This window comes from Sciurus vulgaris (assembly GCF_902686455.1).
Source record: "Sciurus vulgaris genome assembly, chromosome: 11".
In the NCBI taxonomy this organism is placed as follows: domain Eukaryota; kingdom Metazoa; phylum Chordata; class Mammalia; order Rodentia; family Sciuridae; genus Sciurus; species Sciurus vulgaris.
Genome location: NC_136472.1, coordinates 5,078,530 through 5,147,928, shown reverse-complemented (window position 1 = coordinate 5,147,928; position 69,399 = coordinate 5,078,530).

The window sequence follows — 69,399 nt, the reverse complement described above, 5'->3', positions numbered from 1 at the left end:
CAACAGGTCTCTAAATGGGGAAGTGGAAACACCCCAGTGCTTTACAACAGTTGGCAGGCCGGCCAGGGAGCTCCGGTGAGCGAGGCCCAGGAAGGAGAGCGGCAGGCCCAGGGAGGCTGCTGCAGCCCCGTCAGGTGCGAGGGAGTCTGGGCTCAGCTGGTCCTGGGAAAGCAACCAAGTAAAGTCACACTGGGAGCTCCAGTAGGACAAAGGCCAGAGGTTAAGACACAAAAGCCAGCTGGTGGGGGCGCTCACAGGAGCTGGGGTTCAGGGCCTTTTCAGGCTTGCAAGGAGGCAAATCTCCCACAATTAAAGCTAGCTGGACAAGGAGAGCATTGTTCTGAAGTCCCTCCTGCTCCTCTCTTTGCACGTCTGCACACACCACACGGTTCTTTACCTGTCAATTCCTGACTCCAGTGAGTAGATACCCAAGGTGGGTGCAGTACCCAGGGGACCACGGGCTGTGGGTGAAAGCTGACTTTCCTTTGGCCACCCCAAAGGAGGTGTGAAATCAAAACCATCAAGGCAGGCAAGCAGCTGGGGCACGTCCCTGAGGAACTGGGCAGGACAGAGCAGCGGAGAAGGAACTTGGAATCGAGGTCACACAGGCTGGGAGAGCTAGTTTCAGCCCAAATCTGAGTCTGGAGGGTCTTCTGAGCTCAGGAGCCTGCTACTGCTCACTCTACAGCTGGGGAGCTTTTAAGGGCACCAAAGTGTCCTGGCATTGGCCAGCCAATCTCCACTGTGCCCCATGCCTCACATGCCCAAAGTTTGCCTCCCCTGTGCTCCTCAGCTTCAGAGGCAGGACAGCCATCACATGCTGACACCTACTGTGCCAGGCTCTGTGCCCCACTGACTTAATTCTTGCCACATCTGTGCCAAACAGGAATTCCCAAGATCGTCCACTGGCAGAAGAGGAAGCTGAGGCCCAGAGAATTGACAACTTATGCTGACTCATGAACTTCCTCTGTCACATTGCCTCTCACAATATTGGAATTCACCCGCTCATTCTCCAAGTGCTTTTTGAGTGCTGCTCTGTGCCCAGTCCTCTTCCCAGCACAGTGGCTATCACCATGAGCAGACAGACACCAGCCCCTGCCTCCCAAGGGAGGCTTCTGGATGCCAGAAACATCCTGATTTATAAATGCAAGCATGTTCAGTTTAGAAGTCATCAAACTACATAAAGAAAAAATTGAATCCCTTTCTTTGTGGACAATGTAGTGGCAGGGAGAGTGGCAAGCTGCGTCATGGTCCCCAGTGACAGCCAGGTCTGAACATGACCTTATAAGGTTAAGGGGACCCTGCAGATGAAATCAAGCAAAAATACTGAGATGGGGAGATTATCTGGGATTATTCAGGTGTCCTCATCAGAGAGTGGCAGAGACCAGGGCAGGGGACTTGGAAAGATGGGCGTGGAGGTTGACACAGGAGGGGAACAAGGAACGTGGGGCCTCCGGAAGCTAGAAGAGGCAGGGAAGCAGACTCTCCCAGAAGCCTCCAGAGGGACCAGCCCTGCCTACACCTCAACTCCAGTCCAGGGGGATTTGGACTTCTGGCTCCAGAGCTTGAAGACAACACATTTTGTGGTTTCAAGCCATTGAGTTGGTGGCAACTTGTTACAGCAGCAGCAAGAAACTAATAGACAAATACTTCAGTGCCGACGGCATGGAGTGTCCCTCGGTCAGCCTGAGCTGCCGTAGCAGAACACAAACTGCGGAGCTGGGCGTCTCAGCTTCTGGAGGCGGGAAGTCCCAGGCACAGGAGGCCGCGGGCTGGTGTCTGCCAGGTGCTCGGTGCCTCTCCCTGGTGTGGCTGACAGCCAGCGTCCATTAGCGGCCAGGAGATGAGCCATGCAAGAGACCAGACAGGGAGACCTTGCCCGGAGCTTCCTGACCGTGGGAACCACAGACCCCTCGGTGCTGACCCCAAGCCTCTGATGTACTCACAGGGCAGGTGGAGCCCCGGGAACAGAGACGAGGGGGACATGGCAGCGCAGTGACGTCCCCGGGACAGCTGGTCGTGCTCCTCTCCTCTCAGTCGCTTCACCCTCAAACATGTCCATGCTCGAAGGTCGGGGGCTGCTTCAAGGCAGATGCTGGGTGTCCCCCGGAGGCCTGTGTGCGAAGGACTGGTGGCCGGGTGGCCGTCCCACTCCAGGATGCTACCACGTTCTGAATGAGCTTGGTCCCCAGGAAACACTCCCCGTTCCTGTGTGGCCAGGCGAGGGGCGCGAGGGGGGCGGGCGTGGGGGTCGTCAGGACCGGTACACACGTGCCTGCATGGCTGAAGAGCGGGACGTCGTAGCCCGTGAAAGTGCGACGTGCCAAGTGCACTCCGCTGCCGGCTAGAACTAACTAGACCAGATGGAAAGGAAAGACGGGAAAGGGCGCGGCTGGCACAGGGACGTCGCTGGCACAGGGACGTCGCTCCAGAGGCGGCACACGCAGGGCTGCGGCCGCAGGGAGAAGCCCGCTTCCCTGGAGGCGCGCACCTCGTGCCCACCCGTCAGGACGGCCCTGCAGAGACAGGGAAAGGGGCGGGGACCCCGGAGTTCGCGGGGCAGCAGCACCGTCGCTGGCAGAGGGGACACCAGGGCCCGTCAGCAGGCGGCTGGGACAGGGCCAGGCTTAGGAGAGAGCCGGGCTGGGTGCTGCTGCGAGGCGGGCCAACCTGAAGGTGTCCCCCCAGCAGCCCAGCCAGGCAGACAGGTGGCACTGGTGTCCTTTGGGTGAGGCTGGAAAGGGCAAGTCCGTGAGGCAGAAGTCGGAGTGGGGCTCCTGGGCAGGGCCGAGGGGAGGGCCGGGCAGCGGCTGTCGCTCGGAAGGCTGAGCAGGCTCTGCGCGTGGGTGGCGAGGGGTCGCGTGGCCTTGTGAATGCAGCTCGGGGCGCTCGGGCAGGCCGGGTGTGTCTGCCACGTTGAAACCTTTCTCCATTTTCAAACAGGTGGTAAGTTTCTGAACAGGTTTTTATTACTATTTTAAAATTTAGTTCATCAGGACAGGAGAACATACTCTATGTGATTCGAATCCCTTTATAGACACTGAGAATTATGGCCCCAAGTGAGTTCTGAGCTGTCTTAGTGAAGGTCCGGTGTGTCCCCCAAACACAAGTGTCTTCGGTTTTTTGGATAGTGTGCCCTGTGAATGGCAGTTGGTTCAAGTTGGTCGATAGCATCTTTTAAATCTCCTTGCACGCTGGGTTTTTCTACTGTTTGAAAATTATTTAGTGGAGTTTAAACTTCCAACTCTGATCCGGGTTTGCACATCTGCCTGGGGTTTCCTGTGCTCGGCTTTACGTATTCTGAAGCCGTGTTGTTAGGTGTATACATATTTAGGGTTATTAAGGCTTCCTGATGAGCTCATCTCACTCCCGCATCTCTTTGCTGCCCCTTGTGCTGACACTCCCCCGTCCACCATGACTGTGGTCTTTCTGCTTGCCCTCACCCGCTCCTCTCAGGCAGCCTCTCTCTTTGGTTCATTTTTGGTCTGCCTTATATTTAAAGTGCATCTTTCATAAAGAGCACATGATGGAGTCCAGGCCTCTGTCCAGGGAGAGCACCTTGCCTTCTTAACAGCGGTACTCACAGGATTTCAGCTTCACACCTGCAGTGGGGTGACACTGGGCTACCTCTTGCTAGTGGCTTCCATTTTGGCACCTGTCCTTCTTACTCTTTCCTCCATCTTTCTTTTGAAGCAACTGGTCATCCTTTAGGGTTCTGCCTCATCCGAGTCTTGGCTACCTCTACCGTTGCTCCAGCTGCCACGCTGTGCGTCCTTAGCCTCTCCCAAAGCACCCTGGTTCACATGGTGCCTCTCAACACCCCTCGAGGGGTCTTGCAGGAGCGCACCCCTGCTGAGCCTCGTCTTGGCTGTTGGGTTTCTGTATGCTGTCAACCCCAGAGCAACTGTTACTGTTTCTATTTAATTTGTGTTATCTCTGTTCTTTTTTTCACTTTTGTTTTTTGGCACTGGGGATTGAACCCAGGGCTGCTTAACCACTAAGCCACACCCCCAGCCCTTTTTATTTTTTATTTTGAGACAGGGTCTTGCTAAGTTGCTGAGCTTAGCCTCAAACTTGTGAGCCTCCTGCCTCAGCCTCCCAAGCTGCTGGGATGACCTGCATGCGCCACTGGCTATCTCTGTTGTTGTTTGGATAATTTCTACCAAGCCGACTTCACATTCATGATCTTTTCTTTCACGGTGTCAAATCTGGATGAACGTCTGGTGAAGTTTTCAATTTAGATATTGCATGTTTCAGATCTAGAATTCCCATTCACTTCCTTTTCAGCCTCTATTTGTCTGCTATGATCCCTTACCTCTGTACTCATTATGATCATTTTTCCTTTAAATCCTTGAGCAGATTTACAATGGCTGCTTTAGCGGTCTGCTGTCGTCTCTGGGTCTCTGATCCGAATCACGTTTCCCTGCTTCTCTGCATATCTGGTGATTTTCCTGTTACATCCTGGACATTGGGAATGCCGTGCCGCTTCAGGCTGGACCCCATTGCCCTCCTTTGGAGACTGCCCAGAGGTCCCTCCCCCGCACAGGCCGTTGGTTCTCGGGAGCAGCTCTGTCCCGCCAAACAGTCCTCCTATGCGATCCTTCTGCTCCTCCAACAGCCCTTACCCCCCAGGCTGGGGCGCCCAGGGAAACGGCCCTGCACTGTCTGTTTCCAGCTCCTTAAAAAGATAGTCTTTGGTATGTTGTCGCACCTTAGCGTCACTCACAGCGGAGAGGCGATTTCAGTATCTTACTACTCATCGCAGAGCACCGTTGAAACCAGAATCCCTCACTTCACAGAGCGCTCTTTTCAGTTAACTTCCAACTTTGGAAGTGATTTTCAACGTAAGGAGAGGTGACAAAACATCGCACCTCGGGTCTCCCCCGGTTGCCTGGAGTGCCAGAGGCTCTTAGGTACAAGGACACGGCTAAGACATTGAGACTGCACGTTCTGACAATTTCAAGTCTCGTGGCTGATGTCTTTTGAATTTTTGGAACCCTTCCTGGCATTGAACCCGGGGATGCGCTACCCTTGAGCCACACCGCCAACCCTTTTATTTTTTATTGTGAGACAGCGTCTCACTAGTTGCTGAGGCTGGCCTTGAACCTGCGATCCTTCTGCCTCAGCCTCCGAGCCCCTGGGATGACAAGCTTGGGCCCCTGTGCCCTGCCAGTCAAGGATGCCAGGCTGGGTTCACGTTCCCTGGCTCCCTAGTCCCCGTGGTGGGCAACGGCCCCCAGCCTTTCCTTGTCTTTCATGTGCTGATACTTTGGAAGGCCCGGCTCAGCGCTCTAGCAGACTGTTCCTCAGCTGGGGTTTACCTGAGGTGTTCTCAAGCCGTGGTCCGGCCGTGTAGTCGGCAAGAACGCCATGGAAACACGGTTCCCTCCGGGGTCTCAGGCCAGGTGTCTGCAGACCTCATGTCGGTGGTGTTAACTTGGAGAAGTCATCCTAGATTGCTGAAGTGCTATTTGATGAGGGTTTTGCTACAAACTTACTCTTTTTCCTGTTGCAATTAACAACTAGCTGGGCCCAGACCCTGTAAACATCCTGTTTCTCCTCCACCCAGCAGCCATTAATTCTCGCCTGGCTCAGAGGATCTTGGCCCTGCTGGTGATTGTCTCCTCCCTAATTCTTTCTTCACCTAGGGACTGGAATTCTTTCCTGGGAGCAGCTGTCCCTTCCTGTGCTTGGTCACTTACTCCACTCAGGTTTAGTGCATGGGATGCATTTCTTCCCAAGCGGGCGGGGTCACTCATTATGTGGTGCCCACGTGGCAGGTACAGGTGCTAATGTCCAGCAGGACAGCTGAGACGAGAGGAGCCCCTTCCCTTTTGTGGAATCAAGGCAGCCATGAGGGTGGCGCCCAAGCTGGCTTCCAGGTCCAGCTGGCTCCAGGGCCAGCTGGCTCCCAGGTCCAGTTAGCTCCTAGGTCCAGGTGGCTCCCAGGGCCAGGTGGCTCTCCATCTTGGCCCAGACACTGGACCCAGGCCAGCAGTGTCCCCGGCCACACCCAGGGCCTCTTGAAATCTTGCCACAATGAAGACAGGCCTGGTGCACGCTGGCCGGGCAGCTGGTGGCCCTGGGGACAGCATTCCCAGGACAACGGGGAGCCGGGCCCTTTCTTCGGCCACCAACAAAGACCCGAGCGTGAATTGCTTCTGCAGTGACTGCATTTCCTTTGAGGGCCTGTCAGGGGCGCCGGGCGGCAGGAGGACGCCCTGTGGTGCACTCAGCCTCCTTTCTCTGGCCGCGGCCTGTCCTCCCCCGAAGGCTGTCCTGCCAGCGCTCATCCATCAAGCTCTTGCTGAGGTGGCTGCTGGCTGTCCTGAGAAGCACTCAAAGGCCGGCGCTTGGCCTGTGTCTGTGGTGGCGTAAGGCCCGTCCCCGGGGCTCCTGTTGGCCGAGTGCAGGGGGCTTCACTGCACATTCGGCTGTCACAGGACCACCAGCGACTCCCTGGTTCCCCGGGGTCTGGCTGCCAGGCCCTGTGATCCCACCCACACCCAAATCCTGCCACTTCGGAATTGGCGTAAGGCGTCCCGCTGACGGGGCCGCACCCGTGGCACCCCCGGCCGCCCCACCTGGCCAGCACCTGAGAAGGCCTCCTCCCCCGGGCTCCTGCTCCTCAGGAGAGCCACAGGCAGCAGCCGCGCCCCAGCCCTGAGCCTGGTGGGGACACGAGGGTGAGGCAGGGTCTCCACGCACTAGAGCCAGCGACCCTCTGCTCACATGCTCCTGGAGACCACCCCGGAGGCCAGCAGCACTGTCCCTGTTCCTCTCTTTAAGGTCACACATTAACCGTAGGTATTAGTGAGGTTCCATCTGGTCTCTTCCACCTCCTCCCCGCAACCCCAGCCCTTCCCAAGCCCTGGTGATCACTTTTCTGCTCTCGGGTCACCTCTTTTAGCTTCTGTATCTGAGAGAGGACGGGCACTTGTCTCGCTGAACCCGGCATCTTCCACTTAACATGACGTCCTCCAATTCCACCCACTTTCCTGCAAATGGCAAGATTTCATCCTTCTTCAGGGTTGACTAGTACTCCAGTGTGGCTAGACATCACGGGTCCTTTGTCCCTTCATCTGTGGACCCGCACCCAAGCCAATCTTGCATCCTAGCCGTGGTGAATAGTGCCGTGCTGAGCAGGGCGTGCAGGAGTCCCTCTGGAACGCTGGCTTCTCTTCCTTTGGATGAGGCCCAGCAGCGGGACCGTGGGTCCTATGGCAGCTCTGTTTTAACTCCGGGGTGCTCGCACCCTGCTCCCCACGCAGGCTTGACTGCTTCCACCCCCCGGGGGGGCACACCGGCCTGCAAGCTGGGTTCCCTGTCCCCTATGTCACAGGGGCGGGAGCTGGAGATGAGCCGGCCCTGGCAGGACGGGCGGAGGCTGGACCAACCCTGCCTGGGCACCTGCTGGGAGATGGCGCCCCCATCGCCCACCAGGGCCCAGGTCCAGGCCGCACTGCCCGAAGGTGCCCAGCCCCGACCAGGGACTCGCCTCCCTGTTCGCTGTGTGGCTTCACCCTGCCTGTGGCCCAGAGAGGCCGCCTGGCTCTCCCACGCCCTGCACGGGAAGCCCGCTGTGGGGTCTGCCACCAGGGAAGCGAGGTCCCTGGCTGCCCGGGCTCGGCCCCGTCCTCTCTGCTGCTGGGGACTGTTCCTGTGGGGCCTCAAACCCCTGCCCCCTCACTTCCCAAAGGGGAGCGAGCCCTCCAGCAGCCTTGGGAGAACGGTGGAGGTCTGGCTCAGGCTGCCCAGGGCAAAGGTGTCGGGGAGCGGCTGGGAGGCTGGGAGCTGGAGGCCAGGCATGTGTCGGAAGCGGGCAAGGGCGAGCCAGCCGCTGCCACAGCAAGGGCACGTAGGGAGGCCTGGGGCCTGGAGCTGGAGAGGAGCCAGCCACCCGCAGGCGGTGCCTGGGGCACAGCAGTGGTGGGGCCGCGGGCCTGGGCAGCAGGGGACAGGAAGAGCCTGGGCCGCGGGGTCCACCTGGGGCGGGCCCTGTGAGCCTCGGGGAGGACGGCACGGCTGAGGCCCTCCACGCCTGCCTCCAGGGAACTGGAGCTTGGCCTCCTCCGCCTCCTTGGCCTCAGACTTCAGCAGCCTCCCTTGGTTAGAACTCGAATGCAGCCCGAAGGCCCTCCTGGCGTGCCCAGGGGTTCGACCCCATCCCTGCCCCCAGAGGTGCGGTGCTATCGGTGGTGTCCTGTGTTCTGTGAAATACGGCAGTAGCAAGGCCCCCTGTTTCCGGAAGTCTCTCTTACCTTCATTTAACCCTAGCCACAAGCTTGGGGCAGAGGTACTGCTATTATGCCACTTTACAGAGAAGGATCAGAGAGGGTGACACCTCACCTTCAGCCGCACAGCAGGTGCCAATGCAATCCACCCCAGGGAGCTTGGACTGGGGCAGACTCTGGGCTGGACTCTGGGGAGCCTCCTGGGGAAGGTGAAGCCACAGGCTGCGATGTGGTCTGGTCCTTGCTGGTGAAGCGGCATTCATTCAGTCTCTAGGAGGCTTGGCCTGAGCAAAAGGACCGAGGCAGGACTACGGGAGACACTCGGGACCGGGCAGGCTCTGCGCGGTCTGCAGTCTCCGCCACAAAGCGTGTTGGACCCAAGTCATGCAGGGCCTTAAATGACAATGCAAGAAAAAGTTTCTTGGGAGCCATAGGGAGCCACCGAGGGCTCTAGAGCAAGCCTGGTGAGACTGGAACAATATCTTGGCCCTGTGCTGTCAGGTGAAGGCAGGCTCCATCTGCAGGAGGACAGGCCTCCTTGACCAGGCCGCCACGCCTGCCGGTCCCCAGCACAGGCTCAGCCGCGCGGCATACTCCCTGTTCCTGAGCCCAGGATGTTCCTCCTGCAGGTCCCCGGGGCGGGCACAGCACCTTCTGGGGGCCTCCTGCCACTCCTTCCCGGCCCCCCTCGCTGTCTTCAGAGCGCTGGCCGCAGCCCAGACCATCTACCGCTCCGTGCTGCCCACTGGCCAGTCCACAGCACGCAGCACACGGGCTCTCAGGCCAGTGCCAGGCAGAGGGCGGATCCACTTCCTAGGAGGGCAGCCCTATCCACCTGGGGCAGCACCGGGCTGGCGCTGGGGCCGCCGGGGTCCCCACAGCCGCTCCTCCCCCACCTGTTCTGTGGCCCCACAAGGCCAGCCTGGGGCTCCAGGTGTTGGGGACAGGTGTGTCCAGCACATAGGAGGCTCACAGGTGGCGGAGGTGTCCTGGGGCTCCAATCGTCCCCCCACGTAGGTCGGGAGCCGGGCCAGAGGTGTTTCCTGGGCATTAGGAGGTGCTGGCGAGGGCCAGGCCTCTGCACCCCGGGTGCCCAGCCACAGGTGCCACTTCTCAGGGGACAGGGCTCCGCAAGGTCCCCAGCCCCAGAGCCCGCGGTGCAGACGGGCAGGCCACGCTCCGCTCCCAAGCGTGACCTGGGTGGCCCAAGACCTCCCGGCCAGCAGAGCCCGGGGTCGGAGGCCGTGCCAGGTGCCCCGTCCACACACAGGAGTGGCCGAGGACACCGCCACCCTCCCCCAGGAGCTGGGTCAGAATCAGAGGGGAACCTGCTGCTGGCGGGGCTCCCGGGGTGCAGGAGGGCCAGGTACCGCGCAGAAGGGGCTCCGGTGGGCACGCGCCCGCCTCTGTCACCCGACGCCCCGTTGGAATGTCTCACGGGAGGAGGGAGGTCTTGGTGTGGGGGCGGGGACCGCGCGGCCGCGGCTCGGCGACCACCTGCAGCGTTTGAAGTCCACCGCGAGCTGTCGCCGGGGCATAAACTGGGCGATTGAAGTGGCGATGGTCTTTCCGGAGACAAACGTCCCCTCGCTAATTGCCACATCAAATGCTCAGGAACCCCCAGTGACGCCCTCAAATTACCGTGAACACACAGAGCCGCAGGCCTGGCGCCCCTGGCGCGGGAAGGTGGGGAGGCTTCTGCCTGGCTGCCAGCGACCTGCCAGCCCCACCGCCAGGCACCCCATCGTCCCCACTGCACAGCCATGCAAGGGCCGCGCCAAGGGACAGGGTGCCGTCTCCAGCGGGAGCCCCAGACGGGCGCACCTTCGCACACAGCCTGGTCATTCCTCGGGCGCTCGGGCCACCCGTGGTACAGCTGGGAACGGAGGCTCGGAGACCAAGCCCTCTCCCCTGTGCTCCCGGCTGGCAGGGCAGGGCCCCGTCACCACGGCCTGTGGTGACAACCCGCCCCTGCCTCACCGTCGCCTGCATGATTCAGGGGGAGGGGCTGCCGCTCGGGAGCGGCCGACCCCAAACCCCCACCTGGGCAGCCTGAGCTGACTCCCGGCCTCCGGGGCCCCAGAGGAGCAACGCCCACCTCGGTCCTCACTCGCCACTCAGCTGATGGGGAGAAGCCGCAGCGACACAAATGGGTGAGAAGGGAGCCCTCGGGGACAGGACAGGAGGCCAAGCAGCCGGGCCTCGTGAGAGGGCAGGGCATGGACAGGCCAAGGGCCAGGCCCAGAAGCCAGCAGGCACAGAGGTCCTGTGGCCACCGAGCACAGCTGGGGCTGCAGCCGGGACTCAGCGGCTGAGCACCCCAGGGGACGCCCGGGTCCTGAGACAGGTCTGGGTGACACAGGACCCCCTGCAGGCCGAGGGGCCATATCCGCCCCGACCCCTCCCCACCTCCCGCCTCGCGCCAGGCTGCCCGGGTGTGGAGTTCGCCTACCTGCCTGCGAGGAGGGCGGCCTGCAGGTCCGAGGGAGGGGGACCCTGGCAGAAATGCCGCAGCCGCGATCCCTGCCGCGGGCTGGGCTGGCTCACCAGCACGCGGAGCCATCCTCCGCCTGGTGGCTGGGCATCAGGGCAGCCGGGCGGGAGGGACTGTCACCTGAGCAGGGCAGCAGGGGCTGTCACAGCAGGGCCACAGGTTCTCGGCTGACCTGGTGGGTCAGTGGCCCGGAGACCAGCCCTTCCTAAGCCCCAGAGGAGGACGGGCTGCCAGCAGCCATTTAAACGCACTACGGGGGCCGGGCAGCCTGAGGCCTGGCTCCATCCTCAGCTCCAGCTGCAGATAAATGGTTAGATAAAGGCGTCGCGTCCATCTGCAGCTAAAATAAGTCTATAAAAAAGCGTCACCGGCAGCCGCCCCAGCCCCAGGACCTGGAGGCCGCAGCCCTCCCAGCGCCGGGGACCCCGCGGGAGGCACTGGTCGCGCTCGCTGCTCTAACCACCACAGAACCCGGTGCTGCCCCGCCCGGGCTGCACGCCTGTCCAGGGGAGTGAAAGAAGCCAGCAGCCGCTTCTCCACAGGGGTCTGCCCGGTGCCGTCACCTGGCTGTGTTCCCAGGGGCCGCACATGGGCCCCAGCGCCCCGATGGCGAAGCAGGAGGAGCACAGCCCCCTAGTCAAGATGGAGTCACTGAGGCCAGTGAGGGCAGGGACAGGCCCAGGGCCCACGCCTCAGAAGAGAGCGGACCCAGCAAGGCTGCGCAGGCTGACTGTGTACCCACGGCCCCGCCAGGCTCGGCCTCTCCGTGACTGGTAGCTTGTGGCCACCCCAGGGAAGCTGCTCCTTCTGCCAGAGGACGCGCCGCTTTACCCCCTGCACAGGGCGTGTCCAGTCATGGCTCCAGGCCTCGCGTTCAGCTCCCCTGCACGGCAGGCTCTTCCCGGGGAAGGACTCGGATGGCGGTGGCCTGCGGGGTCTCCTTTCACATGGCATGAGGGTTTAGAAGTCCGGCCGCACCTGGCTGGCCGCAGGGAACACCTCTGGGCTAAGGCAGGTGGACCTCTTTGTTTGCTCCCCCCATGGCGCCCGGGCCTCCTCTGCCTCCGCCGCCTCCGCCGCCTCTCAGGTGGCAAAATAAACAGCTGCTGCTTCCTCTTTGCAGTGCTGGGCATGCACCAGGGCCTGTGCATGCCAGGCAAGTGCTCGCCACTGAGCTGCACCCAGCTCTGCTATGGAAACAATTTCCTTTAAGTACAGCCAGTGGTCGCAGCAAGGGCCGGGTCGGGGGCGGGTTTATAGACACGAAGACTGGAAGCCAGATGGGACGGGTACTGTGGCTGCCTGCAAGCCCAGCAACGTGGGAGGCTGAGGCAGGAGGATCGCAAGTTGAGGCCAGCCCCATCTATGTAGCAAGGCCCCGTCTCAAAATAAAATTTAATAAAAGGGGGCACTGGGGGTGTAACTCAGGGGTAGAGTGGCCCTGGGTTCAATCCCATAAGGAAGAAGGAGGAGGAGGCAGGGAGGCAGGAAAGAAGGGGAAGAGAAAAACCGCCAAAGGGCTGCTGCCGGCCCAGCCAGGCCCAAAACCACCTGTGGGAATCAGCCCTGACCCGCCCAGGTAACAGGCAGAAGTGACCAGGCTGCAGGGAGAAGGAAGAGCCAAGTGGTGGGTGGAAACCCATTCTCAGCGTGAAGGGAGAGGGGCTCGGGGCACAGGGGCAGGCCACCACCTGCCCCCCGCGACCCAGGTGCGAGGCGTGAACCTGGAGCCTGGCCTCTTCGTACGGGGATCATTCTGAGCGTGCGTTGGGACGGGCCCACCTGGCCAGGAGCCACCTGGAGCCTGGCTGCTACGTGGTGCAAAACCGGGGCCTTGCAGGGCATGGAGGCACTTCCGGGGACGCTGGCCAGGACCCTGCCCATTAGGCAGCGCCCAGGGAGCCCTCCCACTCCAGAAATGAGCCTGCCGCAGACCCCGGCGTCAGGAAGGACGCTGGCCGTCAGCGGCACCAACAGCAGTGAGGCCGGGAAGCCCTGGGCACCCCTGCTGGGCAGTCCTGTCTGTGCCAGCCGCTGACCAGGAGGGGCGTGCGGGGGAGCAGGACCAGACGCCTGGGCTGGGTGGACGCTGAGAGTGGAGGTCCTGGCTTGTCACAGCTGTACTTCCAGCTGGCCGGAGGCCTCTGATTCTGAGCCAAGGTCACCTTCAGCTGCCCCCCTGCTTCAGCTCTTACCACACAGCAGCGCGCCTCGTTAACAGGTGGCTCATCAACCAGTGACTCATGGGCATGCTGCTCAGGCACCTGTAGTGCTGTCCTGGCTGGACAGAGCTTCTAGAACCTTCTAGACCCAGTTTTGCCTCAGGTCAGATGTACCCACAGGCATCGAGGTGCCAAGAGGCTGCAAGAGATGAACCCTCCACACGGTTCCAGAAAGGGCAGCCCAGGGACCAGACCCCTATCTGGGCCCTTCTCAACTGCCCTGCTCTTGGTTGCTGTGAGATTAGAAGGCAGAGTTTGGAAGTAGGTGCTGTGTGAGGCTGGGTCTATTACTCACCCTCTCTGTGCTGATTATGAAAAGTATCCTTTCAGGGTTAAGGAGAGCGTAGTCGGCACATCCTGAAAACTCAGTCAGCTCAGGTGCCCAGCGAAGCCCACGCCCACTGCTGGGGCCTCTGCACAGGCGGCTGCTGTGGGGCCAGGTGCACAGACTGGCTCCCCTGGCCCTCTCCCTGGCTTCTCGCTGTGCTTCACAGCGTCCTCTGCGTGTGGACCCAGCTCCCATGAGGACGTGGCCAGATGGGCGTCCGCCTCACTACCTCGTCTGAATCTGACCACCTCGTTACAGGCCCGTCTCTGGCATGGCCACGTTCTGAGGTGCTGGCCGTGAGGCCCCCAGGTGGACTTCCCAGGGACCCCTCGGCCGTGAAGTCAGCAGAAGCCTGAAGCACCAGCGCCCGGCCTGCGGCAGAGCCGCGCCGGGCTCTGGAGGACCACACGCGCTTTGTCCTGGGGCAGGAGCCTTGTGTTCTCCAGGTCCACCCTGTGCGCCCGGTGGCGTGTGGCCCTGGGGGTTTTCTGTCCCTGGTCCCCAGCTGCGGAATGGGCCAGCGCTGGCCCAGACCTCGCTGTGTTCCGTGGAGACCTGGGAACGTCACTGGGGTGACATCCTCCTATCAGCTGGCCTCTGAGGAACGCTGGGAAGGAGGCAGGAAGGGCCGAGTCCCCAGCCCAGACCTCCCAGCCACTGCGACCGTCCAGGGTGGGAAGGCCTGCCGGGAGCCACCCTGCCTCGCCGGCCTCACCGCACTGGCCTTGAGTCCCCGGGCTCCAGGCCGAACCTCCCGGGACCTCTGCCAGGCTCATGTGGGGTAGGGTGGGTCTGCACCTGCCCCCCACTGCCCTGCGCCTGGCCAGGGGCTCCTGGAGGGGCCCGATGGCTCCCCGGGGCGGCTTGGGGACAGGCCCTCCAGGGCACGTGTCTCCCGAGCGTTGGGTGTGCGCTTGGTTTTGTTTGCTTTTAACCACAGAGAGCTCAGCAGCCAGACCACAGGGACCCTCGTCTCCACCATAGGCGCGTCCTCAGCCGGGAGGGCTCTGGCCCGCGAGGGCTCGGCTGCCTTCCACCAGGCAGTGGAAAAATCCTTATTTTAGGAGGAGGGAAACCACCCACCACTTAGTGAGGAATCTGGCTAATTGCGAGGCCCTTCTCAGCTGCTTTATTTAGCTATTTATTAAACTGGCTCAAGCTGGAATTAATGGCCGGGCAGCCCCGCGGCTCCTCCGTGCGCTCGCTCTGGGGACGGCCGCAGCAATTTCGGCCTGATTAAAGGCCCATCCGCCAGGCCACCTCCTCTCTCGGACACACAGCTTGGGCTCCGGCTCGGAACGTGCAGCCCACAGCTCACAGGCCTGGCTGCATGGAATCGGCCGGTTTCACCTCGGAATCCACACCCGGGCGCCCACCCACGTCACCGAGGCCGCCACGTCTGGGCACCCCGGCCCTGGCCACACGACGCCCTCTGGACCCCTCTTCACCCCCACCAGGGACGGGGAGGCCCTGCTGTCAGCGTGGATGGCCTCCCGTGTCCACCTGCCTGGGCGCCCTGGCTCTGCCGTCCACCCGGGCCTCCAGATTCAGAGCGTGTGGGGACATGCAGCCGGTACCCAGTGACAGGCATGGAGCGTGCATGTCTGCCTGGGGTCAGAGGCCAGCCTGGGGCAACCAGAGGCACTGGTCCTCTGTGGCCGACCAGATGCAGGCTGGAGGCCAGCAGACTCCACTCGGCCTGACATCAGGGACAACCCTGGGCCAGGGAGCCAGCCGTCCTGCGAGCAGCCTGCTGGGTGGGTGGCCTCACACTTCATGCCCCCAGAGATGCTGACCACCAGAAGCAAGGCGAGGGCGAGGGCCAGGCAGGGGAGAAAAAGGCTCAACTGCCCTGCCAACCAGTCTTGGAGCTCCTCACAGTTAGACGGTCACCTGGTGACCCCGCTGCTACTGCACCCCAGGAGGAAGGGAAGCAGGTGTTCGCGGGAGACTGGCCTCAGATATTCCCAGCAACCTTCTTCACACCAGCCAAAGGGAGGGACCAAGTATGTGTCCGTGGCCTGACAGGGTCTAGCCACACAATGGAGTATTACTCAGCCCTGAAAAGGAACAGCACACTGACACAGGCTACCCTGCAGATGGACCTTGAAGACTGTGGCACAAAGGACTTTGGTCACGAAGGACCACCCGCTGTATGACCGGTGTGTGCGTAGGGAATGTCCAGAACGGGGCAGAAGGTGGACTAGCAGAGAGGAATGGCCGAGTGGAGGGTTTTCTCCCACAAAGATGGTGCGATTGCTGCCTGACTCTAAACATGCCAAAACCAGGAGCCGGTGCTTCTGGTGGGGATGGCATGCTGGCTGGGTCACGTTCCACTGAAGCTGCAGAGGTGGGGCCGTGGGGTGCGGCCTGTGTCCCCGGGTCCCTCCCCAGCAGAGCCTCCGCCTGAGCCCCCAGCTTCATCCTCACAGCTGGGCTCTGTGCGAAGGCCAGGAGGGGACGGCCGTGTCCTCGTGTGGCAGAGCGTGGCCTGGCGAGAGCCGGCGGCTGGTGACCCTCCGCAGAGCAGGGCTGATCCCACGGTGCTGGGTAGGCGGAGCCTCCTGGGAAGCGGGCGCCGGGGTCTCCACGACGCCCCACATCTGGGAGGAGCTCGGGCGGTTGGGGGTCCCAGTCGTGGTCAGCACGGGGGGGCTTTGCTGTCGTGGCCGTGCTAGGTCTCCGAGACCTGCACGGTGGTGACCTTGGAGTCCCCGGGGCCTCAGTGTGGTCACAGGGTCCTCCTGAGGTGGACGGCCAGGATCAGATCAGAGTGAAGCAAGTGGGAGCCGTGTGGAGACGGGTCACTGCAGCCTCCAGGGCAGGGCGGGCGTGGCTGGCCCTCCCCTGACGGCAGCACCGCGGGGCCAGCCTCCAACCGTAAGAGGACACGTGTGTGTTGGCTTAGGCTACAAACCTGTGGCCATCTCTCAGCAGCCCGGGCCTCAGCCTGTTGGCCAGAGCCTCAGACACCCCGGGGCCGTGCCCTCGCCAGGCCCTCTGAGCCCGGGTCTCCTGGTGGTGTCCCCTGGAGACGCTGCAGAGATTGAGTCCAAGGCGTCCAGCCTGCAGGCCCCCCGCTCTGCCCAGGAAGGCCCATCGCGGCCCACAGACCACCGAGGTCACAACAGGACACGGGCTCCCGCAGGCCCAGGCACACCCCTCCCATGGGGCAGCAAAGGCGGGTCCTCCAGGGAAAGGCTCCCGTTGGGCACCCAGAGCCCTAGGGCCTCTGAGCAGAGCAGGCCTTGGCGGCCCCACAGTGGCTGACCAGGACAGTGCGGTCACCCTGCACGCCCTGGCTCTGCTCATCAGGCCTGCTCTGCCTGGTCTGGGCCATGGGGTGCGGGACGCAAAGCTGGGCAAACGCCAGGTAGGGCTCTCCTGCCGGGAGCTGGGCCAGCCGGGAAGGCGGGGGTCCGTCAAGTTGGCACCTGGCACCTCTCAGTTGGAGCAGGGCACCTGGGCGCTGGGGAGGGAGTGACCAGGAAGACCTGGGCCATTCTGCGGGGCCTGGACTGCGAGGCGGTCACTGAACTGAGCCGGGGCAGGGGTTCCAGGGTGACATGCGCTGGGGCAGAGTGGACCCTGCCAGCGGGGGGCAGAGGTGGGAGGGGCCCAGCACAGGGCAGCCAGGGCTCTCGGCCCCGAAGGCCAGAGGGCTGAGGGCCCAGGGCCTGTGGTCCTCCTGCTCTTGGAGAGGCTGTTCCGGCTGCGCCGTTGAGACTAGCTGGGCTGGGACAGAGGGGGCCACTGGCACCCAGGAGGGCGCGTCCCAGGCCTGCCTTCTGGAAGATGGCTCCGAGGGCCTCCTGCCCACTGGTCAGTGGGGCCAGCGCAGGTGGGGCCAGCAGAGGGAAAGGGTCCCACCCACAGCTCCAAAAGGTGCCGATTCCCTGGCTCCGGCTTCCCGGGGCCAGGCCCCGCCCACCCTGCCCACCCTAAACCCATTTCGCCTCCGTGGCCTGCAGCCAGGTGTGAACTGGGCCCAGCCAGGGACAGAAAGGCTTTGATGGGCCAAATGGCAGGGTTGCTGGGGGAGGGAGGGACACTGGGATCCCCCTGGTCACCCAGGCATGGTGTCCTGTGGAGACCCAGGCCCAAGAAGGGGCGGGCAAGTTCTTTCACATCCCCTCCTCCCCAGGCCTGTTGGCTGAGCTACTGTCCCCACTGCCACCACCATGGGTAGATAGGCCTCTCCCAGGGCAAGCAGGCTTCCTCTGTCCCTCTCCTGGGCCCTGATGTGGGCCTGCCTCACTTGAAGCCTTTGGGAGAAAAGAGACAGAGGTTCTCAGAGGACCTAAAATGCCCTTTAAAAAACCAGGGCTCAAGGCTTTATGAGAGCAGGGGAGCAGGGCGTGCCCGGCCTTCCAGGATGGCCCTGGCCCGGCCGGCAGGGCAACGTCTGCCTCCCGTGCGTCTGGCGCCAGGCACCTCCTCCCTGATGTCCAGTCGGCTTTGTGGCCCGTCTCTGCGCCTTCACGAGACCCCCTCGGGGCCTCCCTCCCTGTCTCCTGTGAGGACACCCATCTCGGGACTTGGGGCCCATAGGGCCACCTGAACAACCTCCTCTCGAGATCCTTGCCCTCATACGTCCCTTGTTGCAAACCAGGCCACACTCTGAGACCGACCCTCGCCAGCCAGCCTCCACCAGGGCCAAGCCCAGAGCAGAAGCTCAGAAGCGGGGAGTCTGGGGTGGTGGCTTCCCCAGAGGGCACCGGGAGCCCATCAAAGGACGGGGCAGAGGTGACCAGGGCGGACGTGGCCTCTGCCCCTGGGGCATCTGTGCCCCTGCCAGAGTCAGAGACCGGAAACAGAATAGGACCCAGCTCTGGCCTCAAGGGCAGCTGACGAGGCCGAGCTGGGGGCCAGCAACTGGGCTGGGGCCCGGCAGCCCTTGAGGCTCACCTGCCACCGGTGACACCCTCTCTAGGCCCCCTCTGTGTGGTGAGCCGCCGAGCTGGAGTCACCTCGGGTGGACGGCCACGTGCACCCTGCACTCCGCAGCCGCAGGACTGCCCAGCACGCACAGGCCAGCGTGAGAAGAGCACCCAGCACGGCTGCCCCAGCTCTCGGCTGCGTCCCCAGGAGGCACCAGAAGGGTGCCGGGCCCCCTGGGAACGGAAATGGGCTGGATTCATGGAGGCAGTGCAAGGGGGAAGAGAAGGGGTCAGGGCAGCTGGACTGGAGGACCATGCTGGGCAGCCCGGGAGCACGGAGAGCAGAGGCTGGGCCTCGGCAGGCGCCGCTGGGCTGTGCTCGCCAAGGAGCTGGAGCCTCTGGGCCGCAGACGGGGATTTCAAGGGTGGGAAGCGAGATCCACACAGTGTCTGGGAAATTTCTCCTGCGAAGAATTTGGGCCCGGAATGCGTCTGACTGAGATGTGAGGGACCCTTCACTTCCGGGTGTAAGGTCATGAGAGATGGCCAGAGCGCCCCGCCAAAGGTCCCCAAAGGCTCCAGCAGAAGCGGATCTGGCCAGCGGTCCTGTGCAGACCCAGGAGGTCTCTGGTCTTCTCTCCGTGAACCGGCCTTCTGGGCTCTACCCAGAATCCTCCTGGCCCAGGAGTCCGCGTCAGGGCTGCCTCTGAGCTGACCTGGCCTCCCCTACCGGGTCCTCCTCCCGACTTTCCACGGGCACCCCCAGGCCTGGTAGGCACCGGAGCACAGAGTGGAGGCTCAGCCTGGCCTTCCCATTCTGCCCAGCAGCCCCTGGGGAGGCCCGCAGTCCCCAGCAGGACCCGGCCCCAGGCCTCCCTCCTCAGCACCCCCTCCCGGCTGTCCATTCTTTGACCAAATGTTTTTGATTTTACAGGAAGCCAAGCAAGGGGCTAATCTGAGTTTAATTTTTGAAGCGAGGCCTTTGATTTAATACTTATTCATTTGAGTAATTAATGCCTCTGAGCCCAGAGTCAGAATACATCTCAGTTTAGCTGGTCTCTTTCCTTACACCAAAGGGGACCTCACAGTTCTCGGTGCACTCAAACCACTCATTTATACCAGCCGGGACATTCCAAGGGCCCCAAGCAGGACGACTCTGGGGAGCCCTCCACCTCTGCCCATGAAGCCCCAGGACAGCGCACCCTCGTGGCGCGGAACTCCAGCACGAGCCCGGCCTTCAGGAGCCTGTAGGACAGCCTGGGTTTCCAGACACTGGCTTCAAACCCAGACCTGGTTCATTCAATCAGCAAACATCTATTCAGCTCTGTCTGCCCAGCATTGGGGGGAGCCTGGTGGGCAACAGATACGGAATCCGTAGAACTGAGCAGTGTCTGAGCCGCTGGGCGGGGAGAGCGTTCCCAGGAGGGCTGATCAGGGCCAGTGGAGGACCTTGGGGGGAGGGAGGGGGCTGGGGGCCAGGGCCCAGGCACCAGGCTGTGGGCTGCGCTTGGAGAGAACGAGAGGGCTTTTCATGGGGTGCCTTTGCCCTGGGCCTTGCCGGGAGCCGGGCTGCCTGGCTGCCTCAGCCCAGCCTGTGTGTGGTCCTCTCTGACTCCCACCACCCTACCGGCCGTGGACAGGGCCACCACCCAGCATCTGAGAGCCCTGCTCCTGGGGCCCACGTGTGGGCTCCTGTTTATAAGTGGAGAGACTGAGGCTGGGGGCAGGGCTGCCTGAGACGGGCGTGGCCCCTGAGATGGCCCTTGGCGCGGAGGCCCAGGCATCTTGCCTGGGCCCTTGGATTTCAACCAGAGGCTGAAGTTGCTCAGCAGAGGGAGAGGCGCCGCCGGGGTCCCGTGGGGAGGAAGCCTTTTCCCAGTGAGAGTTCTCTGGCCCCCCAGGCACAGCGAGCCCCGGGCACCCTGATCCGCCAGGGGCAGAACAGCAGCAGGCCCGGTGCTGGGCATGCTGGGTCATTGCAGCCCTTTCTGGCCATTCTGGATGCTGGACAGTGGCCGTCACTGGCTGGCTGGTGGGCACCACTGCCAAGAAGGGGCCTGGTCCCCAGTGGCTCACAGGTGGGGGCTCCCGGTTCCCTGGGGGACAGCAAGCCCCTCCCAAGGCAGAGTGGCCCTGGAGGGCCACAGCAGTGTTGGCAGGAAGCCAGAGCCCGGGCTCCCAGAGCGGTCCTCGCCAGGGAACGAACGGTCCCCACCACTGCTGGCGATCACTCCTGGACAGTGTCCCTTTCACCTCAAGGCTGTGGCCTGAGGCATCACATGGAGCCTGAGTCACGAGGATCCTACCCCCGGGGCCGTTCTGTGCGCCTGTGCCACCCCCTCCCCAGCTCCCAGCAGCTTCTTCAGACCCTCAGGGGGGTCAGGGCTTGTGAATGACCTGTGCACCCTGAGACCGGCAGGCGGAGGCCCAAAGGCTGCAGAAGCAGAGCTGGGAAGGCTTCCTGGGGGAAGAGGCACCTGAGCTGCAGACTCCAGCTCTGGGTGCAGAGGGTCTGTGCCCTGCAGGGCTGCCTGCCTGCAGATCGAGCAGCTACTGTCCAAACACGCACAGGCCAATGGGATAATTTACTTGTCTCAACCATCAGCTCACAACAGAACCAGGGGATGGATACTGGCTCCGCCCCTTCTTAGCTGGTGGTTTTGGATGAGTCACTTAACCTCTCTGAACCTTAGTTTCTTCATTATAAGGTGGAATAACCCTAGAACCTGTCTCAGGGTATAGTAACTGAGTTCTCAGAGATGCTTCGAACCAGACCTGGCTGAGCTGAAGCACCCACTCAGTACTTAGCACAGACTGGCCACTAGGCAGCTTCGGACTACAGGCTAGGTCCTGGGGCCAAGAGTGGGCAGCTCTGGGTGAACACACCCAGACCTTCTCCCAGCAGGCTCGGAGCTGAGTGGGCAGGACAGGCGGGTGAGGGTGGCCACAGGGCACCTGGGCTGTGGAAGTCCTAGGAGGCTGCCAGCCAGCCTGGCAAGCCCCTGGGGCTGCCTGAGTTGGGCCCTGAGGGTGAGGTCATGTGCTGGAGTAGGGCAAGGAGGCTGGGGCTGCGGCTTTCCAGCCAACACGAGCACACACGTGCCCCCCGCACACACCTTACACACTCACGTGCAGGCAGACTGCATGTAGGTGTGGCACACACTCAGGCGCCGTGCACACCCCTGGGGTCCACACACGGAGGCTGCAGAACAGCGCCATCTTGTGGAGGCCGTGGGCCCCAGCGGGGCGGGAGGCGAGCTCCTTCCTTGGGTGGGGGTTATCTAGATCAGCACTTCCGCTTGGCTTCCGGGAGGGCTGGCACCAGCCGCGACCCCAGACAGCACGAAGCCCTGGGACAGGCACTCAGTCACCCTTTACTGGCAGAGTTGGGGTGCTCTGGACCAGAGTCCCTCCCACCCGGTGCCCTGCTGGCTGCCACTGGCCTGGGGTCCCTGGGCCGTCTGCCTCCTTCTGTCCTTGGGCTTCACTTGCCTGATTCAGGAAATGGGGCCACGCATCGGTGCCCGCCCAGCCCAGGCCCACGGGTGTCCAGAGCCCTCTCTTCGGCCCTGGGGTATGCCGCGAACAGACTGGGCCGCTCCTACCTCAGGCCGGAACCGGGGGCTCCCCGGCTGTCTCCACCTGGCAGACCAGACAGCAGCTGGAGTCAGACCCCAGCGGCTCCCTTGTGGCCACCACGCTAGTCGCCACCAGGGAATGGGAGGAAGTCCAGCTCCCGGGCCCCCAGACCTGCGCCTGACAAGATGGCGGGGGTCTGGGCAGCTGCGAGCTCCCCACAGCATGACTCCCCTTCCCCTCAAGACCCCCAGCTCCAAGGCAGGGACCGTCCCCAGCCTGTGCCCACCCTTTATCTCGGGCAAGGCGTTCTCTGAATGCTGAGCGGGGGCCACAGCCATCTCTGCACCGCACCCGGTGGCAGGGGTCAGGGCAGCCTGGGCCCAACCCTGGCTGGACGGCCTGTAGCCGCCCCGTACCGGCTCTGTAGGCGGCGGTGGAGCAGCGACAGAACCTGCTTCCCGGGACTGTCCGGGGGACAGGAGCAGCTGGCGCGCCGTCAGCGCTGGGTGGACGTGGTGAGGGGCTCCGCGCCTGCTTCCAGCCGCCCATCCTAAACACGTTGGATGTGGGGTCCATTTCCAGGGTCGGAGGAGAAGGCATCCCAGAGAGGACGAAGGGCGGAGGCTGGGGCTCCTGCAGCCCTGCTGGGGACCGGGTGTGACCAGGGACCCTGGTCTCACAGATGCAGGCAGTCGGCACGACGTCTCGCCTTTCCATAATTCACTCCTCCCCAGTTATCGTCAGGGTCTCTGGGAGCAGGTCTGAGGTCCCTCCCCGGGCGCACCGGCCTCCCGGAGCTCCACCGCCATCTCCTCGGCGGGCACGGTGCTCGTTTCGCCCGAGGCCCCTGGAAAGAGGCTTCGGAAGACGGGAGCCTGGCAGCAATCTGACGTCTGAGGCGCTGCCGCCGCGCAGGGGGGAGGTGGAGACATTTGCTAGTTGCCCATCGAGCTCTAACCGAGAGACGTTTGGGAAGCAGTGGCCCCGTGTGCGGCCAGATGGGGGGACGGCCGCCACCAGGCTAGGACAAGCCTGCAGGGGCAGCATCCTCTGCCCTGGCTACATATCCTTCTGGGATCTCAGAAGGGAAGTTTCCTTTGGGAACCCAGAGAGCTCTGGCAGGGGGCCAGGAGCCTGGGTTCTAGACATTTCTACTGCAAACCAGCAGGGCCAGCTCCCTCCCTAGGCCAGGCAACTGCTGGACCCTGCCCCTGTGTTCTCACGGCCAGCCCCCGTGGCTCTCGGCTGAAGGCTCCCCCTTGTCCGAGGACATGCGAGCCCCTTCTCAGGGCTCAGAGCCGTGCCCGTGAGCCTCCGCATGGGAGTCCTGCCATCCTGCTGCCCTGCCGTCCCCTCCCTACCCACCAGGCCTCGCCGTGCCCGGCTGCTTCTAAGGGAGTCCCTGGCCCGCCCTGAGGCTCCTGGCTCCCTCTGGCGCTGGACTGACCCCAGAGCAGGAACTTGCTAATGGCCGGCAGGAAGCAGGTCCAGCTCATCGGGCAGCCTGACGGAGGGAACTAATGGTGCCCTGGGACCCACAGAACTGCAGCAGGCCAATTCCCTGCTGTGGCCTCAAGCCCAGGAAGACAGCAGAAAGCGGTCCGCTGATGACAGACACAGTGACCGTCACCAAGACGGACTGCAGCCGTCTCTGCTAAGCACTGCTTCCCGCGGGGTCTTCTGCCATCTCCTCAGCAGTCCAGCCGTGAGGCAAACCACGGCCAGGGAGAGCCCACTCCCTCCTGAGGCCGCTGGGCCCTCACGGAAGGACCAGGTGTCTACTGCGGGCCCATGTCTGGCTACCAGGGACCCAAATGATTGCCCCTCACTTCTGGTGCTGCCCAAGGCCTGGTCTCCCTGGGGAAGGGGCAGAGCGGCCCTCCCTGCCGGGCAGTATCGGCTCCCAGCTGGGGAGGGCACTGCTCCCTCCCAAGTCCAAGCTGATAACACGGCCCAGAGCGATTACGCAATAAGGCTGCACGAGCGTCCCGTGGTTTGAACCATAAACCGCCCAGACGCGTCTCCTCCTCACCTTGCCCAGAGCCAATGGGCTCCAGGAGGTGCCAGCTGGACGGTGTGACCCACCTGGCTGCCCTGGTGGCCGGGGTCACCGGCCTTTCCAGGAAGGCCTGAGAAAGGTCAGTGACTTGAAGTGGGTCCTTTCTCCTGAATCACCCCATGTGACACTGCCACCTTTTATCTCGGGCAGGGCGTTCTCTGAGCAACGACACCTGCGGCCATAAACGGTGGCCTTGCTGTCTCATGGGTTCTGGTCGCTGACCTGTTTGTTTATTTATTGAGAGTATTTTTATCCTCAGTCCACCGACTTTCCTTTTTAATCTTCTGTTTGAATGGAAAAGGAAACAGAGTGAGTCGCCTATCGCTGAAGCGCTGGGGTAACTTGGGGCAGCACACAGGTCACTGAGGTCAAGCTGCCACCAGGAACACCCAGTCACGGGCGCATCACCCTGGTCTTGGGGACATGGGTTCGTCGACTGAAGGGGGCCTGGACAGAGGCCAGGGTCGAGATGTCCATCAGCTACTCACCAAGATCCCACCTATGGGACAAGTGGCCAGCCCGTGTCTCACCTGGTGGTGTTGACCCCAGGTGTGGACCCCACCAGGCCCCCTGGGAGCCCAGGGGTGACTGTGCTTCGGAGGAGTCCCTGCTTCCTCCGGCTCTGGAGTCCTGGACTTGGGGCCGTATGGACCAACCACCCTCGGTCCGTCCACGCCTCAGTCTCCTCATCTGTGAAAAGCGCCTGTTCACAGCCTTTCGGAGGAGCACACAGAACCTGCCACTGCCCCACCAGAGCTAGGGACGCCGACGCTGTGCGTGGTACTAGTTCCTGTCACCGTGTGTCTGTTGAGGTCCAGCCCAGGCAGATGGCCCGCCAGAGCTGTGGGCGGGTGGGAACCAGTCACAGTGGTTATGGCCCTGAGGCCAGAGGAAGCAGCTATGGAGCCCAGGAAGAGAGGGCTGGGCGGCCGGCCGGCCTGGGGCAGGCAGAGAGCCGCATGCCCCGTGAGCTTGCACCCCCGCCTGCCAGTGGGCTGCCCACCTGGACGCCCTCCCTTGGCCAGGCCCCAGGTTCCACAGCCAGGAAGGGCCACAGGGGCCTGGGAGCCCAAACCTGGTGGTGAACAGCTCCTGTGTCCAGTCCTTGCCTCGTGCCGGGCCCTTGGGTGCTGGGTCACTGTGTGCATGGAGAGGCAGCCTCCTCGGCCTTCCTGAGCAGCTCTGGCCCTGCCTCAGTCAGTAACTCCAGGAGCGGGAGCAACAAGTGACGGCCAGCAGAAGGCGCTGCAGCATGGCCAGCGCAGCAGCCTCAGGGACAGTCCACCGGAGGACCACCTGGGCCACGTGGCTGCACCCCTCTCTTGGGGACCCCACCTCTCTGGAGCCATGAGCACCGGCCACTGTCAGGCAGAAGACACCAGGAACTGGGTGCCCTGGCTGCCTTTCTCCACGGGGCCACATATCTGCAGGGCCGAGGGAGCCGTGCTTTCTTGTGCATGTGCGGGCGTGTGCGTGCCTGTGCACGTTCGTGGGCATGTGTACGTGTGTGCATGTGCATGGGTGTGTTTGCATGTGCTGACTACCGAGAGCGCTTCAGGTCATCCAAGCTGGGTACAAGCGACTTTTTACAAACTGGAGAACAGTTGCCCGAGGTGCCCGTGCTTCCGGTCAGTCCCAGAGCTGCAGGCACATCACCCACGCACGCCTGGCTCAGGGCTCCACCCTGGGGCTGCGGTCCTTCCCGCTTGGCATCTCAGGTCCCACTGATAGACACCTTTGGTCCAAATTGGAAAACTGGCTCGTGTGCGGGGACAGGAGCTGCGCTGTAACCTCAGGGTTGGCCTGGCCAGGGCCAAACTTGCGTCCAGGTGGTGGTGGGACAGACCCAGAGCAGGGCCACAGGTCTGTGAGAGTGAGACCCCAGGGTACCTTCCTTCACCTTTGCTCCCACCCCCAATGATCCCCAGGTCCTGGGACCAAGGCTCCTGCACACCCTGCCTTCCTGTCCCTGTCCCCACAGCCAGCGTCCCCTCAGCAGATTAAGAAACCAGCCCCTTGGCCTGCTGTCCCCACCCCTTCCACCCTCGGGGCAGCCAGAGGACTCTGCAGAACACAGATCCTGCCCCCTCCTGCTGCAAACCCCGCAGCAGCGCCCCCAGAGGGAGAGTCGCCACCCAGGAAGGGGCTCTGTCCACCCACTTCCGCCCCACCAGGCCCAAGCAGCAGGGGCCCTCCAGCCTCTGCCACTGCCTCGGGCCTCCCACGTCCCCTGCCCGAGGGCTCAGGTACGTGCCATGGCCATCCCTGGCCCTGGCACTGGCCCCAAAGCCTGCCCACCCATGCCACCCCCTGGGCTCAGCCCTCTTCCAGCAAGCCCGGCATTTGCTCCTGATGTGCCAGCTCTGGACCCAAGGTGCACCACGGGCTCACCGTGCCAGCCACTCAGAACTCTCCCTGCACGGTGGCCCCCATAGGCCTGCCTTTGAAGGTCAGGGTGGCCAAGCAACCGTCCAGACAGCACCTGACCCCGGCTCCTCAGCTCCCAGGCTATGCCCTGCAAGGGTTGATTCTGTGGTCACCCTGGCCAAGCGCAGGTGCCCGGTGTCAGTGTTTGCTCAAACGCGAGTCTGGGTGTTGCTGGGAAGGGGCTTCCTGGGTGTGGCCGACACCTGCGACCAGTTGGCCCCAGGCCAGAGAGAGATGGTTCCAACGCTGCGGGCAGCCACACCTACTAACCCCCGGGAGCGGTACAGCCCTTGGCATGTGGACTCTGGATGCCTGGCCCTTTACGGGGTGTTCATCATGGGCTACTTCCTAAGATGGCTTGTCCCCAGTTGTTGGTGTCACCTAGACTCTGCTGGGCACAGAGCCCAGGCGGTGAATGACACAGACCTGGTCCCTGTCCCAAGGGGCCCGGCGCTCAGTGGGGTCAGGTCCTCCCCGCCCTCATTGTACAGCACTGCCCGCGGGGCCAGGCTCTCTCCTCCTCCTGTGGCAACCTCCTGCCCAGGCCGGCGGACACCACTCTCTGTCGCCTGGTTCAAGCACGTGGTCGTGCAGGGGCGGCGGCAGCCCCCATGATGGCCCAGCTCACGGCGCTCAGCGCCCCGTCCCTCCATACTCTGCGCGGCCCTTGGCCAGAGCTCCTGCCGCTGGACCTTCCGCTTGCTCATCTTCTCTTCCGTGACATCCAGCCTGCTGATGCCATCGAGTGTGGCACCTTCTCAGACGCCGCCTGCTTTGTCTCTGGAAGCTGCTGTGGCCTTCTTGGGCAGCGGCCTCTGCATGGCTGCCAGTGGCCCTGCCTCTGGTCTCGCCCCTGGTGAGAGACCTCCTTCTTGGAGAAGGACTTGCTTCTATGGACACGAGAAGGCCAAAGTGATGGACAGCCCCTCTTGTGATTAGGGGACAGCATGACTGGCTCCGTCTGCCTCCCCGCCCGGCCTGCCTTGTCCTGCACTTTCTCCCGATGCTGTGCTACGAGCTGCCCTGGGGGAGGCCACCGCCAAGCAACCCAGAAAGGGCACTGTCCCTCCAGTGGAGGCCAGGGAGGACCTGGGGCTGCCACCCTAGCTGTGCCTTGAAATGACCCCTGCTGACCAAGGCTATGTGCGCCCCTGAGTCAGTGGACCCTGCTACCCCACACCCGGCTTCAGTACCCGGTGCTCAGTGCTCTGAGCCACTGAGTTTGGGGGTGATTTGTCACGCAGCGTCGATGCCTGACAGCCCTTTCCTTTCTTCCTCTGTCCCTGCTGGACAACGCCCGAGCGCTTGGGGTTGGCTCACTCGCTCTTCCGGTGCTTTTACCTGCGACCCCGACAGCGGCGTGCATTCTGGGCGGCTCAGGTGATTGGCTTTCCTCTCCCTGCCTGTCACCTCGCCTGACCTGCCGGCACCACAGGTGACAGGTAGGACACCAGAGGCTGCGAATTTCACGGTCGCTGCTGGCGGCCTTTAAATTCCTGTAAAGGCCCTTGAGTCCGCCCTGGACTACAGTAAGGGACACGTTTGTGGGTCTTCCTCATTTTGGGTTTTGCTTTCAAAACGTTTCGGTCCAGGACTACTTGGCCCCTGAGTGAGGACGGACCCTTGGGGATCCTCTACGCTGACCGTGGGACCTGGAGCCTTCCCAGCGGGACTGAGCAGAGGCCGTGAAGCTACTGCGCTCACGCAGACCCCCGGGCTCCTTCTGCCGCCTCGAGCAGTTCTCTGGGCGCACAAGCAGACGGCCCGCTGGATGCTCGGGGGGCCCAGGCCACAGGCTCCTCCAGGTTCATGCCCCTCGGCTCCGGGGGCCACGGCCCAGTCCGGGTGTCTGTCCGGCTCCGAGCCTGGACCTCTGCAGGCGAGCTGAGGAACCCTGGCTCCCCGCTTCCCTTCCCACCTCTTGGGCCCTCGTCCTTTGGGGTCTGATGCTCATGCCCTGCCAGCGAGTCCGGCCAGAGGGTGACCCCGTCTTTGCTACTCCACCTGAGCCAAAGGCAGAGGCTGCAGGAGATTTTTAATTCACGTGAAAGATCTGGCTGTGGACGCCACCCAGCGCCGCCTTCTGATGGGGTGTTTTGGCTTATTTATTTGTTTTGTTTTTGTGCTGGGATTGAGCCCAGGTGCTTTAAGCTGAGCCCCCGCCCCAGCCCTTTTGATTTTATTCTGAGACAGGGTCTTCCTGAGCCACTGAGGGCCTTGCTCACAGGACGTGATTTTTATATTAAGGCGACCGACCAGGTGCCAAGAGTCAGACCCATCAGCACCCGGCTCAGCTCACCGGAGGTCACCCTCGGGCCACCTGAGAGCTGGTGAGACAGGAGGCGACGCCAGCTCGGCTCTGCAGGTCCAGTCCAGACCTTACTCTGGGGCGCGTCCACGCCAAGCCTCGGGTGTGCCCCTGCGCGTCACCTGAACACCCGCCTGTGCCACTGCAGGTCTGCCACGGTGGGCCTCCTGGACCTGGTCTTGCTGTGGTTACTCCTCCTGTGCCCTTGTGAAAGGTGTGGACGCCTGGATCCTGGTGTCCTCTGCAGCAGCAGCAGGTCACCTGTGGCCCAGGAGCTTCTGAGCTGCAGCAGCTCCACGGAGCAGTGGGCGAGGGACACGCCGGATCTTCAGGTACGCAAAGAAGAGTGGGAAATACCTCAGGGGCGCTTTTCCATGCTTTTCCATGTTGATTAGATGCTGGGTGAAATAAAAATGCATTGTTATTAAAATAAACTCTGCCTGTTTCTTTTACTTATTCTTAAACTGAGGTAGTAGAAAACTTTAAGCCACTCATACGACCAGGCCCGGGAGAGAGAGGCTGGCAGTGCCCCACAGCCTGCCGGGGGCACAGGGGGCTCCCAGGAGGCTGCAGAGCACAGGCTCCGGCCGGCCAGGGTCATTGCCCAGCAGTGCGGCGCCCGGAGGTGCAGGTCCCTGTCACTCTGGGTGCCCGGTAGCTGCCGCTGAGTCACAGGCGCAAACTGCAAGGCCGTTCACCAGGAAGCAGCTGCCTGGGGCTGGCCTCCCTGTTCTTACAGTCTGGCTCCCGGGTCACCTGTCGGTCACAGCCCCAGCTCACTCAGGCTCAGGGGCTGCCACATGCAACCAGTTACCTCCAGTGCCAGAGAACGCGCCTGGGGCCTTTTACAATATCCTTCAAATATTGCTGTAGAAAAGCAGCAGTTCCTGCCCAGCACTGACTGCTCAGCCCCGGAGCTGCTCACTTCTAGAATTTAAAACAGTATTTACTTTCCAGGGGGCGACGCTGCATGCTGGGCATCCCAGTGGCTCGGGAGGCGAGGCAGGAGGATCATAAGTTCCAAGCCAGCCTCAGCAACTCAGCGAGACGCTGCCTCAAAATAAAAAATAAACACAGCGGGGATGTGGCTCAGAGGTCAAGCACCCCTGGGTTCAATCCCAGGTACCAAAAAAAAAGGTATTTACTTTTCTAAAATCATAGAGTGGATACGAATCCGAATCCGTCCTTGGACGAGGGAAAACCACTTCACAGAACAAGCCGAGCCGACTCTAATCCCTCGCCCGTCCCAGAGAAACCCAGGAGGCGGCTGCGAAGCGCTCCCCCGCTTTGGGATGAGTCCGATTGTCTTGGGAGCTCGCGGGGCAGATGTCCACAGGGGGTGGAAAGGTCTGAGCCACGTCTGCCCGCACAGACACAGCCAGCGGCTCGGAGGCCGCCTTGGCTCCAGGGCACCCGGTGGTGACAGCGGACCTCTTCCTGGGGAGATTCTGTGGCAGCTGCAGGCTTGGGCAGAGCGGAGGGATGCGTTGCTCTCTGCTACCTGGAGCACAGGTGGCTTTGTCTGCAGCCACTCTGGCTGGAAGATGCGCCCGAGGCCAGCGAAGCTCCCAGCCCAGGTGGCGCTGGGCTGTGGGCCCGGGGTGGGGCTGGACGGACACCTCGTGGGGTTTGGAAGCGTGGGGTCAGCCGCCCAGGCAAGCTTAGCTCGATGCCTCCCGCACCACCACACCCTGGGGATGCCCGGAACCTGGCCTAGGTGACCCTGCCAGCACCGGGGGAGGGGCCCGCTGAGAAGAGAGGAGCAAGGGTCCAAGGAGACCCCCAGGCGTGTGTGCCCGCCCCTACCATGAGGGGTCTGGCACGGTCTCTGACCTCGACTGCTCGGCCTGTCAATGGGGATGGTGACTCCCACCTCGCCAGATGAGGGAGAGGCAGGGTCAGCCTGGTGGTCACTCCGCTCAGGTGCTGTGGCTCCCGTGGCCACCCCGGGGTCATGCTGATGCCTCTCAGGGCATTTGCCTCTGTGTGACCTCGCTCTTATCTCCTCTCCTCACCTTGCAAAAACAGAGAAGAAAGGCAGCCGTCAGAGGCACCCTTGGGAACTCCCGCGGGGTGACCGGGAAGGTGTCAGAGGCCGGCAGAGGCAGAGGAGGAGGCAGGACAGAAACCAGCAAGCCAGGCTCTCTCGCCACCATGTAAAACAAGCAACAAAGCCCCCTGGGCCCGAGTCCTGAGCAGCGGCTCCACCCAGCCTGCGGGCCCTTCCACCCAGGCCCACTCCTCGTGCCCAGGAAGGCCCGGGTCTCCCTCTTATCTCTCTTGGGCAAACCCTCCGCCCTGGGCCTGTGCTGGACCACAGGTAGGGCCCAGGTGCCACTGTCAGCTTATCTGGTCACAGAGGGTGGCCTTATCTCCAGTCGCCGCACAGCAGTCTCTGGTTTATGCTTTTACGAGGCCAATCGGCTTCCCCCGGGGAAGGCTGAGCCGTCTCCAAGGTGCGGGTGGCGAGGCAGCAGGTTCCTTCCTTCCGAAGCCCTGGCCCGGTGCCAGTGCTGGCTCAGCAGCAGTGGGCTCGGCGAGCCCTGTGGGTGGGCGGCAGGAGTGGAGGCCGCCATGGGGCAGCGGCCAGCCTGGGGCCCTGGGAATTTGCAGGGGAGGTCATTAAAAGAGGACCTTTGGGAGGGAGGTCCCCATGCCCTGTCTTGTCACCCACGGCTCCATGCCAGGGCACCTGACCCCACTGGCCTGGGCTCTGGGCTCCTACACAAGAGGGTGGAAAATGGGAGGCTGGGGTGGGCCTCACTCTGGGCCTCCACTGTCCTCAGCCTCAGTTTTCTTTCCTGTGAGAGGCTGGACTGCCCAGCTTGCTGGGTGGCTGTGGGGACCACAGGAAGTGGCAGGGTCTACAGAGAGGTCTCCTCCTCCTCTGTCCCATCCTGGAGGCCTGCCTGCTCCGAGGCCCCTTGTCTCCCTGTTTCCTTGCTTCACTCCCCCTGAGAATAAGTGCAGGGCAGGAGCTCCAGGGCCTGTGGCAAGGCAGGGTCAGGTGGCGCCCCGGTGCCCAGTCCAGTGCCCAGGAGACCTGAGTGGAGACTAGGAGATGAGGGAGGGAGACCTAGCGATCCTGGCCCAGCAGTGCAGAGGCCCTGGGGCAGGGCCTAGTGTGTGAGTGAGCCTGGGAGGAGGCAGCGCGCCCGAGGAGGGGGATCAGGAGAGGCTGGCCGGCAGATGCCCTTGGCTTTGACACCGGTGTGCTGGGGCGGGGGCCTCGAGCCCAGAAGAAGCCCCATCTGACCTGCATCTCCAAAGCCGTGCTGGCTGCTGGGTGTGCCGCCCGCAGGGTCAGGAGAGCCAGGAAGCCAGCTCCTGCTGCCACCCAGCGAGGGCAGGACGTGCCGAGAAGGGGAGGGGGAGCCACTCGCTGGCCTCGGGAGGGGGCGCTGGCCTTCCCAGGAGGATATGGGCCAGGCCGGCCGCCAGGGCAGCGGGCCTGGGGCTGAGCACCCCAGCCTCTGACTCAGAGCTGCCACTCAGGAGGGGCTCGGGCCCCATTTTCGTGATGGGGAAACTGAGGCCCAGAGCCTGCTCTTCACCAGGAGGCCAGGAGGCCAGGAGGCCAGGAGGCCCAGGGTAGAGGCTCCTGGTTACGCCAAGATGCAGGGTGGGGACCTGCCACGTGCAGTTGGCCCCTGTGGAGCTCCAAGGGGTGGTCTAGATACTGGAGACGTGCCGGTCAGGGTCAGCAGGCTCATCCAGTGACGGGCCAGAGAGTGGACTTCTCTGGCTGTGCTGGCCACATGGTCCAGGGTGGGCATGCCCAGCCCAGCAGCCAAGGACAAGGGACAGACGGTGTGTGTCCCTGTGTTGGAGGGTTGGGGGACCAAGGCCTGGCCTTCAGCCTGGATGTCAGTGGCACACCGAAGGACCAACTGGTTCAGCCGGTGTCCTGGTCCCTCGATGACCCAGTACCTGGCCGCACGGGGGACTGGCAGCACTTCCCCCCGGGGAGCCTCGGGCACACGGTGCAGGTGTGCCCTCCGTCCTGTGCTGTGTGTGACGCTCGGGCGGCTGCTCTGCGTCCCCTAGAAGACCCCCCAGGCGCCACCCAGCATCTGCAGAACGCTCCCGATTGGGGGTAAGGACCTTCCGGATGTGAATCAGGTAATTGTCACAAGCCCCCAGGAGGGAGGTGACTCTCTTCCCGTTTAAGACAAGAAACTGAGGGTGAAGGTGAAGCCATGCCCAGGGTCACACTCCTGGCCAGTGGCCAAGCCTGGCTCATGCAGCATCCAGCAGGAGGTCCAGACAAGAGGGTGGTCTGTGGTCATGAAGTGGCCTAGAGGAGGGCAGGCTGCAGAGGGACTGGCGGCCTCATCCAGGCCCTCCTGGACACAGGCTGGGAGGCAGCAGGCACCCCCAGCTCTCCCCCAGAGCCCCGTGTGGTTTCCCGGCCCCCTGGGGCCTGCAGATGGTGTGTCGGATGGGGCTCTGCTCCCCTCAGCCAGCAAGGCTGGCCACCCACCACTAACCGCAGTGTCTGGCCACAGCAGCCGCTGGGCCCCTGGGAGTGGAGTTGGGCCCCCCATCTGGGCTACTCCTGGGCCAGACCATGGCCACCTGCAATCCCAGGACTGGGGAGGTGTCCTGTGAGGCCTGGGGAGCGTGGGACCAGGCGAGGCAGCCAAACCTGTCCAGAGGAGGGCTTTCCTTGGTCTAGGGGTCCACTGAGGCCTCCACCCTCCTCTTCCCCACCCTGCTCCCACCCACACAGGCCCTGCTGCTCCTCACTGCTGGGACCCTCCTCTTCAGAGCCCAGTGCCCACGTGGCAGGGACCCTCCCTCCTGGCCTTACCGGCTCCCCCAACTCGGCTGACTCGCCACTGGTGCCTGCATCTCCCCTCTGGGGAGCCGCGGGAGAAGACCCTGCTGGTCACCCAGCCATGTCCAGGGGAGCCCGGCCTGGGACACCCAGCATGGGACCACCAGCAGGCCCCGTGTTTGTGCCACGCAAAGGGCTGTGTCCAAAAGGGCTGTGACAGTGACACAGATGGAGGCAGGTCTCCCTCTGGCTCATCCTGCCTGGGAGAGCTCCCACCCCAGGTTCCTACTCCATACGGGCTGCAAGCAGGCTCGGTGCCATCCAGCCGTGCTGCCCGCCGAGGGCCCTGGGCATCTGAGGGTCTCCCGGCTGCTTCCGGGCAGGCATCTCAGGACAGCCCTGGACAGGCCTCCAAGGGCCAGACCCGGCGAGTCGCGCAGGCCTTCCTGCCCCGCCTGCTCTTCAGGGGCACTGGGACCACACTGGCTGATGGTGCTCAGGAATCTCCAGTGGCCCAGCGAGGGGCGGCATCTGCAGAGGGGACACTGGCCGGTGGGCAGCCACACTGCCTGGGTGGAGTTGGCAGAGGCAGGTGGCCAGCATGTGGCGGCAGGCTGCTTGGCACAGGCAGGAAGTGGGCCCACCACCCCCGGACCCTTGGCAGCCCAGGAGAGGCCTCGCCCCGCAGCCTCCGTGACCTCCTACGCCTGTGGCAAGGACAGCAGAGTCAGTGTCCCCGGTGAAATGGGAAAGCAGCGACAACCTGGCATAGTGACCACCACCTCTGCCCCCCCAGCCCTGGATCGGGCGTTGGGACCTTAGCTGGACTCAGGCTGAGGTGTGGTTGACGGCACCAGCAGAGGCCTCCCCAGGACCTGGCCCGGCTGCGCGCTCCCCACCCGTCCGCTGGCCCGGTGCCTCCACCAGGCTGCCTGACCCGGCCAGCAGGAGCCACCACGGCCACCTCCCCCACAGCGGGAAGACCAGAAACTACCCCTGGGGGTGCCTGGGGGCTGGGGCAGGGGTCGGTGCAGCCGGAGCTCTGCCGTGCTGGGCACCAGCTTGGGGAGAGCAGGGCCCAGACACGTTCTCCCCAAGTCCCCAGGTGGTGGCCAGGAGGGGTGCCAGGGGGGCAGCTCCGCCCTCCCCAGCAGCACCCTGAGGCCGCTGGGAAGGTCACCAGTCAGGCCGCAGCAGGAGCCCCTATCCGCTCCTCTGTCCTCAGCTGAGCAGGTAGGCAGGCGAGAGCTGCCGGGGCGTCTCCTCGGGAGCAGGGAGAGGAGGGAGGAGGGAGGGGACCAGAGCCCTGGGCACTTGAGTCCAAGCAGGGGAGGCTGGGCCAGAGCCCCGCTGCCTCTCTGAAGTCACTTGGGGGGACACATTGGGGGCCACTGAGACAACCAGGGTGGTCGTGCCAGGGAGGACCTGGGAGTAGTGAGAAGCGACCTTCAGATTTAGAGATCAAGTGCCCAGGGAGGGACTCAAGTGAGGGAATGTGGGGGGAGGCACCTCTCTCCTGCTCCAGGGAAGGAGCGGCTGGCCAGCCTTCTGCTGGGGAGTCAGCTGGGGGGAGGACACTAGCTCCACATTGGCCATGCCCAGCTGATTTCAGAGAGACATCCAGTGGGACTGGCCGTGGGTACTTAGACACCCAGTGGGACCCGCCGTGGGTACTTAGACGTCTGACTCTGAGCTGGGAAGCAGCCTCAGCCCCTGTCCTCCCCTGTGGCTCTGCTGACCCACCCTGACCTTCCCCTGCCACTCGGAGTCACATGTCTCCCTATGAAAGTGGAAGAGGGGCCCTGTCCCCAGCCCACAGGCTAGGTGACCTGACTGTGATGCCAAATGGGCAGGTCACGCCCAGGCTTGCCAGGTCACACAGCTGGTGCACCATAAATGCCTCTTGAAGGAGTGCCTCTCTGTGGAGGCCAGTGGAGGCAGCTGCACAGAGCAGGCCTCCGCCAGTCCCCAAGGGCCCTGGCAGGATGTGGGCCCTCATCAGCTGGGGTCCACCTGGCCTGGCCCAGACTCAAAAGCAGTTGGCTTTCTAGGTCATGGCCCCAGGACCCCAAAATTCAACCTGGCCGCTGTCCCCAAACATCTCCTGTCTGTCCAAGGCTGCAAGTCCAGGCAGAGGAAAGAGATGGTCAGAAGCTCCCTGGGCCCAGCCCAGCAGTGAACAGGGAGGACCAGCTATGTGCCTGGTCTCGGATGGCAGAAGTCACAGGGGAGTCTGGCAGACTCTAGGCAGCCAGTGTCATGCTGAAGAGGCAGACTTGCCAAAGGCCACTCCAGGCCTCCCAGACGTGACCTGGAGGCCAGAGAAATGCCAGGGGAGATGGCTTGGCCTCTCTCTGACCCTGTGACCCTGGGAGGGAGCCAGAGCTGGGGTACCAGCTGATGTCACCTGGACAGGGAGCGAAACCCACTCCCATCACAGGCAGGCCAGGCCTCCTATGGCTTCTGGGTTCATGAACTTTGAATGTGGGCCCAGGGAGGGGGCGGCCGCCTCCTGGCAGCGACGACAGCCTGGGGTTCTGCCGGGCGGCCCCTCTTCCTGGTGGGCTTGGGAGCTGTCGGAGGTGGGCGGGCCTCCACGCATCTGGCTGCCAGCTGGGCCCAGCCCTGCCACATGGGCCCCAAGTCACACCTCTCTTCAAACAGGCCTGTTGGGTGAGATCCCAGTTCCAGGGTCACCAGGCCAGCAAGGGACCCTCTTGGACCCACCCTGCTTGCTTCCTGCCGGGGGGTAGGCAGGTCAAGCTTCCCTGTCCCTGCTACACAGACGAGGAGACCCAGGGTTGCACAGGCTCTGCACCAGGGGGGAACCTGCCCCCCGGCAGAGCATGACCCCGAATCTCTGGGCCCGGCTTGCCCGCCGTCGAGCACCCGTGTGGTGCCAGACCCCGGCCCCGGGCAGGGTTGACTGTGGAGGCTGCTACCTGAGCACCCTCCAGGCCCTTCCTGCCCGGCGTCCCAAGGTCCACTGCCCAAGGCGCCGCTCACAGCTTGAGGTGGGCCAGCAGACACACAGTGTGGCCTAGAGGCCCCCAGAGGGAGCCACCCCCAGGAGTGGGGACAGGGGCCACCACCCTCTGAGCCCAGGCCCAGCTTGCCCCGGGAGTGGCCCCGGCCTGGGCTGCAAAGGGGCAGGAGAGGCCAGAGGACCTCCAGGGCCCAGCTGTGCCGAGCGTGCAGAGGAGAGGGAGTCCATCCCCGGGCAGGCACTGCCCCCTGGAGGTCAGCCCAGGAACCGCGGCAGCCGCATCCCCACAGGGACAGACCAGGGCCCTGCTGGAACCTGCTTCCTGGGGCCAGAGAGGGGCTGTTCACTGCGGGTCAAATGCTGCCCAGGAGACTCCCCAAGTGCCCCTGAGGCCTGCTGACCTCCAGGCGCCCTCAAAGTGTTCCTCAGGCTTGATGGGCCCCCAAAATCCTCTAGGGAGACCCTCTCTCAAGGGGCAGCGTGACTCATTCACAGGGCAGTGTCCGCTCACTGGCTCTGTGTAGCAGGGACTGGGCCTGGCAGAGGGGCCGGTGTCCCCACACCCCACCTCCCATGGCCCTGCCCGCCGCCCTTGCGAGGCAGGAATCCCGGGGCTGCTCCCAGGACCCATGTGGTGTCATCTGCTGGTGAGTGGGGCCACAGGCTGGCATGGGGGACAGGAAGAGAGGTGCTGACCCTGGGCCCCTCAGGGCTAGCCCCCCGAGCCAGCAAGACCAAGCCAACAGGAAAGGAGCCTTCGGAGCAGCGGGCCGTGGTGGGGACAGGGGGCCATGAGGCCCTCGCACTCCGAGAGAGTGACCGCCCTACCACAGATCTGAAGCCACCTCCGCGTGACATGGGCCCAGCCCACCTAGCAGCTCAAGGCCTAGCGCAAAGCAGGAGTGCAGCTTAGCCCCCCGCAGCTCTGCCACGGGCCCGGGAAGTCCCTCGCAGGAACAAATCAGCCCACGCCCGGAACAGCAGCCCATCTGCTGGGCCCAGGGTTGGCCCAGGGAGTCACCTCCCCAGGACCCGTCCAGGTTCCACTAGCAGCCGCGAGGGCCTGGACAGCTGGGGACGGCAGGCAGGCCAGCAGATCCCCCCGAGGGGCTGTGGACAGGTGCCGGCCCCCACGGCCCCTCGCCCCCCCGGGCTCCTGGGGGCTCCTGTACAGGCGAGGTCACCGGGGCCAGGGAGGCCCGAGGCTGATGGAGGAGTGGGAACAGAAGACAAGCCAGCCTGGGAGGCCGGCTGGCCGCTGGGCGAGGCCGGGTGTGGAATTTCCTGCTGCTCCGCACCTTTGGGGGTGTCCCCTGCCAGGCAGTGCCAGGCTGGGAAGTCTCTCCAGAGGCTCCACACCCGCCCACACTAGGACTTTCGTTCCCACGTGAGTCGGATGCAGGACAATGCCGGGCGGGCTTGGCCTCTTCTTCTGGGCAGGGTCAACGGGCCCTTATCTGGTGAGATCTTATCGCTTGTCCTTGGCTGATTCTGGAGCTGGCACCTCGAGGTACAGGGAGGCCCAGGTGGGCCATCAAGGGTGCCAAGGGACTGCGGGTGGGGCGTGGCCTCTGCCTCCAGACCCGCCTCAGCCCCGCCCAGTCCGCTTCCCAGGCCTGCCCTGGCCTGTCTCTCCTGATGGGCAGGGCAGCGCTGACCTGGCAGGCGGGGATAACACAGAGTCAGAGAGGAAAGAAGGAGAGGCAGGAGCAGAATGGGAGGCAGGGAGGCCCCCAGGGCGAGGGGAGTCAGTTCAGCCCTTGGTTGTGTAGCCTGGTGGGAGCTTCCTGGCAGCCAAGGCAAAGGGGAAAGAAGATGGAGGAAGGTGGAGGTGAGGGGGCTGGTCTAATGGCAGGACCTCGGACAGGACCCAATAGTGGCCCGGGTTGTCCCCACTGCTGCCATAAGTCCTCCTCTTCAGGGAAAATGAGCCCAAACAGACAGTGTCACCCAGCAGGGAGCGTGGGCCCAGGTGGGGGTGCATCCATTCTTCCCTGTGGCAGACACTGAGCACCACGTGCTGGCCTGGGCCTGGCGCTGGGAGGCAGTCCTGAGGGAGGCCTCAAGGTCTCCAGCTGCAGGGACCGTGTCCAGAGGGCGTGACACCAGGCCAGCCAAACCCAAGCCCATTGCGTGTCCATGAACGTTTGGTGCTGGAGTCTGGGGCACTGCGGGTCCCGCACAGCCGGAATGGGGGCCACAGAGAAGGGGCCAGCCAGCGAGCCCCCCGCAGGGAGGCAGTGCCCAGAGCTAGAGGCCCAGACCCAGAGGGTCTGGGAGAGGTCAGGACAGGAGTGGGGCCCTCTGTGCAGACACGGCGTGCACCTGGCTCCAGGTGGCTGGTCCTCTGCCTCGCCCCTCGCCTGCAGGAAAGCGTTTGCACCCCAAGGTGCTTGAGGATTCTGGAAGGCCGTCCAGGCCTGCCGAGCTGCCCTCTAGCCACACAGTGCCCACCTCCCCCTCGACGTCCTTCCCAGCCTTGCCCTCATCCCCCCAACCCCACCGGGCCCTGCCCTCCTGTCCTGCCCACCCCATCCATCTCCCCACCTGCACCAGCCACACGGACCTTCCCATGTTCCTCGGGCTCACCAGGCCCGGACGTTCGCTCCTGCTGGTCCTCTGCCTGGGCTGGGCCTCGCCCAAGGTCAGAGCCTCCTCACGCCGCTCCTCGGGCACCCTCCGCCTGTCCCCGCCAGGCCCTCCTCCCATCCGTCTTAGCTCTTTGGAATGGTTTGGCCGTGCGGTGTCCTCTCTCCGGGCTGACCCTCCACTATGGAGAGGCCACTCTTAGACCCTGCGCATAGTAGGACTCAAGACATTTTCAGGGAACCAATCAAGGAAGCTCTCCTTGTTCTATTTTCTCACTGAATTAAACTGTGACCCAGGTCCTGTTTCCTGTACCCACATGCGGCCCACACCCCCACTGGGGCTCTGCTCACGGCCACCCCACCTGGTGACCAACTGTGCGATGCCCAGCACAGGCCCTGTCCCCTGGTCCACGTGTGGTGTCCCCTGCAGGAGCCGAGAGGGATGCCCCTCAGGGATGGCTCGCGGGCTAGCATGGCACTCGCTGGAAAGCAGACGGCCTCTGGGGGGCAGCATGGTGGCACGGAGGGGGCAGGCTGCCGTTCCCGGTGGCCCCGGCTTGGATCCTGCACTGCTGCTTCACCAGCCAAGTGACATGGTTGGCAGGCCCCTCGGGGTGGGTCTGGGCCATGCACAGGAAGGACCTGCTGTGCCCCGTGTCCACTTAGGACACACTGGGGAGGATCCTCGCCCGGCCTCTTTCCACCTGAGACTCCGGGGCAGTGATGGGAATAGAGACCCAAGGCAGAGGTGGCGCCTCGAGAGCCCCGGGTGGGGCCCCGTGGTGGCTCCTGGGAGGTCCCATCCCCAGGCCTGGGCCAGCCCTCTGTCCCGGCCCTGCCTGGGGTCTGGCCGAGCAGGCACTGTGGAGACTGTCCCCAGGGACCGCTTCACTCACAGGCTCAAGACCACCCCCTGGAGAGGACCAAGTGGCTTCCTCTTGCCTCCGGAGTTTTGCTGTGGAACTGCAGACCCCTGGACCAGTCCCGGAGATCACCGCTCTGAGGCCTTGTGCGGCCAGGGCTGGTCCTTTGTGGGCTCCGGGGAGCACGGTATCTGGCTTCCAGAGTCCCGTGCGAGGCTCAGGCCTGTTCATCTGAACTCTGTCCCCTGACGAGGGCCGCTAACTTAGGGCCCCTGCAGGGTCCAGCCTCTTCCCCTCCTCCAGGCCCTCCAGGTCCTCTCATCTGCAGGTCACCTGTGCCCTGCGAGGCCACACAGTCCTGGTCCTGTGGACTCCTCAGGGGCCCGTTTTTGACCCACCGCAGGCCAGGACAGGTGGCCCCAGGGTTTGGGAGCCTAGTGAGCAGCCGACTCGGTGGGCGTCGCCCTCCCCTGGTCTCACCTGGACCGAGTCTGAGAGGTTGGGCTGGGCGCTTTGGTTCCCAGGAGAACAGTAAGGCCCGGCACCGGGTCAGAGGAACCCAGACTCCCCGTGGAGACCAAGAACTGACCCCAGGCTCATGGGCCCCCGGACTCTCTCCTGGGTGGCCACACCATCCCCGCCCGCCTCAGAGGACGCCCGTCAGGCTGCGGCTCCCCAGGGCTGAGCCGTGGGGCAGGTGATGCCGTTGCTGCGAGCTGGGTCGGCCATTCACCCCACCTGCCTCAGTCTCTCCCTCTAAGAAACACGGAGAGCAGGGCCACCGGTCAGGCGGAGGGACCAGGATTCAAATCTGGAGCAGGCAGGCCTGGGAGTCCTCATCCTTTCTGCAAACGGGGACAGTCCTGCCTTGGAGGCGATGACGGTGACAATGTCCAGGAACCTGGCAGCCGTCTTCCCTACGGAGTGCAGCCTCAGCAGGGCGCTGGCCTCCACGGGGAGCCTCACGGGTCACGCGCCTTCTACTTGAACCCGACCGTCTTTCTGCAGTGTTGAGCGGGGGAGGTGGCGGAGCTGGACAGTCAGCACTTCGGCCTGCGCTGTCCCGCAGAGGGGGCAGCAGCCCTGAGCACCACCTCCCGGGCACCTGGACGCTGCCTGCTCCCCACAGGTGCACGCAGTGGGCAGGGCGAAGCCCTGTGTGACCCCCGAGGCCCCGGCCTCGCGCCCACGGCCTGAGCCAGCCCGACATTAGATCCCACCACCCCATTTTGGCCGCGGGACATCAGAGCCTCCACTCTGTGACATCCTGGACTGGGACCCACCGCCATTTCCCTGACCGCCCGTCCTCCTCCCTGGCCCTGGCCTCATGGCTCCCTCGACCAGGGAAGGACAGGGCCACCCCTGCACCTGTGCCCGTGAGGGTGACAGACTCCGGGGCCACTGGGCGCCTCCTGCACCTTCATGTCATCCACAGACTCTGCGCCCTGTGCTGTGCAGACACCCAGAGCACGTGGCAGCACTGTGTGCACACACTCCGTTCACATGCACGTGCGTGCGGCACGCCCAGGCTCACCACGGGCAGACACCCCACTGGAGCCCATGCGTGACATGCGCCCACACCAGGGTTCCTGGGCAGGTTCTCCGGCCTGCCGCTCAAGCTGCCTCCCGGTGCCCTTCCTGGGGAGTCCTCCTCCTGGGCGTGTGCTCCCTCTGGGGATGGGTCCCCCACGGGCAGTGCTCCATCAGGGAAGAGTCCTCCCCTGAGCTCCATCCCCACGCCTGCTCGAGGAGGCAGGGCCCACCCTCTCTCTCTCTCCACCCTGTCCCTCAGCAGCCTGGCCACTTCCCAGAAGGGTTGCACAGAGCTGAAGGCCCCGTGGCAGGGAGAGCTGGTGCCGAAGAGGACACAGCTGCCCTGCTGCTGGGCCAATGCCACCAACAGAGGGGACAGGGCACCCAGGAGGGCCCCTCACTGCTCCAGGAGCAGCGGTCCCATGGAGCACAGCCCGGGGCAGAGGAGGACTGGGAGAGCTGGGGTTGGGCCCCGGGGCTTCCTGAGGGCGCATTTCCCTGTGGGTGACAGGGCAGCCCCTTCCTGTGGCAGGGGGCACAGCAGGACAAGGCCTGAGGCGCAGCCCAGGGAGTCCCTTCCAGGAACCACGTCCTTGGTTTGTTCTGGGAACCTGGACACCAGGAAGGCCCGGGACTGAGGCTGCTGGGAATGGCCTGGGGACAGCCAGAGCGAGCAGCTGGGCTGCGGGAGGAGTTGGTGCCCTGCCCCGCTTCCCAGGCAAGAGCCCCACCTGAAGCCCCCTAGAGTTCGGGGCCACTGGAAGTGGGCGGGAGGAAGCCACCGAGCCGCGGCTTCTGGCAGCGGGGACGCTCCTGCGGGCTTGTGCGCCAGGGCCGGGTGCTCAGGCTCAGGTCCTGCTGAGGGGGACAGCAGCCCGAGCAGGTGTCACCAGTGGGTCGTGCCACGTGGAAGTCCTAACCTCAGGGCCCCAGAGTGGCCCTGTTCAGAGAGAGTCACTGCCAGTGTGATTGGTCAGGGGAGGTCACAGCGGGGTGTGGCCCTCTGAAAGGGGAGCTGGAGATGGACGGCAGGGAGCAAGCCCTGGAGCTGAGCCAGGAGCCCAGAACCTCCAGAGCCGGAAGGTCAGGCCCAGAGCCTCCTCCTGCCCCGGCACGGAGGTTGGTTCTGTGTGCGCGTGGCACTTCGCGATGTGACTCCAGGAGATCCATGCAGCCGAGGCGGGGACCCCTGTTGAGGCTGGTTACCCCAGGCCTGCTCCCAGCAGCTTCCTTCCTGCCTAGCTGCCCAGACCCTCCCTCCCACCCGCTTGTCCCCAAGACCAAGTCCCCCCTCTCCCAGTCAGCAGGTTCCTGGGCTGTCATTCCCTCGGGCTGGCCTGTGAGGTGTCCAGCCCAAGGGTCTTCCGTGGTGACCATGGTCCAGTGGGCAGGTGGGGCAGGCTCCAGAGTCCCCGCTCTCTGGCCCCCTGCCTCAGCTCCCTCCAGGGACACCAGGCTCTCCCAGAGGGGCCTGTACTCTGTGCTCCTTTGTTCAATGAGATTTTGGGCCATAAAACCCAACTTCCATTCTGACCAGGAGCTTCTGCCTCCCAGGGCCCCAGCCGGGGGGACCTGTCCACACCATTGGCATAAGAGGCTGCCTCTGCCCCCAGCGCTGAGGCCAGAGCTCCTGGCTTCCTGGGAATGTGTCTGTGAGGACAGTCAGAGGGGCTGCCTGCTGGCCGGGCTCCAGGGCCCCCCGGGAAGCCTCAGCCTCAGTGCCGAGTGCGTCCCCGGCACGTCTCGCGCCCTGGCTCCGGCCTGGGCTAGTTCTCCCGGAACAGAAAGGTGTAGGAACTCTGATCGTTCCCCTGGCCCCTTCCCTCCAGCCGGCCCAGGCCACAGAGCTCTCCTCTCCGGGCAGGTGCCCAGCTCCCAGGGCTGGATCCGCCTGTGCATCCATGACCCACGCCAACCTCTCCACAGGCCTCCACTGCCCCACACCTGCTCAGCTGCCCAGGGCCCCAGGGGCCTCTCCACCCAGCACTGCCTGAAGCTGAGCCCTGACCCACTGCCCTGCCGGCTCTGGAACTCCACCTCCAGTGGTTCCAACGGAAATCCAGGATTCATCTCTCTCCTGAACGTCACTCCATGGTAAATCCCACTGGTGACAGTTTCAAATAGACCCAGGCTCTCAGGTCCCCAAGGCTGCTGCTGCCTGGGGACCACAGCACCAGTGAGGGCAGCAGAAGGCTGGGGGACGGGGCTGTCCTGGCTCTGGCCTCCCTGAGCTGGAGACCCTGGAGCTGCTCTTTGCTTGGCCTGCACCCACAAGTCCGGGCCTCCGTGGTGTGTGCAGAGGGTCAGTCCTGGAGCACACTTCTCTCTGCTCCTGACCTCAGTGCAGCCCAGGAGGCCACGAGCTTGGCCTGCCAGCTTTCCAGCCTCCTTCCCAGCCTGCTGGCCTCGGAGCCCTGCTCTGGTCCCCGGACCGCCCTCCTCCTCCCAGGCTCTGTGCTCCTACTCATCCCGACTAGCAGACCTGACCCCAGGCCAAGACGTCCCTCTCATCTTCCCTGGCTCAGCTAACATGACCTTATCCTTTATTTAATTTTTTTGTACCAGGGATTGAACCAGAGGAGCTCAGCCACTGAGCCACATCACAGCCCTGTTCATGTTTTATTTTGAGACAGGATCTCGCTAAGTTGCTTAGGCTGGTCTTGAACTTGTGATCCTCCTGCCTCAGCCTCCTGAGCTGCTGTGATTTCTCAATGTCTCCTCCCATTCTGTGAACATTGCTGTAGGCAGGGTCTGTCTCTGTCATCACCAGGTCCCCAGCATCCTCACATGGCCTGGCACACATTAGCTGGACAATAAGTCCCTGATGCATGAAGGCATGGATGGGTGGGTGGGTGGGTGGGTGGATGAGTGGATGGGTGGGCAGACAGATAGTTGGATGGGTGGATGAATGAAAGGGAGGGAGGGAGGGAAGAAGACAGACTAGATGAATAGATGGATGAATGGGTGGGTGGATGGATAAATGGATAGTGAGTGGATGGATGGATAAGTGGATTGGTGGATGGATGGATGGATGGATGGATGGATGGATGGATGGATGGATGGGTGGGCAGACAGGTGGATGGGTGGTTGAGTGGAAGGGAAAAAGGAAGACTAGATGAATGGATGGATGAATGGGTGGGTGGATGGATAAATGGATAGTTAGTGGATGGATGGATAAGTGGATTGGTGGATGGATGGATGAATGGATGGATGGATGGATGGATGGATGGGTGGATGGGTGGGCAGACAGGTGGATGGGTGGTTGAGTGGAAGGGAAAAAGGAAGACTAGATGAATGGATGGATGAGTGGATAGATGGATAAATGAAGAGATGGATGGATGAGTGGATGGATGGATAAGTGGATAGGTGAGTGGATGGATGGATAAGTGGATTGGTGGATGGATGGATGGATGAGTGGATGGATGGGCAGACAGATAGGCGGATGGGTGGTTGAGTGGAAGGAAGGAAGACTAGATGGATGGGTGGGTGGGTGGGTGGATGGATGGGTGGATGGGTGGGCAGACAGGTGGATGGGTGGTTGAGTGGAAGGAAAAAAGGAAGACTAGATGAATGGATGGATGAGTGGATAGATGGATAAATGAAGAGATGGATGGATGAGTGGATGGATGGATAAGTGGATAGGTGAGTGGATGGATGGATAAGTGGATTGGTGGATGGATGGATGGATGGATGAGTGGATGGATGGGCAGACAGATAGGCGGATGGGTGGTTGAGTGGAAGGAAGGAAGACTAGATGGATGGGTGGGTGGGTGGGTGGATGGATGGGTGGATGGGTGGGCAGACAGGTGGATGGGTGGTTGAGTGGAAGGAAAAAAGGAAGACTAGATGAATGGATGGATGAGTGGATAGATGGATGAATAAAGAGATGGATGGATGAGTGGATGGATAAACGGTTGGATGAATGGATAAGTGGATGGATGGATGAATGGATAGATGGATGAATGAAGAGATGGATGGGTGGGTGGGTGGGTGGATGGTAATTCAGCGTAGTCCCATTCCTGGTTGCTTCCCCTTGCGGGAGCTACAGTGCTATGGTTTTTAATTCAGGGGCACTCCTAGCTGGATGACCCAAAAGTACCCGGCTGACGCAGGTGGCCAAGCTTGGGCGATGGCTCAGCAGGTGGCCAGGCTTGAGTGATCAAGCTCTGTCAGTTTCCGTGCCAACTGCACATCGTGGGGTTCGTCACTATTTGCTCCCTGACGTGAAAGTTTTGAAACAGAGTGCTTACCCCACTTGTAGGGCTGGGCCTGCCAGGCTCAGCAGGCGCCCCCAGCACCCCGTCTGCCCCAGGCACCTGGGCAGCCCCCTCTGAACATGCCGGCCTGAGAACGCCGCCTGGCTTTGCCGGACCTTGTCTCGGGACAGTTTCCTAAATTGTCCTCTGACAAAAAATGAATTTATGACAAAATTTATGTAGAGGAGGAAGCAGCAATAGAGGGCGACACCAGGAGCGAGGGCCAGAGACCCGGAGCAGGTCCTGCCAAGCGCGGGTCACGTGGTTCAAACCCCGCTGACAGATGGACGGCAGAGCGGCCAGACGCCGCCTGGAGGAGGTGAAAAGAGCCCATTTCCTTCCTCCAGATAAACACGCCAGCGGCCAGATCTCCCCAGGATGATGAATGGCTTCCTCTCCACAGTGGGGGTGTGACTCAGGAGCAGCCGAACCTGCGGCCCAGCAAAGGCCTGGCAAGGGCAGCCACGGGGAGACGCTGCTGCGCGGAAATTCCATGACCCGGCCTGTCCCCAGGCACCAGGATGCCACCAACCTCCTGCCAGGCCCCTCATGATTCAAAATGCAGGAAGAAGTAGGGTGACCGGGGGACCACGTGAGGACATCCTGCCAGCCCAGGGAGGGGTCGGAGGGCCTCCCGTGACAGAGTCCCAGAAGAAGGGGCAGAGAGGGAGGTGGCTCGGCGCAACCTGGGGCAGGAGGTGGGTGGGCCCCACCTTTAGGAATCGAGGCTCCTCCCCGTCCAGCGCCCCTGCCTGGAGGAAGAGGGCCACCCCAGGTGAGACGGGCCTCTGTCTCAGGAGGACACGGTTATTTATAGACGTCCGAATCCCTGGCACACGCGCTGCCTCAGGGCTGCAGGGCGGAGGTGGCCGGCCCCTCGTGCGTGGCCCTCGGCTTGCTCCTCCATCGGCCCTGACATCCGAGGTGCATCTGTGGTTCCTGTCCCGGAAGCTCCCCGGGGGGCAGGATGCAGGAGAGAAGCAGAGTCCGGTCCCGGGCCCAGCCAGCTCAGCAGAGAGGAGTGAGGGCTTGGGAAGCCAGGCGAGGAACGGGGCTGAAGGGGCCATGGCCGCCGGGCCAGGAGGAAGGCCTCACAGGATCCTGCTGGCGGGAAACGTCGACAGCCCAGGGATTGAAATGCACATGGGCGGAGGCGGTGCTGGGCCTGGGAGAGACGGCCCAGGCACCGCAGGCACCAGGCCTCCTTCCGCAGTGGGGACATGTTTCAGAAGTGGCTGGAGGTGGTGGTCCAGGGACGCACTAGATGCCTGGAGTTCCAGGTTAGGAGGGTCAGTCGTACGTCTTGTGAGTCTCGGAGACGTGTGGGAATCAGCAGAGCCTGGGGACACGCGGCTCCTGGACTTGAGCAAGCAGCCCACCCGTGCTGGCCTCGCAGAGGGAGGCGCCCGCCGCTGTGTGCCTTCATGCCAGCCCAGCCACACGAGTCCCAGGGCCATGTCTGTCCAAGACACAGGCCTCCAGGCTCCTCTGGACAGAGGAAAGGGCCCTCGCACCTGCAGGCACCTGGGCCCCACGGTGACCCCGCAGGAGCCTCAGTCTCCAGACACAGTGCCGGAGCAGCACTGGCCCGGGCTGGGGGACCCCGGCCCCAGAGCCTGCCCTTCCCAACAGGGTGTGGCCGACTAGAAATTAGGGGGCAAAAAAGGAAATCTGTTTTGGAAATTGACCTGCTCGCTTATTTTAACACGAAAAGAATGGAGCCTTCTCACCATGGGTGAAGGGACTAAGAGGAGGCTGGTGACGTGGACCCTGAGAAGAATCTCCCTCCTGAGAGGGGCCGTGGGAGCCGCCTCAGCCCTGGGCTCAGCTGGCAGCCTCCCAGGGACTCCCCGTCTGTGTCCAGAACAACCCACGTCCAGCGTGCCCTTGGCACACACAGAACAGGAGCTCTGGGACAGATGGCCGTGGCCAGCCTGCATGTCCAGCCTCTGCAGGTAGCGCTGCCCTGGGGGCAGCTGGGAACGTCCAGCTGTGACCCACAGGAGGCCCCTGTGTCCCTGTGCCTGCCTCTTCTCTCACCAGCGGAAGATCCCGAGGACCCTGAGGCCTTGAGAGAGCCACAAGCCAGAGGAAGCCTGGGTCCCTAAATGACCTTGTGGAGCAGAGTCCCCTCCCGCCACCTGCTGGCCTTGCCAGGTGGCATGAGCAGGACGTCACCTTTGACCCTGGGCTATTAACACCGTGGTCACCTCAGCACTATGAGCTGAGCACAGTCAGGGTTCCCGCAAGCAGACGTGGGCCTGGGTGGCTCTGGTGTCCTGACCATCAAATAGCCCCAGAGAAAAGGGTCCCGGAGGCGAGGGAGGAGGGAGGAGAGGGGGCAGGGTCGCCAGTCGGGAAGAGGCCGTCCACGGGCAGGACCCGGTCGGCTTGTCGGAGCCCCGCCTGGGACCCAGAGCTCTCCTGTTGGGGAGGACCAGTGACCTGGCCAGGACAAAAGACACCCAGGTGGGTGACCAGGGGTGGGGCTCGGCCCTTGCTCTGCCCTCGGCCGAGGCGGAGCTGGAGGCCCCCCAGTCCCGGTGGACCTCACGCCCCCAGGCAAGGCCAGCCCGGCTCTCCCCAGGAGGACCCACTCCACCTTCAGCAGAGGCCCGCAGGACCGAGTTTCTGAGGCAGCTCCTGTGGCCCGCGGCTCCTCAGAGGCCCCGAGGCTGCGTCTGCGCCTCGCCTCGCTGTGGTGGTGACTGCGTGGAGATGCTGTGGTGGACGGGGACCTTCCTGACCCTCCTCCCTGGGTCCTAGCGTCTAGTGGAGAGAGGTAGGCTCAGTGGCCGCTGCCTCCAGAGCCCAAGGGGGCGGGAAGGTCGCGGCGGCCCAGGACGCCAGGCCTGGAATCCCCTTCCCCATGTCCGGCATCCCCGATCCCCTCTAGGAGTCCACGGGAGCCCCCTCGTCCCCTCCCCACTGCCCCCCGGCTCCTGGTCTGCCGCTGGGGCCGCCACACCCAGGTGCCCCTCTGCTGTGCACCGCCTGTCACCCTTCCCTGGTGCCACTCTTCAGGGCTGTTCGTCCCCTGCGGAAAGGACCTGAGCAGGGCTGCGGGCACGAGAAGCGGCCCTCGGGGCGGGTCCTGCCTGATTCACACCCGGGCACGGGACTTTGTCTGCAGACGTGACCAAGCCCGGGTCTTGCGGCGTCGCCTGACGACTGGCCAGGCCCCCGCTGCAGACAAGGTGGGGGTCTGAGACACACGCGGAGGCCCAGCGAAGATGGAGGCAGAGCTAGGGTCACTATCACCAGCCAACGTGGCCTGGAGTCCCAAGCGGGGAGGCCGGAAGGACCCTCCCCAGAGCCTCCGGAGGGAGCGCCGCCCTCTGACTCCTTGGGCTCCGGCCTCTGGCCTCGGGAGCGTGAGGATGGGTCTGTGTGTGGCAAGCCAGCTGCCCCGTGGACACGGCCACAGCCACTCAGTCCCTGCCCCTCACCCTGTAGCCTGGGCTCAGCAGCGCTGGGCCGGCTGTGCGGCTGGACTTTACGTGGACCATGCCAGACATGCTACCCAGAACTCAGCGGCGCCCGAGGCTCACACAGGGACTAGGGAGCTCGCCCTACGAAAAGAACACTCCACATGCTACTTCTTGCTCCGCGACAAATCCCAGTGCATTAAGCAGCTTAAAACCACGTCCACCTGCTAGGCCCCAGTTTCCAAGGACCAGGAGTTCGAGCACAGCTCGGCCGGGTTCTTGCTGGGGCCTCATGTGGCCAAGATCAGGGGCCACTGGGCTGTCTTCTCACCTGGGGGCTGGACGGGGGAGGGCCCAGCCCCTCCTCCTTCAGGCATTGGCAGAATTCACTTCCTTGCAGCTGGAGAACTCATGGCAGCGTGATTCTTCCAAGCCAGCCAGGGGTCTTTGCAGTGTGGCAACCCAACTTCAGGGAAGGCCTGGGCCGACCCCAAGGGTCTCACCTGATTAGACCAGGCCCACCATGGGTTGCTCTGTTGACAAACTGAAAGACAATGGAGGGCTTTTAATGACATCTGGAAAAGTCGCTTCATCTTTGTCCTCTAGCATAACAAGTTGAACATCCTCAGGGGAGTGCCATCACGTCACTTCTATCAGGTCTATCAGCTCACAGGCTCTGCCCATGCCCAAGGGCAGGGAGTCACACAGGGTGGGACTCGGGCATGAAGGTGGGGTGGCCCGGGTGTGCCCATCCCTTGGAGGTGGCTGCTTATTTCTGGGAAAACAGGGCTCAGCCCTCCGGGGCCTTGGTGGAGTCCTAGAGGATCAGGAAAAGCCGCTTCTGATAAAGGGCCTGCAGGGCGTCCGTCAGGGCTGGCCGTAGGTGGGGTTGGCGGCCCCAGGAGAGCCAGTCGCTGAACGAGCCTCTTAGGACGTTCACCTTCCTGCTGGGGCTGTGGATCCTGCACACAGGATGCGGGTGTGACCGCATGCCGGAGCGGATCGCTGAGTGTCCCAGGGCTGGGCTGCCACACCACAGACTCGCTGGGCTTCTGGGTGAGGAGGGCTCTCCACTGTCAGTCGAACCCGGGGACGAGCACACGTCTGTGCCAGATCCTTGTTGGTCTTCAGGACACAGAGCTGCTAGCTGGAGCACAGCGTGGGGGAGGCCAGTGGAGGAGGCCAGCAGAGGAGGCCAGTGGAGTTGGAGCTGCCCGTGGAGGCCCTGGGCAGCAGAAGGGACTCCACTGGCCCCTCTTAGTCCCTCCTCTGCCAAGTGATTAGGAACAAGTGATTAGGAGAGATTCTGGGGTCTCTGCTGGCTCCGTCCACTCCACCCCCACAGAAGAGGACAGGGACGCCACGGGGGAGCTGAAACACAGCAGGGGGAGGGCTGGGAGACACTGGCCCCCTCTGAGCCTTCTGGGGCAACAGCCCACCCAACTCAGCTCCCCAGGTCCAGGCAACACGTGCAGGTCACACCAGGGCTGGCCAGACCCTCAGTCTCTGTGGGCCAGGTCAGCGGTGGGGCTGGCGGGGGGTCCTGGCCCAACCAGGCCCCTCTAACAACGCCGGGTCCCTCCCCATGCCGCCTGTCTCCTCCCGTCCTGGGTGAGCTTCCATTGCAATCTGACGGGACTTGAGGCAGATCGAGAGAGCGCAAATGGACATCTCAACCCTGCCTTTAGTTCTGGAGCTTGGCCTGGGTTCTGCCATGCTGGAAGAATTGCCTAGGCAAGAAATGGCAGAATGCAGGCCGGGCAACTTGACCTCATGTCCCGCCAATCCCAGAGGGCTCTAAGACCCACTGTCCCCCTCCCCACCTGCCACCTGTCCCACCCCCAGCCACCGCCGAGACGGCCAGGCAGGCGACTGACTGCCTCCTGCTCACCCCTCAGGGTCCATCATCCACATCGCCACCAGGAAGTGTCTGGAGCTCATGGAGAGCCAGATGCAAAGAGGGGAGCTGACAGCAAGGAGATTTACCCAGGGAGGAAGCAGGACAAATCGGGGCGTCGGTCCACGTGGGCCAGACGCACGTGCAGGGAGAGGGGAAGCAGGAAGACCAGGCAGGGGGGCTCCCTTGCAGGTCAGTCCCACGAGAGTTCAGCCAAGCTCACGCTGGGAGGAAAAATGCAGTCAAACCAGTTAAGATAACAAGAAAAGAACGAGGAGCACGTATCTATAATATGCAGACTAAGAGCCACAGATGGAGAAGCAACATCAGGGAAAAGCAAGAGCGTTACCAGCTCTCTGCAAATGAACTTGTAAATTTATGAAACTAATTCTAAGAAAATGTAAGTCACAAAACTTAACCCCAGAAGAGACAGGAAAAAGTAGCACCCTAATTACCTCCAAAAAAAATAATGATGTTCTTAAATCCCAAGCCCAGACAGCTCCAGGCCAGCAACTGCACGTGGGAATTCTGTCACAGTCTGGGGAAAAAGATAAATCCAATGCCACTTAAGCTGCTTCGGGCCTTGGAAAAGTGGCTGGTGTCCAAATCCTAGACAAAGCCAGGGTGGCATCGACGGCGTTCGACAGAGGTGGCACAAAAAAAGGAACCTGCAGACCAATCTCGTGAGTCTATTGATTCAAGAGTCTAAATAAAAAGCAGTGCAGACGTGAGAGAGGCAGAGAAAGCGTTGGATCTAACCCAATGTGCTTTCACGATTAAATAAACGGCGTCAAGCCGGGAACAGACAGCACTTCTTGCCCCCGAGAAGGGGCATCCGAGCAAAGCCCCCAGCACCTGGCTCACACCTTCCACCTCAGACCAAGAGGAAAACAAGTACCTCTCCCCACCTTCACGCTGCCCAAGACGCCAGCCGGGGTGCGCGGGTGAAGAAACAGGCCGCCAGGCGGTTTCCAAAGTGAAGACACCCCTGCTCAGGGGTGAGATTGCTGTGTGCGGAGGAAGCCCGGAGGATCCACCTGCAGGGCCCGAGGTTGACAAGTGACCTCGCCAGCGTGGCTGGAAACAAGATCAGTACACAAGAACGTGCCTGTGCGTGCTGGCAAGGAACAATCTGGAAATGCCAAGAGAAGTATCATGACCTCCTGACATCACAAAACATTAATATCTTAAACTATTAATTTAATATGAACTATTAAGAATGATCATGAATATTATAGAAATAAGCAAACAGCCGTGGGCAAGGGGCAGAACGTGAAGCAACGCACGCTGATTAGCTGGACTCGGCCACTCCCGGCACGGGCCTCAAGACCACGTGCTGCCCGCCACGTCTGCCATCCTGGCAACCGAGATAACGGTAAGAAAATCATCAGCAGAAACAAGGAGATGAAAACGGCCCCATTCGTAATAGCAGCAGAAAGAATAAAGTACTTGGGAATAAAATCAAACCAAAAATTTCAAGAAAACACCTCAAAACGTTGTGACGTGAAACCGAGGAAAGCCGTTTTCTGTGGGCGCGTGCCAGCCCACGCTGTGCCGAGCGAGGCGCGCCTCTCGCTGACGCGCACAGCCGGACCACCTCTTTTTAATATTCTTCTGGGTTTTTCCTCTTTAAAAATAAAAAATTTTTTTCAAAGCGATCTCAACCAAAATCCGAGCTGGGTCTTTGTCACGCAGAAACCGTCGGGCCGACCCAGGACTTCCACAGACCCAGAACCACCAGGGCGGCCTCAAAGAGGCCAGGGAGAGCCGCCTCCTACAGAGGCCGCGGGGGCCATGGCCTGGCCCAAGGGCAGGCACAGACCGCTGGGAAAGCAGAGCAGGGACAAAGCTCACCCCTGGCCTTCGGTGAGGCCCCGAGGCCATCTGTCAGTGTGTGACACCTGCTGCCCCTCACCAGAGGCCAGCTTCCTGGCCTCGGGTCACCAAGGAGAGCACAACGCAGCCATGCCGCAGGGCCAGGGCGTCACCCAGAGGAAAGCGGCTCGGTGCCCGTGGTGGACGGTCCCCTAGCCAGCGGGCCCCTGCCCAGCGAGCACGCGCCTCCTGGGCTACAGAGGGGCCGGCCGCCCCTGCAGGGCAGAGGCAGCAGCAGGGCGGCCAGGTGCCTGCCCCACACCCGCAGGCACAGCAAGGGGCACTCGCTGGGTCTGGAGCAGCAAGAGGTGGGTCCGCGGACCCCAAGGCTCCAGCTCTCGGGAAGAGGCCGTCCCCATCCAAGTGGGGCAGAAGATTGAGGCCCTAACCCTTCCCTGCTCCACTCCACCCAGGAGAGAGGCTGAGCCAACACAGCTGGGACAGCGGGCCGCCCCAGCCTCAGGAACACAGCCGGACCCTCTGCACACCAGACAGGAAAGTCCCCTCAGTGCAAGACCTGGATGTGGGCACGAGAGGTGAAATCCCGTAAGGAAGGAGGGTGTCACCCTGTGGCCTTAGGCAGCAGCAAAAACACAAGCAACGGTCAAGCCACCACAAGACTCAGCAACCCCCATGACCGGGGGGTGAAAATGTACCTCAGCACAAAACTGCATGAGTGCCCCAACACCCCAAAAGCAGAAAGCACCTAGGTGTCCAGCGAAGGGGTAGGTGGAATATTATTCAGCCATGAAAAGGGATGGAGCACCAACTCCTACTACGACAGACATCTGATGCTGAGTGAAGGAAGCCAGCCCCAAGAGGTCAGAGTACGCGATTCCGTGTTGTCTGAATGGGCAACACCTGCAGAGCCAGAAGGTGGATTGGTATGCCAGAGACTGGGGTAGGGAAGAAGGGCAGGCATGGCCAGTGGGCCCCCACTGCTCTTTGGGATGATGGAAACATTCTGAAGCTGAACCTGGATCCCTTTATGCAGCTCTGTGGACGCTCTCGCAGTGAAGCCCAGGAAGAAAGGGGCTTCGAAGGACAGGGACTTGTTTGTAGCTCACATCACAAGCTCATCCGGGTTCCACGGACACTCTGCCCTCAGCTCACTCAGACGCTGCCCTCTGCTAACCAGCGCTCCCCGGGCGGGCGGCCTGCCTGCTGCTCGCAGGTCCCCGTGCCCTCGCGCTGTGACAGGACATCTAGCCGCAGCTCCTGACTTGTACTCAGGTGGAAATCTGCCTGTGTTTGCGGCCGTCTTTGTTCACTGACCTCAGCTGACCCGTTTCCTGATGTCTGTTCAGGCCATTGCGTATCAGGAACGCACTCTGCCCTGCCGCCTGGAGCCCTGGCTGCATGGACGGGCGGCGGGGTGCGCCTCCACTCCTCTCCCTCCTGAACATGCCCAGGACTTCGCTGTGCCACGCCAGCTACAACGCACAGCCTCTCTGTGCACAGGCTCCAGGGCATCACTGGGCGAGGCACCAGGCTCCTGCCGAGGGCCAATGACGGCGGTTTGTCTTCCGAAGCGCTAGTCAGAGGCCCACCCGACCCGGCCTCCATCCCTTGCGTGGAAGCTTCCAGGTGGTCCTGTTGGTATTGTGGACGCTGCCCACCTGCTGGTGGAGAGAGCGGAGGTCGGCAGCCGCGGCTGGCCTCTCCCTGAGTCCGGCCCCGGATGGCCTCCCCCTCTCCTGTCCAGGTTCTCTTGCTGCTTTTCCTGCCGCCTGAGTTCTGAGCATGGCGCTGCCCCTCCAAAACCAAGCCGCAAACCCCGACGGCGTCCAGGAACCCGGGCTTACGAGAGGCCCGCGGGCGGGCGGGCGGGCCAGCGCCGGCTCCTAGGATGAGCCCTGGCCACCATCCGGCCTCTTTCCTGTCAAGTGTGGCAGGGACTCCAGAAGACAGCTCTTCCTTCTGGCGTCTTCCCTGGGTCCCTCCAAAACAGCAACGCAGGAGCAACGACCCCAGGGCTCCAGGCCCGCCCGCCAGCCGGGAAGTTCTGCGTCCTCTTCCGCCCCCAGCACGCGCCGTCCCTGGAGGACGAGCCCAGGCCCGGCGGCTCGGAGGCCAGGCCGTGGGTGGACTTCAGACGGTCAGGCTCGGGATGACTGCAGGCTGCCGTCTGACCACCAGGATCCCCACCCGGCTCCCACCAGCCAGGCGCCGATACCCCCGGGAGGTTCGCCGCCCAGCCTGGAGCCTGGTGTCCCCGCCAGGGAGGACGCATCCAGGCGGTGCCATCCCCAGGCCCTGCCCGGCATCTCAGGCCCTTCTGGCCGCCCGAGGGGCCAGGCGGGCCGCAGGGTCCTGGAGGAGGGGCCCCAGTCACCCCCTTGCACAGTCCCCCCCCTGCGGCTGTGAATGGTCCACACGGTCCTGGGAGAGACCTCAGGACGGCCACAGCCAGGCCCTGGGCAGACGCCAAGGCTCATTAGCGTGGCCCCTGGGTGGGTTTCCGGCCAATGGGGGGACGGAGGCGCTGGCTTTCATGTCTCCGCTCGGTGCCGCCAGGCCCGCGGCCCGGCCGTTTCTCCTGTTTGGAGCTGGTCTGCCGCGCTCTTCCTCAGAGATAGTGGAGTGGAAGGCCAGAGGGCGCCAGCTCCCGCAGAGCCCCCTCCGCGGCGACCTCGGGGCCTTTGCCCGCGCACTTCCGCCCGGATCGCCCTCGGCCAGGCGACCCCTGGGAGCAGCAGCCGTGAAGGCCCACGGGTCTCCGAGCCTGGCCGTTGTGGGGAGCATCCCTCCCCGGCTCCACTTCCTTCGTCTTCCCAGAGGGCAGCCTGGTGCCCACCGCAGCCCTTCCCTAGAGACCAGAAATGGAGGGCGGTGCCACAGGGAGGCCAGCGTCCAGGGCAACCCTGAAGGAAGGCCCGGCCAGGCCCCCCAGGGCCGGGCTGCTCACTTCTGGGGCCGGGACGCTCCAGGTTGGGGGGACTGGCCTGTTTATCCACACTAGTTGCCAATAGCCCCCAAAATGTCTCCGGACATAGCTCAGTGTCCCCCAGTGGCCGAGAGTCTGTCCCCAGGGAGGGCCAGCTGTCCTCAGCCCACAGGAAGGAGGGAGGGAGAGAACAGGGCCCACAGTGACCTCGATGTCCAGCTCTGCCTCCCGATGCCCACGGCCGGCTTGTCACCCTCCCTCCCGCTGGACGAGGGACAGGGGCAGGGGTTCCTCCTGGGTCAGGCAGGGCAGGCGAGGGGCCAGTTGGGCGAGGGCTGGAGAATGAAAGCCCAGTACTTGGAGGGCACAGGGCCAGGGGAGAGGCCAGCCTCCCATGAGATTTGCAGTGCCCCCTGGCCAGGCCACTCGGCTGGCCGCGGGAAAGCAGTGGTCTTCTCACAGACCCCAAATCCACAGGCAGTGACCCTCAAAACCCAGCAGAGCCAGTGTGAGGGCCAGCAGGGAGCAGGCCAGGGAGGACTCTGGGCCAGAGAGGACACACCGCCACCCCAGGGCAGGGGTCCAGCTCTGCGGAGTAGCTCTCCCTCCCACCTGTGCTTCCCTGCCCTCCCGCCTCCCCCGGCCCACAGCGGTCAACCCGCCATGCCCTGGCAGAAGGGCCAGGTGGCTCCGCGCTGCCCCAGACCTCCCCAGCAGGACGGCCTTTCCCTTGGGCACACCCGGGGGCACCTGGGCCACCCGTCTCCACGCGTCCCAGGTATCATCTCGTGAGTGATACTTTGATCAGTTCCGTCTCCCCATAACCAGGACCCAGCCTATTCCTGGGCTGCAGATGACCGAGGGCTCCAACAGCTGGGCTGCGGCCTCCGCATCTCTGCCTGCTCTGCGTCCTTTGCTTCTTGGAGTCCAGAGACGGGTCTGATCCGATCCACACACTGTCGGGAGGAAGCGCCCTCCCGGGGCAATGGCAACCTTCCTGTGGGAGCGAGGCCCCAGGCGACCCCTCCTGCCATAACCAGGGGCGGGCCACACCTGAGGGGGATCCCCTGTGCTGGCCGCCACCGGTGGCCCCCTGCCCTCTAGAAGGGCTGAGGACAAGTGCCCGGGCTTAAAGCTCCTCTCGCGCTTCCCGGGTGACCTCTCCTGCTTGGCGTTGGGGTTGGACCTGATTTGTTGGGCCCCTGCGTGGGCCAACGGCCAGGACCCTGAGAGCACCATCGCTGGACTTGGATTCCATGAGGGCAGGACCCAGCACGCCTTGCACACAACGGAGCTGTCTGTGGGCCTCAGGGCTCTGGGGAATGCACTCAGCCCCGGGGCCCCGTCCAGCTGCTGCGGGAGGGTCAGCTGCGCAGCCCTAGGGGCACCGCCAGACAAAGCCACTGGCACCTCAAGCAGCCCCCACAGCCGTGGGGCGCAGGAGGAGGGGTCGGCGGTCTCTGAGGTGCTGAGGGCTTGTCCGGCTGCCACTGGCCCCGGTGCGTTGGGTCTGCACCGGGGAGGCTGGTCATGCTGGAGGGAAGCCACACGCAGGAGGCTCCGTGGAAGGGACTCTGCATGTGACGTCACTGAGCCCGAGGCCCTCGCCACCCTGCAGCAACAGTGTGGAGCTGCAGACCGTGTGGGGTGCCATCCAAGGCAGGGAACGCGGGCGGTTCCAAGGCAGAAACCGAGCTCTGCCAGGCGGCCACCTCCCACGGGGACACGGACCTGAGGGGGCGGCCAGGCCCAGTGGCCACCTGGTGACCCGTGTTCCCTTGCTTCACCTGCTGCAGGCCCAGGCCAGGCCCGGGGGAAGCAGTACAGGGGCCGACCTGCAAACCCGGAAGAGGCTGTGAGGACGCAGGGGAGCCGCGGGCCCCAGGAGGCACCCCCAGGCCTGGCCTCAGGGCCCTGGACGCCTCCCACTTCACACCGCTGGGTGGCTCCTCCCCGCGGGGCTGATGCGGGAAGGCGGGCACCCTGGGGGCCTTCCGGATTCTTCGGGCCCTGGCACAGGAGAAGGGACGCCGTGGAGACTGGCTTCTGCCCTCTGGGCCGGTCACCCCATCCTGCTGGGAAGGATGCTCACCCAGCCCGAGAAGCCCATTCTGGTCATGACCAGGTCCAAGGCTTCAGCCCGTGTCCCCCGGTGATCGAGTGTGTCCTGAGCCTGCCGACAGTGACGATGAGGCCATCGCACCCCCCGTGGAAGCAGGGTCCCCGCTTGGACCCACCCTGGAAGAGGACCACTCACAGCAGAAGGGCCCCTGTGCCCCCCTGGTGCCCAGTGCTTACCACCTGGGGTGGGACGGCCGGCAGACAAGCAGAGGCCCCAGACCCCAGGACGGGGAAGGTCACAGGCCAGGGCAGGGGTCTGGGGCTCTGAGAGGAACGGGGCAGGAAACCAGGCTCCCCGGGCTCAGGGCCGGGCCTGGCTGGACTGGCCTGCAGCAGCACCAGCCATGGACCACCTTCCGGGGCCACGCTCTGGCATCTTCTGGCCAGAGGGGCCAGGGCTAGAGAGACGGCAGCCCCCCACGCCGGCGAGCGTGGACCCGCCTCTCCTCCCCAGGCCTCCTGTGCTGCAGCCCTGGGGACCCCCGGAGCAAGGCGGGCACCGCCGAGGTACCCCCACCCGCAGCCTCCCTGCGCCTCCTCCTCCCCGGCCCCCGCCTTCGGCTCCCACCTGGGCCCAGGGCCGTCCACCCTCCCCGCTTTCAGGGGGTCCCGTCTACTGAAGCCAGGTAACAGAAGAGACCTCGGCCAGCCACAGCTAGGTACCGTGAGACCCTGTCATCGTCCTCCAGAACCTCAGCAGGAAGCACATCGCAAGGCGGCCACCGTGACTCGGGACCGCGGGGTCACGGGGTCGGGCGTCTGCCCCTTGAACATTGACACTTGGGGCCTTGAAGAACCTCAGTCCGAAAAAACTCTTTATAGTCAATAATAAGCAGGGACAGGAGGGCTGCAGGCGTCCACCAGGGGTTTGCCAGGCGAGCAAAATGAAAGGTGAGCTGTGGCTGGGCCTGGCGGCAGCTCTGCCCCAACCACACGCCCCGGCCCTCCTGCGTCAGACCCCCAGGAATCCTCCAGGACCCCCGAGGGCCTGACCTGCAGGTCTGCAGGGGGCCCTGGCCCCTGCGTTTTACAAACCCTCTGGGTATCTTTGTGGCCAGGAGGCTGCCGTCCTGTTGGCTGTGGGGCAGGCCCTGTCCTGCTTGGTGGCCAAGCACGTGACATCCCAGGACCCATCACAAGGGTGGACCTCCAAGTTGGCAAACAGACCCTCAGAAAACCCCACCCACTGCCCCTGGAACCTGCCCCGAGCAAGTGGGAAGGGGCACCCCCGCCCGCCCTGGCCCGGGCTCCAGGTGCCCCCCTGTGGTCCCAGTCCCCCCGCCACTCGGGACACCCCTGGGGGCTCGAGCTCCCGCCTGGGCCTGCGTCATCAAGGGGACCCGGAATCACCAGGTGTGTACAGAGAACAAGGTCCTGAGGGCCTGGCAGGGTGGCCCGGCCACTCTGGGGGGTCAGGCCGCGGGACGGGGCGGCTCAGAGCAGCGGCCGCTCTGCGGGGTGAGCCCTGTGGGAGGAGAGGACCCGCTGAGCTCCCCATCGAGAGGGCCGCCCCGCAGGCGGGGCCTGCCAGCGGCTTTAAAGGTGTGAGCGGGAGAGGGGCCGACAGGAGGGCGTCCCCAGAGACCCCAGGGCTGGCCGCGTTGGCGGTACCGCTCTCGTGTCCCTAGACCTGACAGGGTCAGGACAGGCTGACGCGGGGCTGCAGGAGAGACCACCCAGAGGGGCAGCCAGCTGGGAAGGGGCCAGGGACAAAGTCCTCCTCTCCCCAGCCCAGGGCCTCCCGTCATCCTGACCAGAGTGGCCGCCACAGGCAAGGAGGGCTGCGGGGGGACCAGAGGCTCTCGTTGGCCTCTCAGGTCCACGGAGGGAAGGGCTGGGGCTGAGCCGCGGGCACCTTTGCAGCAGGTCCAAAGGCGATGTGGGCACCTGCAAGACTGGCCATCGGGGTTCGCGCTCAGGCTGGATGCCTTTCAGGGCAGCGCCCCAGGCTAAGGGCCCAGCAGCCCTGCACGTTGAGGGACTTGTCAGACGGCCTCTCCTGGAGCCGCCAGGCCGTCCCCGGATGACAAACCTGGGCGCGACTCCTAAGCCAGGGGGCGTGTTGAGTCTGAATGGACTTCCCTTCTGGGTGCCCAGGACTGGGCTCTGCCTCTGGGGCCACAGAGGTGGAGGTGGCCCCAGGAGGGCCTGGCGGAGGCCAGAGCCTGGTTACCAGCCCACAGTTCGGCTCAGGGAGGTGGGAGACCAGGAGAGTGGCGGAGGGCCCTGGGGGACACTGGGAGGTCATGACCCCTGTGGAGGCTGACAGGGTCTCACAGGTCCCAGATGCAGCTGGCCATCAGCAGGAAGGTGAACCAGGAAAGTGGAGTGTCCAGTGCCACCTCTGGGCTGCAGTCCGGACTGTCCCTGTGGCTTGGAGCCCAGGTTTGACCAAGGTTTCTGTGGCCACCACACAGTGTCACCAATGAACTCTGGGCGGGCACTCCCAGCTCGGGCCCTGGCAATGCCTGCTGACGTGCTGGTGGTGGACCCTGCTGGGGCAGCTGAGGGCTGGCCTGGCAGCCATGCTCCTGCACCCTTCTGCTCAGCCAGGGAGCTGGAGTTGGGTTCTGAGCACTGTGCCAAGGACCCCCAGCCCAATCCCCCAGGCAGGACTCATGTCCACAGTGCTCAGGGACCCCAGATGCACCCTGGAGACACTGCCCCCTCAGCCAGCCCACCTGCTTGGTGTTAGTAGACAAGCTCTGTGAACAAACTAATTCTTGCTAAAGTGAGAGTGGCTGACAGACAGCTGAGCCTCCAAGATCTACGAGCACTTTCTTTAAAAGGTGTCTCCAGAGCCTAACTGTCCACTAATGGTGGCCTGTGCACTTGTCCTAGAGCCCAAGCAACATGGGCAGTGTGGAGTGCAGACCTCGGGGAGGGCACAGCGGGCACTCCTGGATCCACACTGTTCCCAGTCACCCACCTTCCTGAGCTGAAGCTTTTGTCCCAGCCCCACGAGGAAGGGGACCCTTTGGCAGTGGTGGAAAGGCAGCCGGGGACCGAGACCCCTAGGGACTGAGCTCTGGATGGGTCGGGGTAGGCCAGCTCTGTGGACCCAAACTGGCCCAGTACCACCCTGAGGCCCCTGCTGGCCTCACAGAGCTGAGCAGCCGGGGACCAGCATCTGGTGACCCACTTGCCGTCATGGTGCCTCCACACCCTGGGGCAGCACCAGAGCAGGCAGGGCCGCCTTTCCCTGGAGGAGACCCCACGGGGCTTGTGCCTCCTGGTGACACAGGCCAAGCTTGTGCCGGGACTGCCTGGACACACGGAGCCCGGAGACCCGGGCAGCTCACGGCAGGTGCTCGGCTCTGACCTAGAAACCCCACAGCTCCGTGATGAGCCCCCAGCCCATGTGGGTGCTCCCGGCAGGACAGGCCTTCAGGGTGCCCGGAGGACAGGGCACCAGCCCACACCCCACACCCTTGGTCTCAACAGTCCAGACTGGACGAAGTGCCCCACTGTCAGCTCAGGCCAGTGTCTCAGCTCCCCCTACATGGAGGTCAGTTAAGGAGAGCGAGAGTCCCACCAACATTTATGAAGCACCTACTGTGTACGGGTCTGTTGGAGACCGTCCACAGGCCTGTCCAAAGGTCCAGGCAATCCCAGGCTCACTGAAGTGCGTCCCCTGGGTCCTCTGAGTCTCAGTGTCCTTCCTGAGAACAGAGGAGGATCTGCAGGTGGAGTGGAGACTCAGCTTGCCTCCGGGGAGTGTCAGGGCCGAGCCGGGCAGAGGGGCTCTGTAAACGAGGTCTACAGAGGGGTGAGGGACCGCCGGGGACCGCACCCCTGCTCAGGTGTCGCACGAGGCCGGCTGATAAAAGCAGCAAAGAGAGAGACTGTCCGTCACCCTGGGCAGAGGCGAGGCGGAGGGGCAGCCACCTCAGGCACCCACCTGTCGGGGTGCATGCAGGTAGCCCGTGGCCTCGGGCCGAGGGCATGAGGCAGGCGTCACCACAGAGGCGCCCGCAGCAGGGAGAGCGAGCCACCGGCGAAAGTCAGGCTGCGGGGCCAGGGGGGCCCTCGTGAAATGAAGATGGGCCTCTGGAAGGCGGGAGAGGGCCTGGGGCGAGGCCTGCAGGCACGCTCGGCTCTCCGAGGCGGGTTTTGATCTGCCCTTTACAGTTGTACAACAGGGAAGTCGCGATGTGGCAGTCGCGGCCGCCTGGCCTCGGCTCCCCTCCGCCCCCACGGACGCCAGCTGGCAGGCCAGGAGGGAGGTCCAGGCAGGAGCCCAGGAAGGAGCGGAGGCGCGGCCTGGCCGCTGGCGTTTGCTCTCTGTCTGGGTTGAAGTGCGTCCTGGCTCCAGGGGTGTCCGGTCCCTCCTGCTCAGCCGCTGGCTGTGCCCTGCGCCTTCCCTGCACACCCGGCACGCGGGTCCCTGGGCTCTGTGCTTCCGGGTATTCACGTGGTCTTCGAGAGGGTGGCCGCGAGGGACGCTCGCACGTGAGGCCGCGTCACCGCTGGTGCGGACGCTCCAGGACGCCTCATTCGCCAGCTCGAGGTCACTGAGAACACGGAGGTGCTCTGAGAGCGGGACCAAGCCCGGCCCGTCGGGTGCCCGAGGCCACGCGGCTGTGCCGGCCGCACGCCCGAGCAGGGCTCTGGGACCAGGCCCTCCTGTCCTCTCGCAGGACGTGCAGCCCAGGTGTGACTCGGGTGGCCGGCCTGCTCCAGCAAAGCCCACCTAGGTCCAGGTCCTGGGTCCGACGCGCTCCTTGGGTAATGAGCACAGTTACCTCCCATGGGGTAAAATCAGGGGCACGGATTTAATTTAACACCATTCTCTTCCTTTTACGTCAACATTTCTAGATCAAGTTGGGTCTGATTTTAATTCCAATCAGTTTTCATCCAAGTCCCTGGAGCGGAGCTGGAGAGCCGCGCACATCCCAGCAGCCCTGCCGGCGTCGGGCGGAGGGGAGAGACGCGGAGAGCCCAGGGCAGCGCAGCCGCCGGCCGGGAGATCCAGCTAGGGAGCGGGGCGCCCTCCTGGCGGCTCTCTGCACGACAGGGGTCCTGGGCAGGGAAGCCAGCACGCTGCCCACCAGGACCAACAGGGGGGCCGCTGGCCCTCCGCGGGGCTCCCTCCCAGGCCTGTTATCAGGGAGAAGTCAGATCTGCTGCTCGGCACCAGCCTGTGGCTCCTGCAGATGCCGCGTCCCGGGGCAGCCGGCCCAAGCACACTTACGGCATTTATTTATCCTTTCAGCCCAAATGCATGAGGTCCCTGAGAAGAGGTTGACGTGGGGGACCGAACATTCCTGGACAGCTACGCCAGAGCCCAGCATGGGCCGCGGGCACGGCTGTCACCAGGTGACAGATGGGCCTGCTCTGGCGGGCGAGCAGCTCCCCTGGAGTGGCTCTGCGATGGTGCAGAGGGTCCCGGATGTGACGGTGCTTTGTGGCCAGCATCAGGGACAGTCTCCTCTGAGTGCACCCCAGCCCTGATGGGGCTGGCACTGCTGACCACGAGGTGGTGCCAGCTGCTTCCTGGAGCCTCAAGGCTGCCAGCTCCTCAGCACAGCCCCCAGGAGAAGATCATCTGGTGCCCCTGCTGTTCACGGGAACAAGCAGCCGAGGTGAAGGCCAGAGAGGTGAAGCCAGGCGGGTAGCGGACTCTCAGTGCCTGGCTTGCAGGCGAGGGCCTGGCCTGGATCCCTCGTGGGGAGGAGCCACACCCACCTTGGGGGTCACCGTGAGGAAGGTGACCACGTGCTCCCTCTGTCTCTCCCTAGAAAATTCCCGCCGACCCTCCTCCCGGCTCCCAGCCAGCTGGTCCGAGGGTCACGATGCAGCCCGGGCAGCTGGAGCTCCTCTCCTGCTGCTCCACGTCCATCCTGGCTGCAGGGCAGAAACCCGACAGAACCCTGGGAAGTTCACAGGATCCTCCGACTCAGGCCCAGCTGCAGCCAGTCAGGAATGTGCGTCCACCCAGGGAGGCAGGGAGGCCTCGGCCCCGCCAGGGAGGTCTCACCGGGTCACCAGCAAACTCCCAGGCCAGCTTCGGTCACACGGCCGTCCCTGCCTGCGACTGAGGTGCAGGGTTCCACGATCAAGGCCAGGCCTGGGTCCCAGCTCGCCCTGCAGCAGAAGAGAGAGGTCAGCCCACCCTGGGCCTCAGAGCAGGGGGACAGGGAAGCCAGGCGGAAGCACAGGAGCAACCTGGGGGCCGTGGCGCCCCAGCACCAGCTGCAGCAGGAACAGTGGGGTCTGCGGAGGGGTCTGCAGCCCTGGCACCGAGGCACAGTCTCAGGCCCGTCACCGGCCACCTCTGCCACCAGTACAGACGTCCACAGGCTTCCTCATGGCCAGGAGGCCCCGTGCCAGCAGCGGCCCTGGACAGCCAGAGCCTGCTTCCCAGAGCCCACGTGGCCAAAGCCTCAGACGTCCCTTTGGAGCAGGGACCCGCTGCGCCACCGGGTCAGCCAGGGAAGTCCGAGCTGCAGCCGTCCTGGGCAAGACCCGTCCTGCTGGCCCCCGGACCTGGCCCTCTGGTCCTCTTCCCGACCTGCACATGCTTCCCCTGGGCATGGCGGCTGCGGAGGCCTCAGTTCCACCATCTGAAAGCGGCTTTCAGGGCTGAGGACGCAGCTCAGAGGAGGACCCCTCGCCCAGGTCCAGAGCTCCGCTCCATCCGACCCGCGAGCATCAAAACTACCCTCAACCAAAGTGATTTTGACACTGGAGGACGTGACCGAACTCAGGGTGTGGCAGTCTGAGGGCGCCTGGGTGGCAGCCGGCAGTCACACCAGAACGTTGTCACCACCCCACACAGAGCCAGGCCCTCCGCGGCCCTGTCGCCAGCCCTCCAAGCCCCACCCTGGTCTGCACTCTGTCTCTGTGGGCTGCCCGCTCCGCACGGTCCCTGTGAGGGCGCCATGGCCTCTATGGCTGGTCTGGCAGCAGGCTGGAATGTGCCATACCCCACTCCTTTTCAGGGCTGAGTAATGCTCCCTGGGTGACAGGCCGTATTTTGCCTATTGTCCATCAGTGGGTAGACACTGGGTTTTCCCACAGTTGGCTCTTACGGACGATGGCGCATGGACCCCGTACACAGGCATTGTTTGAACCATTTGTGGCTAGTTTTGGTATAAACCTAGGAGGAGATTTGCTAAGTCACCTGGTGACCCTGCTTAACATAGAGGTCACGCCAGTTTCCATTCCCAGAAAAGAACATTTGAATATTCCTGGCTGGCTTTTCAAATATCAAAAGACTTAATGATGAGCCCAAGTCAGAGAACTGAGGAGGCAGGCAGGAAGGCCACACAACCTCCCATCCGGGCTCCAGCCCGGCTCCGCATCCAAGGCTGTGTGCTCTCAAGCAAGTCACTAGACCTCTCTGAACCTCACTTTCCTCGTCTGCTCCATGGGGCTGCTGTGAGCCCTGAGGAAGCCGTTGAAGTGCCGGGATCAGCCCCAGGCCGGCAGCGAGGGCTCGGAGAGCCTCGACCGCCTTTGTCCTGCACCCGCAACCGGGAACACCAGGGCTCCACCGCCCACTGTAGAAACCCAAACTCAGACGCGGCGCTCAGAGCAAGCGTTTAGCGCCCATAAAACCCGAGGAACTCGATGATCCCAAATAAGGCTTCTATGCATTTCCCCAGGAACCCAGCCCAGACAGTGGAACCCGCACCACCTCTCAGGAGGAAGGAAACCACCCGGCTTCGGTTTCGCTCGGGTCTGCACGGGCTCCGCTGTAAGACAGCCTCGATCCTATCTCTGCGCCCAAACAACAGCGTCTGAGGGCCGCCCGCCAGGCCCCAGGCATTCCTGCCGGCGATTCAGAATGAGCGCGGAGCCGTCAAGATGATAAGCGGCTGGGGTTAATGGGGAGAACGAAATCCACTCTCAGTGGAAGGATTTTTGGAACAGGAACAAACTCTGGGATCAGATGTCCACTCCGTGCTGGGCCCGCCACTGAGCCGTCTAGTGACTATTATTTTTAAGACTTTCCAAAGAGCTGTTTCTGGGAACCGAGCGTCCCTCTTCACCCCAGAGCCAGGCCAGCCGGCTGGGCCTCTCTGGCTGCTGGGGCGGAGGCAGGCCCGGCCTCCCCAGACTCAGACGCCCCTGGGGCCTGGGCACTGGGACCTAGAGTCCCTCTTAGCTCTGGGTGACTCCGGCTCCAGTCACTGACGGCGCCGAGGAGCGGGCAGGGGTAGGCCTGCCGTCTGCTATCTGCCCTGCTCCAGGCCCAGGCAGGGCGGCCAGAGCATTGTGGCACTTGGGGCCGACATGCAGGGCGCCCTCCCTGGCTGCCCACCAGGCCCGGGTCCTGTGCCAGGCCACACGCGGATTCTCCTTTGCTTTGTGATAACAGCCCAGGATCAGAGACCACGGCAGCGTCCTGATTGGCAGTGGAGGAAACCAGCCCCCGGGGAGGCAAAGCACTTCTCCAGGGCCCACAGCAGAGCAAGGCAGCTCGCCTCCCTGCCTGACGCCCAGGCCAGCCTGGCTCTACCCAAGAGGAAGGGACAGGGCTGGTCTCGGCAGGGGCTTCAGCTGCGACCACAGCTGGCGGGGTCTGCTCCTTCCCTTCCTATCACACTGGCTTCCTTTCCCATCCTTCCTGGGCCAGTCTCCTCCCAGCCCCAGGGCCTTTGCACCTGCCTGGAACCCCTCACTCCTTCACCTAGGTAAATCGCCCTTATCCCTTCAGTGTGGCACAACTTTGTCCCCCAGTACAACAGGGTGAATGGAGGCCCCCAAGAGACATGTTGGAACCCTGGTCCCTGGGCCTGCAAGTGGGGCCTTATTTGGAAAAAAAGGGTCTCTGCAAAGGCAACTAAGTCAGGAAACTCAAGATAAGGTCGTCCTGGAGGAGGGCGGGCCCTGCACCCAGCAGGAGTGTCCCCACAGGAGCCCGCAGCCGTGAGGCAGGCCTGGGGTCACCAGGGTTCCAGCAGCCACTGGGAGAGGGAGGGACAGAGTGGCTTCTCCTTGGAGCTTGGTGCCCCTGTCCCCCGCTGGCACGGTGACTTTGAACTTTGGCCTTCAGAACTGTGAGAAAATGAGTTTCCGTTGTCTGGAGCTGCCCCGCTTGTTGGAATTTGTTACGGCAGCCACAGGAAACGCACACCGCCCTACCCAGGGCGCGGGGGATCCCCGAGACGCAGGACAGCAGTGCTGAGCCAGGACAGCCAACGGCTCCCTGCAGCCACTGGCTTTCCACAGCGCGAGGGCGGCTTCGCAGCTGGTGACCCCAGCATTGCCCGCCTGCCCCGCGCATCAGGCCCGGGTTGCCACTCTGCAAGGACAGCACCTTCAGGAGAGACCCTACCCGTCCCTGCCCCCAGCTCCCGGCACACAGCACAGCGGAGACCGGGGCTCACTGAGCCCTCTGCGGTGGACGGAGGAGGAGCTGGGACCTTCCTGGTCCCCGAGGGCGACCCCAGCGGAGGGAGCTCGGCCCTGGGAGACGCGTCAGGGGCCGGCAGACCACGAGGGCCGCGGGGCCGGGAGCGCCTCCTCCCCAAGGTCCCCTGGAATCCCAGGTTCTGGAAGAGGCTGGGTCTGACCAGGGAGGGGTGGTGATTGGCCTGGGGAAGGACACAGCAGGACGGGGTGGGGACACCGGGCACTGGAAGGGGAGTGAGGACACCAGGAGACCAAAGTCGGCCCCGAGGACTGTGGCAGGCCAGGGGACAAGGCAGACGACAGCGGAAGGTGGCCATTTCTGAGGTGAGGAACAGAGGCGGCAGAGGCCTGCTGACCTGTCCTTCACCCTGGACGCTGGATCTCTAGGGGTCCTGACAGTGCACAGAGTACTTTTCTGAACCGCCTTAAGCAAAGCGGAAGTCGGCTTCTTTTCCAAGCAGAGCCCCAGGGCTCTCGGGTGAGATTGGGGCCATTTCAGAGACCAGGCCTCTTACGCTTCGCCGTCGTGTGGCGAGGCCTCCACGCCAAGCCAGTTCAGCGTCTGGAACGGCGGCGGCTGCTCCAGCCATCAGCCAGAGGGAAGCAGCAGCGGCCTCCTCTCCAGACACTCCCTAGCACTCACAACTCAGGGGCCACCGTCAGGATCTGAAGGCGAAAATAGAATATTCTGGAAATCTCAGGTGAGAGTTGCTCATTCCACTCGTTAATCAATCCCACTGATATTAGCGCCTAGCACGCGCACCGCCTGCCCCCCTCTGCTGCCGTTTGTCCATGACCGTCCTCCAGGGCAGGTCCTGAGCATGTTTCACGGATGAGGCCAGGCGGAAGCCCGGGTCCAGGGCCGGGGGACGCTGGCCTGGCTTCACCACCCCACCCACCACTTTGTGCTCCTGAACTTCCGCCCCGTCTGGGTCACCCCATGACTCAGCCCGTTTCCTGTGATTCACAGCGTCCACCGCAGATCACCCCGGAAGGAATGCCCAGGGGTGGGGCGGTGGGGGCTGGGCCCGGGACAGTCCCTGCTTTGAGGAGGGCCCACTTAGCAGGGGACCTTGGGCCAGGTGGCCTCCAGAGTCCCTGTCTTTGCCACGGAGGCTGGACTCCACACAAGGGCCAAAGGGCTAGCTTGTCCTGGACCAAGGGGACCAGGCAGCTGGCCCTGCAGGGCAGGTTCACTGAGCCCTCTGGCCGGCCCTCGGCTCTGCTGGGGTGGGACAGCGCCCTGCTCGCTGTCCCAGGCTCTAGGCTCAGCCCCAGGGCCCAGCAGAGCAGCCCCCGGTAGAAGCCCACAGTCCATGACCAGCAGGAGGGTACATCCACTCCAGCACCCGGGGCAGCACCTAGGGCCCAGCCTGGCCCGATGGCCGTGCTCCCCGCCTGCTTTGGTGCACACCAGGGACACCACCTGAGTCCCAGGAACGTCCATGCCCTGCTCTGCTCTGAGGCCAGCTCCTTTGCTCTGACGTCTGTGATCACCAGGTGAACAGACACCTGGCTGGTCCTGCCAAGCCCTGGGGGACCCCCGAGTGGAGGGACGCTGCTTCCGCGCGCAGGCTGCAGCCAGGAGGCCAGCGTGACTGACCCCAGGGACCTGCGCGCCAGGGGTCCCCGGCAGGCAGATGGCCGAGCAGCCCTGCATTCCTCCGCCTGGTGGAAGAGCGCTGGGAATTAATTGTTTCTCACAAAGTCGAAGGCGAAGCGGTCTCTGGGAGTGATAAGTGGGCTCTGTGACCAAATAAGGCAATATTGCATGGGGCTGTTTATAGCAGCCCGGGGGCGGCGGCCCGGGGCCTGTGCCTGTCCGTTCCCAACCCCGCCAGGCTGTCAAGCCCGTCGCCATTTCCTTACAGAAACAACCATCTGTCACTTCTAGATGCGCACTAGCAAACCCAGGGCTGCCCCTCGGCCCTGCACCCAGTGCCCGGAGGCAGCAGGGCTTGCGGAGCCCCCGCCGCGCGATCCCACAGAGGGGCCCCCAGAAGGGTCGTTCCAGGGCTTGAGCAGAAACAGAGGCTGCCGCAGAGGCAGGTCCCGCTGCCGAGGCGGCTCTTTCTGCCCCGAGATCGCGCGGCAGACCTTCTCCTGTGGGTGAGGCGGCCGCAGGGCCGGGTGCTGGAACTCGGTGCTGATGATGGCACAGGAATAAAGGCTCACGCCCGTCAGAGGCTTCAAATGCCAGACAGGCCTCGGCTTTCTGGCATGGACACTGGGAGGGTCTCCAAGCTAAGAAGGTTCCAGACCCAGGGGACTTGCACTGGCCGGCAGGCCCG